The sequence below is a fragment of the Solanum dulcamara genome, chromosome 9 (assembly GCF_947179165.1).
Source record: "Solanum dulcamara chromosome 9, daSolDulc1.2, whole genome shotgun sequence".
Lineage (NCBI taxonomy): Eukaryota > Viridiplantae > Streptophyta > Magnoliopsida > Solanales > Solanaceae > Solanum > Solanum dulcamara.
In genome coordinates, this window is record NC_077245.1 from 64,659,768 (window position 1) to 64,731,856 (window position 72,089).

At 34.4% G+C, this 72,089-nt stretch overlaps 2 protein-coding genes and 1 pseudogene across 3 annotated transcripts; 2 read left to right on the forward strand and 1 right to left on the reverse strand.

Moving 5' to 3' along the window:
- Positions 1-17,984: 17,984 nt before the first annotated feature.
- Positions 17,985-36,026, forward strand: LOC129902361 (PH, RCC1 and FYVE domains-containing protein 1). 2 transcript variants are annotated; one of them, XM_055977584.1, is made up of 10 exons: positions 17,985-18,290; positions 20,225-20,311; positions 22,072-22,161; positions 22,989-23,069; positions 23,216-23,410; positions 23,552-25,684; positions 29,756-29,902; positions 34,186-34,571; positions 35,420-35,528; positions 35,637-36,026. In XM_055977584.1, exons 1-10 carry the CDS (start codon positions 18,219-18,221, stop codon positions 35,691-35,693), a joined length of 3,357 nt encoding a protein of 1,118 aa, XP_055833559.1. In that variant the 5' UTR covers positions 17,985-18,218; the 3' UTR covers positions 35,694-36,026. The 2 variants fall into 2 exon arrangements, with proteins under 2 accessions (XP_055833559.1, XP_055833560.1); XM_055977585.1 differs by lacking the exon at positions 22,989-23,069.
- A 1,736-nt stretch (positions 36,027-37,762) lies between these two features.
- Positions 37,763-41,207, reverse strand: LOC129904624 (uncharacterized). Its single transcript, XM_055980201.1, has 3 exons — positions 40,998-41,207; positions 39,447-39,484; positions 37,763-37,986 (listed from the first exon to the last, which is right to left on the reverse strand). Exons 1-3 carry the CDS (start codon positions 41,068-41,070, stop codon positions 37,873-37,875), a joined length of 225 nt encoding a protein of 74 aa, XP_055836176.1. The 5' UTR covers positions 41,071-41,207; the 3' UTR covers positions 37,763-37,872.
- A 27,757-nt stretch (positions 41,208-68,964) lies between these two features.
- Positions 68,965-69,526, forward strand: LOC129903383 (uncharacterized; annotated as a pseudogene).
- The last annotated feature ends 2,563 nt before the right edge of the window (positions 69,527-72,089 follow it).

A 72,089-nucleotide genomic window follows, 5' to 3' on the forward strand; every position in this document is an offset into this window, starting at 1 on the left:
TTTTTTTATATATATATTAAATCTTGAATATTCTTAATAAATTTTTTAATTTCTCCACTGCTTAAACTACCTTTATCTTAATAAGGGTAGCCATCAATATATATTGCAAGAGATCATGTCCTTCAATGTTAAAAAGGTGCAACTTATTCGAAAGTGAAGAATACTTTGCTTGAAAAGCTTTTCATTTGCATGTGGGAAATGGTTGTTGACTTTATAATTGACAAGCACATTACCAAAACATAATTTTGTAAAAAAGGAACTAGGGGACCATTGTAATTTGCATAATTCTTCCTTGTGGATCCTTCTTTCCTTCTTGTTTTTTTTCCCCTAAAAAAAGTGCATCAACTTGTGGTGATAGTTATTATCAATGGGTTGGAAAGACAAGTGTTCTTGTCAAGGATATTTTTTGTTATATTGCAATTTGTTTTAGGAAGTTACCTTGGTCATCTTTTTTTTTTTGGTCCATATGTTTGTATATTGAAAAAAAAAAAATGTTTCAATTATAAGGTGTTGGAAGAATTGTAATGTATTGGGTGTAACTCTATTTTTTTTTTATTTGAAAGAAGATAGAGTTGTGTATAAATGTTTATACTAATACTTTTTTAAAAATAGTTAATTTGAAACTAGATAAAATATTTATGTTTTTAAGGTAGTTTGGTTTACTTTGAGTTTAATCTCCTTGTCCTAAGGTGTTATGACTAATTTTAATAAGCTAGTTGATGTTATTGATTATTTATCTTCGGAAATATTGTATCATTTTTTTTGATAGAACAATAATTTTGTTCTCATTGTTTATTAATTTTCGATTGCACACTTTGAATGACAAGGAGCTTGTAGATCCATTATCCAAGCCTGAACAATTCTTTCATCAAAAAAGGCGAACAGCGGCTTCGCAATACCCAATACAGAAACTCAATCTGGAGAATAATCACGACTTGGAAGGAGAGGTCTTGCCAGAGGAAGTACCTATTGAGATAACAGCAAGGATAGTGCGTGATTAGTAGTCTCACTCACAGTGTATGTCACCTCCAGCATCTTGAAACCACCAGCTGGAGGTAGGTTTGAGATGAAACAGAATATGGTGCAACTCTTGCATACTAACAAACAGTTTATGGGGTTGCCTCCCGAAGATCCCCGAGTACACATCCAGAATTTTCTAGAAATCAGCGACACTTACACGCCAACTGGGGTATCTCCTGATTATGTGAAGCTAACATGTTTCACTTTTTGTTGATGGGGAAAGCAAAGAGGTGGTTAAAGTCAGAACCACCAAACTCTATAACTACGTGGGACGACTTGGATCGTAAATTTCTAATAAGGTTCTTTCCTTCGAGAAAGACTGGTAAGCTAAGAAGCGAAATCCTAAGCTTTAAATAAAAATTGGGAGATAATTTATATCAAGCGTGGGACAGGTTTAAATTCCTACTCATCAGTTGTCCTCACCATTATCAAGCTAATGAGGTGTTGGTCCATACCTTCATTTAGGGGTTGGAACCCAATATCAAAGTTCTTCTTAATTCTAAAGGTGGACAGGCGTTGGAGAAAACCTATGATGAGCTATTTACACTACTAAATTTCATATCTCAAAAAAATCCTAAATGGACAGGAGGAAACTCCAAAACTGTGATACAGAAGCAAGCAGGAATGTTGGAAGTTAATGCTATGACCGCCTTGACGACAAGATTGCATCAATGCAAAATATGATGTCCACACACTTTACCAATTTGACATTGGAACAACAACATGCTTCAGTAAATATGGTTCAGCCACAACCATTATGGTGTGAAGTTTGTGGAAGAGTGAACATGCGGCAGAATATTGTGAGGTTAATCCTGAATCAGTGAATTTTGTGGGTAATACACCTAGGGCTGGGGATAACCAGAACTATGGAAATACTTAAAACCCAAATTGTAGAAACTATCTGAACTTCTCATGGGGTGGAAATCAGCAAAACCAACATCAAGGGCAGACCCAATTCAGACCACAAGGAGGTGGGCAACAGTACAACAATTAAGGCCAAGGGTACAATAATCAATGTCAAGGTAATCAGAGCTCAAAAAAATTAGAAAGCATGAGTGTAGAGGACATGTTGAAACAGATTATGACAGATCAAGCTAAGTTAGCTACAGATGTTCGTCAGAATCAGTTAGCTACTCGGAATTTAGAAAAATAGCTTGGGTTTTTGGCAAGTGCATAGAGTTCTCGCCAACAAGGTAGTTTACCAGGTAACACTGATCCAAATCTCAACCAGGTGAATGTCGCGAGTACTCGTAGTGGTCGCTCCTAGCTGAATTGGATCCCAAAATTAAGCCAGTAGAGGTGAAAGGTAAAGAGCGAGTTGGGGAAGAAGGTGAATCCAGCGGACCAAAGGCAGTCAAAGAACCAAAAAATAAACCTCCTCCTCCATTTCCACAAAAGTTTAAGAAGAAGAAGGAAGAGGAGTGCTTTGCGAAGTTCATAGACTTGCTAAAATAAGTACAAATTAATTTTCCTTTGATTGATGTTTTGCAGAGAATCCCTAAGTATGCCAAGTATGTCAAGGACATTGTGGCCAATAAGAGGAAGTGGGCTGAGTATGAAACAGTGGCACTCACTGAGGAGTGCAGTTCTAGAATCTTGAATAAAGTTAAGCTTCCAACCAAGCAGAAAGATCGGGGGAGTTTCACGGTACAGGTTATTATTGGGAAGTGTGTAAATATTAGGGGACTATATGACTTGGGTGCGAGTATAAATTTGATGCCAACCTCAATGTTTAAGAAATTAGGCTTAGGATCTACCACCATCTTATTACAACTGGCATATCTCTCTGTAGCTAAACCTTATGGAGTCATTGAGGATGTCTTAGTCCAGGTGGGATCTCTCATTTTCCCTGTGGACTTTTTCATCCTAGACTTCAAGCCATACCCGAAGGTTTCCTTCATTTTGGGATATCCATTCTTGGCAATAGGAGGAGCTTTGATAGATGTAGCGGTCAAACGACTCACAATGAGAACTTATGATACAGTGAAAGTATTTGATGTGTACAATGCATTGAAATTGCCTGCCATATATGAAGAATTATCTGCGATATCATTAATTGATGAAGCAGTGGCAGAGAAATGTGTGGAATTAAGGGATCTACTGAAAAAAGTGTAAGTGAGTCAAGATAAAGAAGGCGATGTAACAACACAAGAAATTATTGGTGTGTTAGATGCTCATAATGTGAACATGTGGAAAAATAGTAGAACCATTTAACAGAGTGTTGGGTCCTTCATCCAAACCCTTGACTGAGAAAGCTCCTAAATTGGAGTTGAAACATTGTCGTCCCATCTCAGGTATGCATTCCTCGATCCCAATGACATGTTACCGGTAATCCTCTCGTCTTCTTTGTCTGAAATGCAGGTTCGAGCAACTCTAGAGTTGCTTAGACGAAGAAAGAAAGTTATGGGCTGGCAAATGGTTGATCTACGTAGGATTAGCCCAGCCTTGTGCATATATAGGATCTTTATGAAAAAAGGGCATAAAACAGTTGCACAACCTCAGCGTAAATTGAATTCAGTAATAAAGGATGTGGTGAGGAAAAAGGTTATTAAGTGGCTAAATGCAAGTATCATATATCCCATCTCAAACAGCAAATGGGTAAGTCTAGTACAGTGTGTGCCTAAAAAAGAGGAATGACTGTGATCACAAATGAAAAAAATGAGTTAATTCCCACTAGAACAGTCACTGGATGGAGAATTTGCATGGATTATCGCAAGTTGAATGAAGCTACAAGAAAAGATCACTACCCAGTTCCTTTTATTGATCAAATGCTAGAGAGGTTGGTGGGGCAGGAGTACTATTATTTCTTGGATGGATATTCAGGATATAATCAAGTTTCAATTGCACCTGAAGATCAGGAAAAGACTATGTTCACTTGTCCCTATGGAACATATGCCTTTAAGTGTATGCCATTTGGTATGTGCAATGCTCCGACAATTTTTCTAAGGTGTATAATGGTAATATTTCATGACATGATCGAACATTCTGTGGAAAGTTTTATGGATAATTTCTCACTCTTTGGGAAATCGTTCAATTGGTGTTTGCAGAACTTAGACAAAGTGTTAGCAAGGTGCGAAAAGACAAATATTGTCTTAAACTGGGAAAAATGTCATTTTCTAGTAACAGAGGGGATTGTCTTGGGTCGCAAAGTGTCAAAACAAGGGCTGGCAGTGGACAAATCGAAGTTATAAGTGATAGAGAAGTTACCACCCCCGATTTCAATAAAAGGAGTGCGTAGTTTCTTAGGGCATGCAAGGTTCTATAAAAGGTTCATCCAAGATTTTGCAAAATAGTCAGGCCTATGTGCAGTTTGGTGGAAAAGAAAATAAAGTTCACATTTGATGATAAGTGTATGCAGGCCTTCGAGTTACTGAAGAAGAGACTAACAGGAGCTCCAATCTTGATTGCTCCTAACTAGGGTTACCTTTTGAGCTTATGTGCGATGCTAGTGAAGTAGCAGTATGAGCAAGCAAAACTCTTGATTCAGCTCAAGTTAACTACACAGTCATCGAGAAGGAGATACTGGCGCTGGTTTATGCATTCAACAAGTTCAGATCCTATCTGGTAGGTACTAAAGTAATTTTTTACACTGACCATGCAGGTCTTAGGTACTTATTCAACAAGAAAGATGCAAAGCCACAACCCATAAGATGGATTCGATTGCTACAAAAATTTGACATCGAGATCAAAGATCGCAAGAGCTGTGAGAATCAAGTTGTCAATCACCTTTCCAGGTTAGAAAATTCGACACATGTTGGGGAACAGATGCAGATCAAAGAAGAATTCCTTGATGAGCAATTTTTAACTCTAGAGTTGACTGAATTGCTATGGTACAATGGTATAGTCAATTACCTGGTGACTTGGGTGTTTCCCCCAAATGCAACCTCACAAAAGAAGAAAAAGTTGATGCATGAGGCCTGGCTCTATATATGGTACAAGCCCTACTTATTCAAGTAGGGAATAGACCAAATGGTAAAAAGGTGTGAGCTAGAAACTGAGGTGCGCTAAGTATTATATAGTTGCCACTCATCGCCATATAATGGTCATCATGGAGGAGAGTGCACTGTGCATAAGGTACTTTAATCTGGTTTCTTTTGGCCTACATTGTTTGAAGATGCTGAAGGATATGTGAAGAACTTTGACCAATGCCAACGAACGGGCACCATCTCAAGAAGACACGAAATGCCATTGAGATACATCCTGGAAGTCAAAATTTTCGATGTTTGGGGCATGGACTTCATAGGTCCGTTTCCATTATCTTATGAAAACCAGTATATCTTAGTAGCCGTATATATAGCATCCCCTTTAGAAGAATGCCACTTACGAAGCAAAAGACAGTTTTTTTTACAATCTCAAATAGTCAACACATTTAGAAAACTTGTTTTGAAATTCTATTTCCGATTCAACACCATTGCGGGTTCATAAAGTACACAAAACTCAAACTAGTAATTATCACAAAACTATTATCTTCCTTTGTGAATAATGACAAATCAAAGTATAAACCTAGCACATGGCATGACTAAAGTTAAAAGGACACTCCAATAACAGCAAAACTAGTCACCCTGTTCAAGTTACAAGCATCTGGTTTTGTTTTCACAAGCCTTCAAAATTTCATACATAAGTGTCACATGTATCCTGTTTAAGTCCCCAAAATATTTACAAAATTAGATACATATGCAGACATGATCTTCACAAGAGATCCAAAAATCTACTCTGAATGGCCATCTTCACATCTCGTCCCACACATTACATACGATAGAAAACAACTATCGCTAAGCACAATCAATACCAAGATGGACCGAAGCCCCGAAATCAAGAAGGATCGTCACCCAATATCAAGAGAATCAAAAACCATGTTGAAAATGGCTTTCCACTCGTACTCGAGAATGGATGAAATCCCATCATCAAGACGAAATATAAATCCAAAGTCAAGATGGGCAAGATACAAATAGAGAGGCATGCCAATATCGATAACAAGTCACCGTAACAAGAAGGACAAAGTCCCAACAAGAATGCAAAATGATCAAGCAATTCGTACAAGTGGGCGGTTTAGCGAAAGTTTTGCAATACTTGAGATAATAGTCATACCATAATATAAGATAAGGAGTGAGGAAATAACCCATCAAAATAATTCAAATTTCAGAAAAATCAAAATATACCAAGTTCAAGTTTATACACAAACCTTGACATTTTAGAACATAACAAGTTCGACCACAACTCGAGGAGTTCAATTCAACTATGCCATAGACCAACCAAAGTACATTTCGTTAAATAATTCCCCTTAGCTTGTATAAGCGCATATACACCTTAAATACATAATCAAATAACTACTTAAGTTTAAGAGTCTCATCATATCTAAACTAAATATGAAATCAATAAAAATCAGCCCAAACTATCAAAACATGAATTCTGGACAGCCTACTATCTTGTATTGTTTCTCAGTTTCGAAGGGGTAAATGGGGAAAGTAGGCTTTGTGGCCTCAATTAAAGTTGTAGACATGTGTCTTAGGGTCGCATACAATTTTGAATCATCCCTATAACAATTACTTACAAAAAGATATGCCCAAAATACCAACAGTAGTCCATGTAGGATTTTTAAAATAAAATCTGGGCAGCACCTCCCCTATACTTCATGACCCTTTTTCGAGAACATAAAAGAAAAATTGGGTTTTAGAGCCTAAATAAAAGTTATATCCATGAAATAGATTTCCAAAACATATTGAATCACTCGATACGAAGCTTTACATAAGGAGTTATACTAATATTACTAACAGTAGTCCCATCCAAAAATGGGTTTGCAAAACAAGGTTTATTCCCCCACTTTCGACAACAACAACGTATCAACAACATCAACAACAATATCATTAACTTCGACTCGAAAGGAAAAACCTTACCTTGCCAAAACTCGACCTCAAAAGCTCTTTAATCGGGGCTAAAAATTGGTGGCTACTCATTATCCTTTCTTGCTACCCCAATCAGTTTATTTACGTTATTATACATCACTATTAGATCGAAGAACACCTTAGTTAATTAATTCACGGAACAAAATCGGAGGGCTTACCTTTTTTCCTTGTTGCTGTTGTAGGTACTCTCTCTTATTCTCTAAGTTTTCTCTCAAACTCTAAGTGTAATTTTGTTGATGAAATGACTTCTTAGTCATCTTAACATACATATATATGCTCCATTAAAGTGTGACATGTGGAAGCCCCTAGGGGTGACACGTGTCCATCCCCTAGGGTGCCACCTCATCCATGCGCCCAATCTAAAGCTGCCACATGGCAGCGTAGGGTCCACCCCAAGTAGGTGCATCACCTACTTAGTCCAAGTAGGTGCATCATCTACTTATTTCAAGTAGGTGCTACGCCTCCTTTTCCCTCTTTCGTGGGTTCATAATTTTATCTCACTTTAAGAACATATGTAATCCTTGCTACTTAAGCTCGATGTGTACTCAATTAAGCAGCTTAATTATGTAAGACATCTCAATCAATAGCTTACATAAGTAGGTTGATTACCATGACCCATTATTTGGCCTCCAACTCCTTCCAAATCCCTCGACCTATTTTTAACCATTGCTACTCACATAGAACTTCATAGATAACATGGATCACATGGCAATATTTTAGAAGAAAACATCAAAAGAAAATTGGGGTGTTACAGTATATTACGTCTCCAAGTGGGTTGAGGCCATAGCTCTTCCCACCAATGGCTCAAAATTGGTGACTAAGTTTTTAAAGAAGCACATCTTCACTCAATTTGGCACTCCTAGAGTAATTATCAGTGATAGAGGATCACACTTCATAAATCAAATAGTAAAGAATATTTTGGCTAAGTATGGGGTGAGGTATAAAGTGGCTACAACATATCATCCGCAAATCAGTGGGCAGGTCGAGGTATCCAACAGAGAGGTGAAGCAGATATTATAAAAGACTATGAATGCACAAAGGAAAGATTGGTTAGAAAAGTTAGATGAAGCACTTTGGGCATACCGAACATCATATAAAACACCCATCGAGGCCTCTCCATATCAAATAGTACTTGGTAAAGCATGTCACTTACCAGTTGGGTTAGAGCACCAAGCCTATTGGACAATCAGAAAGCTAAATCTTGACCCGAAGTTAGCAAGGAGAAAGCAGTAGACCAATTGCATGACTCAGAAGAGTATGGGATCCATGCCTATGAAAATGTCAAACTTTACAAGGAGAAAATAAAGCGATGGCGTGATAAGCACATCATTAATCGCACTTTTGAACTAGAACAAAAGGTACTTCTTTTTAACTTTAGACTCAAATTTTTCGAGGGAAGTTAAGATCCAAGTGGAGTTTCCCTTTTTAAGTGGTATATATGACACCTCATGGAGCTGTGGAACTGTGGAATTCATCAAAAACATCCACGTTTTTAGTTAATGGGCAAAGAGTCAAGCACTACTTTGGTAATGATGTGGATCGTCAAGAGGAAGCTATAGAGCTTAAGAATAAATGATGGAGACGTTGAGTCGTGCCGCAATGATAAATCAGGCGCTACACGGGAGGCAGCCTGTGATTGGTATAACCACATAGGACTTAAAGTTTGTAATTTTGCTTTTAAAATATATTTGATTGTCTGAATATATTTTTTAGACATAAGTAAAGTGTCGTTCCACGACCAAAAATAAGGCGCTAGGTTGGAGGCAACCCACCATATTATTTATATAACATTGTGAAGTTGATGTGCAGAATGACAGGAGGCAAGGCAGAGCAAGCAAAAGTGACCTGAAACACGAAGAGTGAAAAATTTAGAGAAAAATCAGGCTGGAGCTATAGTGGTGCGCCACGCCAATGTCCAAATTTTAGAAGATCTCTGCAGGGGCTATAGTAGCGCACTGCGCAAGGTACTAAACTACTGAGGCGTAATCCAGGTGCTCTAGTGGCACGGCTATAGCTCCAAGAAGAAATGCAGAATTGGCACTTAAGCGCCAGTATCGGGTTTGGGTATAAAATCAGAAAAGAGACGTTTTAAAACCCCCCAAAACCTTCCAACTACCCCATTATCCCAACCTAAACTCCTTCACTACCCAACCCCCACTCTTCCACAACCTTTCCCCTTCATCTTCTCCTTTTAATTTCTTCTATAAAAAACCTTCTCCAACACCTACATTATACCACACAACACTTAAAACTTCAAAACACTACTTAATCTTCTTTGTCTAGCCACCTAACATTCCTAAAACTCCACCATTGTCCAAATCTATTTTTTTCCCTCTCCCTAAACTTTTATTTTATCTTCTCCAATGGGACCTAAATGAAAGCAAGTGAAGGAAGAGTAGGTAGAAAAAGGTCATAGTCCCAAAAAGTGGGGCTTCTACATCGAGAGAATAAGACAGTTCAAGACTACCACCGCGTCAGTTCAGTAAGCAAGTGGTAGAGCAATATGGATTAGATTGGTTTGAGTCCCAGAAAAATGCAAAGTACATGGAAGATGAGTATGTCAATGAGGGTAGGGTGCAGGCAAAATTCCCCCAAATTCATGAGATGGTATACAATTTGGGTCTTCAGTTCATCTTTGAAGACCAAGGTGAGTGCAATCTAACTCTTGTCTATGAATTTTATACAAATTAGAACACTGACAAGTCTAGTAGCAATAAGGTAGAGGTTAGGGGTAAGACTATACATTTTACCACTAGAGCATTGAATGAATTTTTAAGGACTCCCCATTGCGATTATTCTGAATACTTGGATATGAAAGAACAGTCACCTTATAGAGATATTCATCATACATTGTGCAGTGTTAATTTTGTTGCATGATAGAATAGGGAAAAGGATACCGGAACGCACACTACACTACAATATGCACATTTTAATAGTAAGACTAAGGTGTGGTTGAAAATTATTTGTAATGTATTCTTTCCAAGTAAGCATATGTTTGATGTTACGCGAGACAGAGTTGTTTATGTTTATCGCTTGATGAGAGGTTTGCAGGTAAATGTTGGATCTTTGATACATCACAATATGATCAAATTTTGAAATAATAAAAGCTGGCTTTTCTTTTATGGTAGTATGATAACCCAATTTTTGCAGGCTGAAGGAGTTGAAGAAGAGGTTCATGATCTAAGTACACTGAGGGTGACACATTTGGTTTGTAATAGGGTTGATGTGGCTAAAACTAGGGGCCATGATACTACCCAAGGGTAGGTGTTGTCTTCCGCGGTACGACAAGCTTGCGGCAAAATTTGGATGGGCCACATGTTTGGTATGGCAGAGTTAAAACTGTGAATTGGTGGTCGTTCGACAACGGATAATGAGATGGCTGAATTAGATGATCGCTATCCTCTTACGGATAATGCTATGCACATGTATAGGACAATGCCAGCTTTTCAGGAGCCTTTGAATGATGATGAACCCACTATGGAGGAGATTGGAGATGATGAGGAAGACGAAGAGTCAAATAATTTTGCTACCACTGCTCTTATGATGGTAGATGACACTACTGCAACTATTGGCAGAGAGGATGACTGAACGGTTCAGGAAGTTCCTTCTTTCACTCTTAGACTGTGCATTAAAATAGTGCATTGTGGACAGTGCTTTATTTAAGTTGTGGGATGGGAGTTGGAATTCTCATTGTATATTTGAATAAATTCTGTTTAGTGCATTTTTATTTTGGGTTTCTTGGTAGTTGTTTTTGATTCTTTAGCCAAGGATAGTCTCTTTTGAACCGTACAAAAAAATGTTTCATAGGATTAAGTTTGTGTCTGTTTGTATATAAAGTGTCTTATTAGGCTGCACACGTGAAGGAAAGCATGATGTAAAGCATGGTACATAATGAAATGACTAGTTTAAGACACCTAAGCTCTTGTATTCGACTCAAGTGATGCATGCTTAATATTGAACTTATATGATTGTGTAGTTGGTAATCAGTAGTTAGAATTCTTCAGTTGTACATGTGCCATGTGTGTGTGTAAGGATTTGATGTATTATGTGCGTACATATTGATAGCTAGAACTTGCCCGGTGTGTATGCGAAACGAAATGAGGATTGTAGTGTTTAGGAAATGACGTAGGCATTTCTTTAATAGCCTTATTTTTATTTCCCCTTGTTTGGTGCCTAACCTGAATGCTGAATCCCTAATTACCCCCTTTGAGCCTTGAAATTTTCTTTGGCACACGCATTATAAAGCTTACCCCCAAATTTTCTAGAGTCATTAATCTGATCCAAAATCCTAAGCGCTTTGAAAAGAGACAAATGTGGAACAAAGGGATAAGAGAATATGAAGCTTATGAAATGGGGTATTGGTATTGAAATAGAATTACATCTTGTAATAAATATAAAAGAGAAAAGTTTTGAAAACAAAGTAAGTAAGAAGGGATAAGCAAGAAGGAGGGGTAAGCTTAAATGGGTGGTTGAAGTTGAACAATTGAGAAGTGTAATGTATTAAAGTGCTTGGGAACGTTACTAGATAATAGTTCCTACCCATCCATCATCCTACATTACAACCTATAAAGACCTAGTGATCCCAAACTATTGCATTCTTGTATTAGTAGAGAAAAAAACTAAGGGCAAGCCTATGACAATTCTTGTGTTGCACATGAAATCGTTTGAGAGAGTGAGTGACTTTGTTGCTATATACCCACTGAGGTTAAAAATGCTAATTGAGTGCTTATAGGTAATTCAATTGTGGTGAGAGGCACATGTTCAATTATCGGGATTGATAACTTATAGGATAACCAACTGAATGATGTATATGAGTTTACTGTGTTGTAGAGTCAGTCCTTGAGGTTAAGAGGTGTTAAACTAGTTAGGTGGATATGAACATGCTTATTGAGATTTTTATTTATAGTCGAGTCAGACTGCCTTATAGTCATGTTATGTCAGTATCTATGCCTAAGTCAGGTGTTCATTGGAGGATGAACAAACGCCTAAGTGTGGGATGGTGATCTTGGGCACATTTATAAGCCTATGGGCCATGTTTGCCCATACTTGGTAGGCATTTTAAGAAGATGTTGGAGCTAAATTGTGTGTTTTGAATGAAAGACCAATCAAGTGCGCACTAAGGTATGTGTATGCATTAAAGTAAATGCAAAAAGTTTGGAGAAGCATAAGAAATAAGGGAGAAATATGGCCTGCAGAAGCTATAGTGGCATGCCGCGCCAGAGCCAAAACTTCAGAGACACATTTCAGGCGTTATAGTGGCGCACCATGCCAGGAGGAAAATAACAAGTTCTCTGTATGAGCTATAGTGGCGCGCCGCGCTAGCATACAAACTACAGAGATACATTCTTGGCGCATAGTGGAGCGCGGTGCCACTGCAGCTCCAAAGACTTTTTATTTTTTTATTGTTCTGGGTTCGATAATAATTAAAAAGGGGCATTTAAATAGATTTTTTAGGGCTTATGAGAGGGCAACAACCGCATTTTGGAGAGAAAGAAGGAAGAGCAAGAAGAACACAAGCATCTTAGGTTCCTTTTCTTCTTCTTTTCTTGTACCCATTAATTTGTATGAAATTAAGTACTTGTTTTATCATTTGAATATGAGTAGCTAAGCACCCAAAATTTGAGGCTATAGCTATGAAGTCATGGTTTAATATTATTTGAGCTTGGTTGATGATGGGTTATTGATTTTAATTACTCTTGCATTCTTGTTGTTATGATTTTAATGTTTGGCCAACATTAGAATATGTGTGTTGTCTACCTTGGATTTGGAAGAGGACAAGTAGATAGATCAAAGAATGGAAGGAACGTGTTTATACTAGAATAACCTAGGATGATTCGTATATAGGATGCTCGTAAAACATACATATATACCACATTTGGTCATGATAAAGGATAATAGTTTAAATGCGTCTTTATTGTTTTATACCTATCCCCGCTCAATGATGTAATTAGGTTGACGATAAAGATAGGCAATTATAGGTCGGGAGACCATGATTGGATTAATAACTCTTTTTGTTCAGTAATTAAATTACCCATCGGAGACTGAGATCGAAGAATAGTAAGCTTGACTTCACGTTATGCTATAGCCCTGGAATTTCTCGTAATTTGATTAATATACGTACCTAATGCATTGCTTTTATTCGTAGAAAATTTTCTTACATCCAAAATTATTAACAAATTATCTCAAATTCATCACACAATCGCAATTAGTGTAGTTAATTGAAAAGAAATAATTCGCCTCATTAAGGTCCCTGTGGGTTCGACATCTGGCTTGAAAGAGCCGCTTTACTACTTGAGAGACTACGTACACTTGCGTGTGAAATTGTAGCCACAACAAATCCCACAAGTGGGATCTGGAGATTGGGGAGGGTAGAAAGTATGCAGACCTTATCACTACCTTGTGAAGGTAGAAATATTGTTTCTGAAAAACCTTCGGCTCAACTGCAACAAATTCAGGTACCAAAAAAGGAGATAATAAAGAAAATATAGCAGATAATCACGAAACATTGCAAGGTCTACTAGAAGAAAGTAAAAACAACAATAAAATAGTGCGATAATCGAAACACCATCAACAACGTACTAGGACATATTATTGAAAACAATAATAAATAATATAACTAGTACCCAGCAAAACCATAATAAATAATAATAAATATAAAAGAACAAGAGCTACAGTAAAACAACTAGTACAACAGGTCACACTACACTACCTACCTTCTACACTAATATGTGTCCTCCACACTTTCGTATCTAAGGTCATGTCTTCGGTAATCTGAAGTTGCATCATATCCTGTCTTATCACCTCTCCTCAATACTTCTTATCCCTACCTCTGGCTCTTCTCGGACCCTGTATAACCAACCTCTTGCACCTCTTCACTAGTGCGTCTACCATCTTCTCTTCACATATCCAAACCATCTCAGTCTCGCTTCCCTCAACTTGTCTACCATGGAGGCCACTTCCACCTTCATCTGAATATCCTCATTTCTAATCTTATCGCTCATAGTATGACCATACATCTGCCTCATCATCCTCATCTTCATAATATGCATCTTTTAGACATAGGAGTTTTTGACTGGCCAATACTCTGATACATACAACAATGGCGGTCTAATCACTACTCTATAGAACTTACCTTTGAGTTTAGGTGGTACATATTTATCACACAAGACTTCAGAGACAAGCCCCGACTTCATCCATGCCGCACCAATACAATGTGTGATATCATCATTGATGTTTCTACTTCTCAGAATAGTAGACCCAAGATACTTGAATTTGTCTCTTTTGGGCATATTTCATGTACTACCATACAAATATATATATATATATATATATATATATATATATATTTTAAATAAAAAAATTTCAATCATTTAATCAATACTATTATAAAGAAATAACTTATGAATAAATATTAGATCCGTGCACAAACTTTTCCTCACTAGTATAAAATAAAAAAGAGACTAATATAATTTTATAGCTCGATTTATGAAATATTATTTTTGATGATTTATAGAAGAATCAGAGTTTATTTTCAACTTTGAAACTGGGATGGGAATATTTTTCTATTGGAGAGAATTTGGACAGAATTTGATTCCCAAGTGGCCTTATGCTGGGAAGATAGGAAATGAAGGGGGGGGGGGGGGGGGAGAAGATAAAAGTAGAAAAAGTGATATAAGCTTGAAAATGGGGGAAAGAACTAGTGGACTGGGGATATTTTAAAGCAATTCTTTTATTTACTATAATTTTTAAAATCTATTTTCTTATTAACAATATGATTGGTGTTTTTTAATGTATTTTCTAAATACAAATTTAAAAAGTGTTAAGAAATTGATGTCCAAATTCTCACGAAAAAAATTATTGATTCTTCTTTCTTTTTAAAACTCTAAAAGTAAGGGTGTCAACTAGGAGTGGACATGATACGATAGATATCGACTATTATATTGAAATTAAAATTTTTGATATCATGATTTCAATATTGTGGTATTTAGTATGCGTTTTGAAAAAAACTTGGCATTCAGTATTTATTTTTTAAAAATATTAAAATATTGATTAGCCTATCGAAGTATATCATTAAATATACAATTTATATATATATATTATTATAATACTGTAAAAAATATTTAATAATATTAGTACAAAACTAATTATTTAGACATTTGAACTTTGACTACTCTATCTTGATTGAAATTTCGTCTTTTGGGTGGGTGATTGATTAACAAAGGAAATTGTTTGTACTTTCTTTTGAATATTTCTACATGTGTAAGGTGTAAATATGATATAATTGAGATATTTCTTGAAAAGTCATAATTCTCTGTTATATGAGTAAATATAAGGTGAGGTCGATCACACAATGATTATCGATTTATCGTACCACAAAATATTAAAATAGAACTTTAAAATATTGAACCATACCAAATTAATTTAGCATGATAATAATATAATATATTTTTTTTGCCTTTCTATTTTTTTTTAATATAGAATTTCGCTATTTAATGCATGGGAACTAAAGAAAGATAAAATAAAGGAAGATAAAATTTTAAAGTTTCCCCTTTTTTTTTTGGTTGAGACAACACAAAAGAAATTATTAACATAAATTTGAGTAAATAATTGTACATAAAAATAATTGTAATTGCTCTCAAAAAAGTTTTGGCAAGTTATTAGTGTGCCCCTCAATATTGATTGTTAATCTGTTTGTTAAAAATCTCCTCATGGTACATACTCATAAAATAACAAAGGATTTTAGCATCAAAATAACATCCAAAGAGTTTGTTTTTCAAAGTTAATTACGATTACGTTGAAGTGAGTTCTTATATAGTAGTTGTAGTCAAGGTAAATTAGGCAAGTTTTACTAACCTATATTTGAGTAGATACAATGATTTTATGATTAAAATTGATAGCTATAGTAAAAATAGTGTCTTTTCCATAAACTCGAATAATACAAAATTTATCTTATTGGAAGATTTTTCATGCTTAGAAACTTCTAACCATTATTCTTTTTATTAAGGAGTGTTGACTATATGTCCATATCTTATTATTTACACTTACTTTTAAGATTTTAGTTAGGCTTATAGGGATTGTTAGTCAATCACACCTAAATAGGAGCTGAGGCTATCATAGATTAGATCATGCAACAAAAGTAAAATTGTACTAGCAAGAATATAATTAAAATATGTCTCTTTTTCTTCTTCTTCTTTTTTTTTTTAAAAAAGAAAACTTAAATTTCACATAATTTTCAATATTTGAGTATTTATGAGACTTTTTGAGGTGAAAGGCAAAGTTTAAGTAAATAGATAAATAGAATTGGTGGATATAGACAAGGTATTTTATGTTAATAAAATGTAATTGCTATTAATTTAACATAATTATGTTAAATTATTCCCATACATAATAGACTAACTACATGTACCTTTGAACTTAGACTATGTAATTATCATCATGTCATCCATATATGTATTTACAACTTACTTATTTTTTTTGTACAAAATTAATAATAAGAATTTTGATAATTCAACTTTTCAAGATAATTTTTTTTAGAACAACACAATGATATGGTTAGTAGGAATAGTGCTTAAGTGAAGGGTAAAATAACAGTTCAATATTTAATTAATATTTTGGTAATTCATCTTTTCAATTTATGGTCTTCCCACTTTTGGAATAGTATGGTATGATTAATAGAAATAGTGTTTAATTAATGAACATTTTGGTAATTCAACTTTTCAATTTAGAATCTTCCTATTTTTAGAATTGTACAATAATATGGTTGAAATATATAAAACTTATACACTGATTATATATATATTATATACAATAATATTTGTAGAACTACATCACTCAAATATATTGAAGTGTAATTATCTCTAAAGTACCTCTCATAGTCTACTAACCTATATAATGAACTTTTTTTAAGAGTATGTTTGGATGAATTTATAGCATATGATTAATAAATTAATAATTATAAGTTAAGAATTTTTAATTTTTGATTTATTTTTATTTTAAAATAAGTTCTTAAAGTTTTTTTTATTTAAAATTTCACCCAAACATTACAAAAATACATAAATATTATTTTGAGTTTAAAACATATAAAATAAATCAATTCAAATAGACTATAATATAGTAAAATGAGTTTTTTTTGCTATATTTTTGTTTATTTATACTTTTCATTCTAGAGATAGGATCACTGATCACACATACTTAAATTTGCTTACCATCAAAGAGTATAATAAAATAATAAATATTCCTCTTACCTTGAGAATTAATTTTTTTTAGAAAATACTTTTTTTTAAATAATGAATTTACCCACTCAAATTTAAATGAGTCAAGCCAAAGCCTTGACAAGAATTAGTTGACATACATGTTAAAATACAAGAAAAAAATCACTTACTCCCACAAAGTAGCTCATTAAAGCAGAGTGTATTTCGAATGAATATTAAAAAAGAAATTCGATAATAATTAATGAATTTTTGCCTAGAATTCTTCTTACTCTTTTATCATCAAGATTTTCTCTTCGGAAACACTTTACTTCATGAATTAAGCAAGTTCTTTTTTTTTAAAATCTTATATAAACGACTTCTAAAATAATTAAAATATAATGGGTGAAAGTCCTACAAGTAAAATCTGGTCCTTTTTATATAAAAATTAATTAAAAAAAAACTGAAAATTATTATTTTTCCAACCCAAAACAAAAAAGGAAAAAAAGTTAATAATAATATTAATTTTTAATTCTCCATAGTCCACCTTAGTTCTCTTCTCTCTCCTTTCATCTGTTGCACTTTTGTGTGTGTTGCTTCTGCACAATTTTTGGGAAAAAAATTCAGATCAAACATTAGATTCTACTTCTTCACTTTATCACCTGATCTCTTCCTATACCATTTTTTCTCCAAAATCATTGAAATCAGTCAAAGTTTGTGTGTTTTTTTTCAACTGTAAACTTTCATTTTCAGTCGTTTTCTAAGTTTCAGCTATCTGGGGGTGTTTTTTTTCTTTCTATTTTTTGAAGACCCAGTTCAGTTCTTGATTATTCACTCCAAACCCAAAAAGGGTTTCAACATTGTTTGAGCAAGTTGCAAATTAATAGCAAACTGTTGCAGGTTGTGGGGAGCTATCAAGAATTGATTTTTCAGTCCTTTCTTGGGACATTTTGGTGATTTTTTTATGAATAATTTGTATTGAGGTGATTGGAATTCAATCTTTTTGTGTAGATGAGTGAATGGGAGGGGTTGGAGTTGAGAATGGTATTGTTTTTCAATATTGGGGTTTAGAGATTCTAGGGCTGGTTTTGGAAGAACTGGTTTTTTTATGTCAATTGCTGATATAATGAATTCAGATGCTAACCGTGCTGGTGGACAAGTGGAAAGGGATATTGAGCAGGTAAATTGATGCATTTTAAACCATTACTTTGTAGATTGATGTTTGTTGAGCATTATTGTTTTCTGTTTCGATTATCGGTACTAGTATTTTTGTTGTTACTGATAAGCTGAGACCAACCAGTTTGGGATAGAAGGGTAGTTGATTCAATTGTGTTTTTGTTTACTATAGTTTCAGATTGAGGAGTAGTTGATTGAATTGTATTTCATTATTGATCAGCTGGGACCAGCTTGTTTCGGATTGAGGAGTAGTTGATTCAATTGAATTTAGTTAATGATAAGTTGGCTCCAACTAATTTGGAAGGGGAAGTGCAGTTGATTGATTTGTATTTCGTTATTGATAAGCTGACCTTAACTAGTATGGGATAGAAAGGTAGTTACATGGTATGTCGTTATCGATAAGCTCTGGAAACTTGGAGATGCCCTATTTTTTAATATATATGATTATTTCTTTTTAGACTTATGAGAAGATGGTAATAATTTTCCACGTCTCCTTTTTGTTTTTGTTTCTTAGTGTTAGAAGTATCTTTTTGCATTCTGTGGTGAGAATTCGCTATCAGTTTCCTCTTTATGGGGTGTAATGCAGATAACTGATAAAAGAAAGCCTGTTTAACTGAGATAAAAAAATCTGTAATGCTCATTTGACACATAGAATAGGAATGACAATTAAGGTAATAATAATCGGATGGCATGAGTGATAAAAGAAAGCTTGTTTAATTGCGACAATAATTCTGTAATGCTCATTTGATATATAGAACAGGAACTGCAATTAAGATAATAATACTATGATAACATTTTTGTCAAACAGTAAGCCATGAGATTGCTAGGAATGTTGTATTTTCAAAAAAAGAAAGATTGCTAGGACTGTTGTTTCTGCTATTGATGTGCCAAGTAATTTAAAGTGGTTGATGTTGGATAGCAAGAGCAATCAAGTCGAATTAAGTATTTTTAGTCTAAGTTGTGGGGACTCTTTTACTTTCGGTGCCGCACCCATGTCAACGCCACATGGGTTTGAGTGTTATGTGGGATCCATACCCGCTATGGTCAATCGATTTTGGGTACTTTGATCAAAATCGATCGAGAAATTCGACACAAGTACAATGATTTATGAAATCAAAACAAAAGTTAGCGTAAAATCACAATTTCGTCATGTCTTCTATCGGTAAAAAATATTTGTATTAAAAAGTCTACAACCAGAAGGTGCTTTAAAAATATTTACATGTCAACATCACTATGAATGTGCAATGAACTCAAGATGTCTACATGACCTCTACATCATTTGCAATAACAATGTTACACACAAAAAAAAAAAGCAGGAAGGAGATGCATTTGTTCGTAATAATAATTGCATATTCAAACTTGCTCTAAAAAATTCATTCATTCCTTTCTTTCCAAATACTCCACCATAATTTAGGCATGTTTTTATAACTCTTTTTTTAAAAAAAATAATTTAATTATTTTTAGCTATTGTTAGTGTTCTTGTCCTGTACAATTTGCATCGCTTTTCGTTTTTGCCATTATATATATTGGTTTCGCTCTCGTATTTAGGGCTGATACTTTTGAGCCGAGGGTCTTCCGGAAACAACCTCTCTATCTTCGTGAGATAGTGGTAAGGTCTGCGTACATCCTACCCTCTCCAGACCCCACCTGTGGGATTTCACTGGGTATGTTGTTGTTGTTGTTGTTAGCTGAATTCCCACAACCGTATCCATACCTGGGTCCGTAACCCTGAATCTTACGAAGGATCGGACCTCTATATCCGCACCCCTATCGGATACCTGCACCCAAGTCCGAGCAACTTATTTTTCAGTTACCCCTTAAGTTCTGAAAATCGGGCTATTAGTGTTGCTTGTTCCATTATTTATTTATTTGGTTTGAAATTCCTGGACTTCTGTAGTTTCATTTCAGCTTGTAATTACTTCTCATGATTTACATCAGGCCATAACTGCTCTAAAGAAGGGTGCGTACTTGCTTAAATATGGAAGAAGGGGGAAACCAAAGTTTTGTCCCTTTCGGTTGTCAAATGTAAGTATCAGTTCATGTTTCTTTAGCCTACGTAATTTACTTTGTAATTTTGTGTTCTTAACCCGACTTCCTCTGTATCATCTATGCATATTCTTGTAAGATTTCTCTATCATTTGTACTTATTGGAACAAAAAAGAAAAAAGATTTCTCTCTTATTTATTGAGCTTAGCATGAGGTTTAAGATACTATTTACTTTTTCCTTTTTTTTCCATTTGTATAGTTTAATATCTATGCTGGTCTTTGCTTTTGTCAATTAGGCTGCAAAGCCCTGATGTTTGAGACTTGAGTTTTTCTTATAATTGTTTAATTTCTAATTTGACGTGCAACTACTTTGTTCTATAATTTCTAAGGAAAGAATAAAAACTTCTAGATTCTATCAAGAAGAAGCTAGTAGTCTATCAGGTTTTGTGGGAGATGTATTATATTTGCCTAATTGTTGGAGTTAAGGTGTTTGACGTGACCCTTGTTTGTGAAATGCCCTAGTGGAGAATTGGTTTCAGGAGCTCATATTATGTCTGGTACAGCTGCTTTTTTTTTTTTTGGATCAAGGGCAAGAGAAGGGGTTTCAATCTTGTGTAAAAATATAAGCAGTAATGAGAGAGAAATTTAATTCTGTACAACGTTTAACAGGCTATACATTTCTTGTTGTCATTTCCGTCTACAATCTCCAGTTGATTTACAGCTGCTCTGAAGTTGTGGAATCTTCAGCTTTGTGTCTTACTGTACATAGATTGCCCAAAATGTGTGTTGCAGCCTATCTATTTGAGAAACCCTTTCTGATCCGAGTAACCTAGTAATCAGCTCAGAAATCTTACCATATTATACCTTCTCCTCTATTTTTAAAAAATGCTTACGACATCAGTTCCTTTGCCTTTCTATATTTTCAGAATTGGTGTTCTTTGTGTGTCTGTATGATTTATTGTGTTACAGATAGGAGTATCATTTAAACAATAGAAATACTATATAACATAAGGAGAATATGTGATCAAGCATGAAAAGTATGCATCAGTGAGTTCACACTCATTTATCTTTCTGCTATTATGAAAGCAATACGTGAATTGTGATATCTGAATTGCCGTACACTCAAAGAAGATAAAAATAGCACCGTGTCCTATGCAGGAAAATATTTAAAGTCGAGTTACAAGCAAAATGCAGAAAAAGTTGGTGATCAAATTGTCTTCAAAGACCTATCCTTTTCATGTTATCCAACAACCTAAACTTAGAAATCATTCATTTATGCTAAAACGAAAAATATAATTTTCCATACACAAATGCTTCAGGTATGCTGGTTTTCTCACAACAGAAAGAGAATCGACCATTTTGAGAACTGTGCTTCTTACTGTTTAACCTCAGCGTGTAGTTCAACGTCATCAAATGCATTTATTCTTTGTGTCCTTCTTCCATGTTGTCATTTCTTTGTCTGTCATTGCTGATGACTTTGTATGTAACAGTAACCGTGTTTTCATATCACAGAGAGGGACTCTTTTTCAAAATAAAATAGAGAGAGAGGGAGAGTTCATTCTGCATAAATTATTTATCTTTACCTTCCTTTATTAGATGTTGGATTTACGGTTGTATTATAGTTAGCGGAATTTGATTCCCTGTGTTTAGTTAGCCTGAAGTCTGGACTATACCTATCAAAAAATGTTAGCTATCAGAAAAAAAGTTAGTGTGAAGTCTGGACTACTTTGTGTCCTTTGAAACATAGCTCTAATTGAGAATCAGTGCAATCTAAAAGTTTATTCTGATTCTGGTTGCAGGATGAGTCTGCTTTAATATGGTTTTCAGGTAAAGAGGAGAAACACCTGAAGCTAAGTCATGTGTCAAGAATAATATCTGGGCAGCGCACTGTAAGTTCTCCCCATGGTGAAAAGCCTATTTCTGACTTGCAACTTTTTTTTATTGGTATCTCTATCATTTGAATGAATCCATCTGCATATCTTTTTGTGTGCTATAGGTTCAGAGGTGTGAGAATGTTTCAACATTCCGATCTCACCCCTGTCAATAAAGAACAGATATGTAGTTCATTTCTCAGATGGTATTGGCACCTTTTTTCGGGCCTTAATAAGATTCTATTTAGGCAAATAAACCTTAGGATTTTCTGTTATCCTGGTGCAAGCATCCCTGTTCTCTTTCCATTAGTGACCCCAAAGAAAAGAAGGTAGGAGTTACTGCCATTATGGTTTAAGCTTGTATAGTGACATGCATAGCATTAATAGAGAGGGTCAGGGGTGGGGGGCTCGACTAGAAGGGGAACTTGAGGGGATATCTGATAAAGTCACGGAGAACCTGAGTATTGTTCGTGAATAGTTATGTATTGCTTTACTTTTGTGCTAGACACGCTAGTCTCATCATCAAATGTTTTTATCTCTTCTTCTCAATGTGATAATGTAATTTTTTTATAAACAATAAACTTAGCGAGTTGATGAAAGATGAAGAAGAGGTAGATGGGTGGAGAATGAATAGGACCAAGGTCCAAACACTGCAAAAGGAAGGTTGCCCACAAGCCTTAATTGATTTGATTAATTGTGCTGTATTCATCTGTCAGTCTTTGTCTTTCTTGGCTTCTTCCCACGCATACACACACACATCTTGCTACAACTGTCAAGCATAACAAGGCAAAAATCTTGTTAGTAGTTTTTCAATGATCTGAAAATTGCTGCTGTTCTGTTTCCAGCCAATTTTTCAAAGGTACCCACGACCTGAGAAAGAGTATCAGTCATTTTCACTTATATACAATGATAGATCGCTGGATTTGGTAAGAGTTTCATTAGTAACAGCTGTGTCTTTCCTTTAAAGAAAATATTAATGTGATTTTTTTTGCTCTGTATTATTCCATTTTTGTCAGAAATTGGTTCGTGCACCAAACTCATCTCACCTTTGCTTATCATTCTCTCTTCTTAGATATGTAAAGATAAAGATGAAGCAGAGGTCTGGTTTAGTGGTTTGAAGGCATTAATATCTCGTGGGCACCAGAGAAAATGGAGAACAGAATCAAGGAGCGATGGAATTTCTTCTGGTGCTACTAGTCCTAGAACATATACACGAAGAAGCTCTCCTTTGCATTCTCCATTTAGTAGTGGTGACAGCTTGCAGAAGGTACTATAGCATCTACATGTCTACTCATGCATATGCAGATTAAATATCTCCTTTAATTTATTCATGTTGGTACAGTGAAAGTATTTTGGTTCTATTCTTCTCGTTGGGATGTTGAATGATAAGATCGTATATGTCCTTCAGGATGGTGGTGATCAGCTTCGCATTCATAGTCCATATGAAAGTCCTCCCAAAAATGGTCTAGATAAGGCTTTTGCTGATGTAATTCTGTATGCTGTACCTCCTAAGGGGTTTTTCCCTTCAGATTCTGCTAGCGCTTCTGTTAATTCCTTATCTTCTGGAGGTTCAGATAGCATGCATGGTCAGATGAAGGGAACGGGGGTGGATAATTTTAGAGTAAGCCTTTCAAGTGCAGTTAGCTCGTCAAGTCAAGGTTCTGGTCATGATGATGGTGATGCCTTGGGGGATGTTTTTATCTGGGGGGAAGGCACTGGGGATGGTGTCCTAGGTGGTGGATCTCATAGAGTTAGCAGTTCTTTTGGTGGAAAATTAGATTCTTTGTTTCCCAAAGCTTTAGAGTCTGCGGTGGTATTGGATGTTCAAAATATAGCTTGTGGTGGCCGACATGCAGCACTGGTGACAAAGCAGGGTGAGATTTTCTCCTGGGGTGAGGAATCGGGAGGTAGGCTTGGGCATGGCATTGATTCTGATGTTTTGCATCCAAAGCTTATAGATTCACTCAGCCATTCAAACATTGAGCTTGTTGCATGTGGTGAAAATCATACTTGTGCTGTAACACTCTCTGGAGACTTGTACACATGGGGTGACAGTGATTTTGGTCTTCTTGGGCATGGAAATGAAGTTAGTCATTGGGTACCCAAAAGAGTAAATGGACCCTTAGAGGGCATACACGTTTCATATATCTCGTGTGGGCCCTGGCATACTGCTGTGGTGACCTCCGCTGGTCAATTATTTACTTTTGGCGATGGTACTTTTGGTGTTCTTGGACATGGAGACAGAAAAAGTGTCTCTAAACCTAGGGAAGTGGAGTCTTTAAAGGGGCTTCGAACTGTACGAGCAGCTTGTGGGGTTTGGCATACTGCAGCAGTTGTCGAAGTCATGGTAGGAAGCTCAAGTTCAAGTAATTGTTCATCAGGAAAACTTTTTACTTGGGGAGATGGTGATAAAGGTAGACTAGGGCATGGTGACAAGGAGTCGAAACTTGTACCTACCTGTGTTGCAGCTCTTGTCGAACCAAATTTTTGCCAGGTTGCTTGTGGACACAGCTTGACAGTTGCATTGACGACTTCTGGTCATGTGTATACAATGGGAAGTCCTGTGTATGGCCAATTAGGTCATCACCAAACTGATGGGAAGTTGCCCCGTCGTGTTGAAGGCAAGCTGGCAAAAAGTTTTGTGGAGGAGATCGCTTGTGGAGCATATCATGTTGCTGTCTTGACTTCCCGAACTGAAGTTTACACATGGGGAAAGGGGGCAAATGGAAGATTGGGTCATGGGGATACTGATGACAGAAATTCTCCAACATTAGTGGAAGCTTTAAAAGACAAGCAAGTCAAAAGTATTGCTTGTGGTACTAATTTTACTGCTGCTATTTGCCTTCATAAATGGGTATCGGGGGTCGACCAATCCATGTGTTCTGGCTGTCGTCTTCCTTTTAACTTTAAAAGAAAACGCCACAACTGTTATAACTGTGGGCTTGTCTTTTGTCATTCATGTAGCAGCAGAAAATCACTGAGGGCATCAATGGCACCTAATCCCAATAAACCCTATCGTGTCTGTGACAGCTGCTTCAGTAAATTGAAAAAAGCTATGGAAACCGATGCTTCTTCTCAGTCTTCTATGAGTCGACGAGGAAGCATGAATCAGTCATTAACTGATACAACAGACAAGGATACTAAGTTGGATACAAGGTCTCGACCTCAACTTGCTAGATTTTCTTCAATGGAATCCTTCAAACAAGTAGACACCCGTTCTTCCAAACAGAAGAAAAAACTTGAATTCAACAGTAGTCGTGTGTCACCTATTCCAAATGGTTCTTCTCAGTGGGGAGCTCTCAACATTTCCAAGTCTTTTAATCCAGTATTTGGATCGTCCAAGAAATTCTTTTCAGCTTCAGTTCCTGGATCAAGAATTGTTTCTCGAGCAACATCGCCAATATCTAGACGGGCCAGTCCACCTCGTTCTACTACACCAACTCCAACATTGGGTGGACTTACATCTCCAAAGATTGTTTTGGACGATGCTAAAAGGACAAACGATGGCCTTAGCCAAGAGGTTATCAAATTAAGAGCACAGGTATGTCATTTGTCTAAGGAGCAGTTATGTACTTCTGATGCACTTTCCTCTTTTTGCTCCAACATCATATCCTTTTTGCTGATGTGAATTAAAAAACAAAGATTTGATCTTGTCTATGAATCTAAGTGTTTTTGGACATTCTCCGTAATGTATGTGTCAAACATTGGACTTGGGGCAAGAAATCCTCTAGGATTTCTAGGGAACACCATATTCATAGAGTTAGAGTCCACTAGGGCTTGAGAAAACTTGTCAAATACTGTTTGGCACTTGTGGTCAAGGGTGAATGGTTGTGATGTCTAAATAATGAATGTGGCATTAGAACTAAATTAGACCTTCAAAAAAATCGTGCTTTGGATGATAATGGGCTCATGATGTCTAAAGGATGAAGCTTTTATTTTACTTATTAAAAAAGTCAAATAATGAATATAAGGAAATAATGAAGTTTTTTTAAATGAATTCTATGTACAAGTTTATCCAACATGAATGCACTTACAAAGGGTAAAAAAGTCTTTCAACATTTCGTGCAGAGCTTCATGTTTTTACAATAATACTAGCCTTAGTGTACGCGCCTTGCACGTGTCCCTCATTTTGATAAGAATGGATTTTTTAAAAATAGAATAATATTTTAAAATGTGTTTGTGTAAACAATATATGAATTTAGAAAGAAAATTATTGATTTTAAATTGATAAATGATCATGTTTAAGAGCTTGATCCAATCCAATAGTTCTTCATTCGGTTTGTTCTAATACTTGCTTCATTGGATGAACGCGCCGTAGAAATAACATTGGATTGAAAGCTAAAAAAGTCGTTCGCTTTTATGTGAGCATTTAAATGCATGCATATATATATATACACACACACACATATATACGCATATATATATATATATGTATGTATATTTATATATACACGCACTTCATGTTAATTATTACAAATTTTGTATCACTACAACATTAATGGATTAACATTTACTATAAATATTAGTATTACGAAGACGCATGTAATACAAAGTTGTATAGTTGATTAGAACATATAGTATATGCTATTCGTTTGAACAATTAGCACTTATGAAATCGTATTGTGATTTAGTATTGGCTTGATTTGGCACTAATAAATTGATATTATGCAAATGCATTATTTATTTGTAACTGGTTGTTAAGAAATTGTTATGCCACCAAACTAAGAAAGATTCATCAAAATTAGTGGTGGCCTCATAATTATGGAGCATGTTTTTTTGTCTCTCTAGTCTCAATTGGACCACACCTCTCTCAGTTAAGGATGCTTATGAGAGTTGGACCTATGGAGAGTTGACAAAGCCATCAAGAAGATCTGAATCATGATACCTGCTTGTATTTTTTGTGTATTTGGTTAGAGAGGAATAGGAGATGTTTTGATGGGAAGTCAACTACTTTAGGCATTTTGAAGGCTAGGTGTATTGCCATTTTGTTTAGTTGGTCCAATTTGTATCTTGTTGTTAATGCAAAACAACTTCAGGACTTCATTAACCCACTAGTTTTGGCTTAGATAGTCTGTATAGTCAGCCAAAGTTTTTTTGTAAGCTCAAATATCTTGTAATTCTAGAATCTTCTTGATGTTGTTGTTAATACCACTTACTTTATCAAAAAAACAACCACTAATGCTTGCATTAGAGTAGGTTGTCTATATCACACTCTTTGGGGTGCAACTTTTCCCCAGACCTTGTTAACGCAGGATGCTTTGTACACCAATTGTATTTTTAAAAGTCCTAAACATAAGGTTGCTTTGCATTATAAGTGCTGTAAAATTGGGCTTTCGGCCTCACACCCAAAAACTACCTCAAAGGGAGGAGGATTGTCCAAACCTAAGGAGACCATCCATCTCATTAACCATCAATGTGAGACTTTTTTCATTCTTCAACACCCCACCTCACGGCCAGGGCTGGGCATCTGGTGCGTGGGAAAATCTAATTTGGGGGCCCAACATTGGGTGAGATGGGTCCCGCTCTAACACCATGAAAGAAATGTACCTTAGGTCTAACTCAACCCCAAAAGACTAAATTTTACATGGTAACAAAGTCAGGCCTATCCCATTTTATGATTACCCATATTGGGCCCCCATATTAAATTGTCCACGCACCAAATGACCTAGTCTGGGCTTGAAGCGTGGGCTGTTAAGTCTCACATTGGTGGGATGAGGAAAAGTTGAACTCTTTATATGGACTTGGGCAATGAACTAGCTTTTGGGGTTGAGTTAGGCCCAAGATTTATTTTTTACAAATACAAATTTATTCAACGTGTAATTATTTCTTAAAAGGTAAAATCTTAATCGCTTTTAAAGGAATTTAATACATAAAATTTAGTTAATTTTAAAATCTAAATATTAAAAAAATAACTACAGCAACAACACGACAACAACAGCAACATACCCAGTAAATATTACAAAAATAATTAAATGACTATTTTGTCAAGTGTGAACTCTATTTAAAAGGATAATAAGGTGAACGACATTTTGCTATGGGGCTTCGCACTTGAAATATTTAATAATAGCTTAATTTTAAACTTTTCATTTTACCTCTTATGAGATGATTTCAACTCAATTTTTTCTCTCTTAATCTATGTGTTTCGTCAAACACCTTCACATAAAGTGAATCGGAAGAAATAATGTAGATTTAACTAAAGAGAGTGAATAACAAGAACACTCGATTAATTGAAACAACTTAAAGTATGTAGTGTTTCTATATTTTCTTTTCTTTTTTCGATTATACAATTTTAAAAGAAGGAATTCAACTTATTAATGCAACATGAAGTTACACTCTATAAAATAAATCTCATACCGTGAATTGGAAAATTGTTATAGATAATTAGTTAGTTTAATAAAGAAAGGAATGCTATAAGTTAACTAAATTGTAATTGATTTTAAGATTTAAATGTTAGGATTTTTAATATAGTTCAAATAAGGAAAGATTTAATAAGCAAAATTTTAGTCAATTTTAAGTACTAAATATTAGGAGTTCTTACATTTTACAAATAACTAAAAAATTAATAGCTATAACTTTAATCAATTTCAAAATCCTAAATATTAGGATAATAATTAAATAACAATTATTTGAAGAAAATAGTTAATGACAATTTTGTCTATTGTGGGACTAGAGAATCTTCTATACATCTTAATCCAAATCAAGTGGAGTCGGCTAGAGAATCTTCTATATCCATTTTCTTCTATTCAGATCTATTACATTCCAACACTGTAATCTGTCTGTTTAGGAAAATCAGCAGTGTTCTGTTCTAGCACACTTTTATCCCGACATACATGTTAGTTTTATTCCTACTAGTTGGTATCACTTGTATGGACCCTCTTTCTCCATTTTATGATGTTAGAACTAAGAATGCATTTATTCTGAAAGTATTTAGGTCTTCTGGGAGAACCTTCCTTGGAATGATTTTAGGTCTACTTTTCTCCCTTATGTGACTTTCAATCATCAAATTATCACACAGAATGTATTTATTCTGAAAAGAATTTAGGTCTTCTGGGAGAACCTTCATGGTAATGATTTTAGGTCTACTTTTCTCCCTTATGTGTCTTTCAATCATCAAATTCTCACACCTAAAGACTGGTACATCAGGAAGCTTACATAGAACATGACCAAACCCTCTCTGGGACCTTCATACATTGTGTCATTCAATTGTGCTACTTACCCCCTCGATTGGATATGGTCATTCTAATCTTGTCCATATTCATCGTAATATCTTGTACTTTTACGACATTCATCCATGGATATGTTGGGCTTTAAGCCTCAATTTTTACTCCTTTGTAATACCCTGGTCTGTCAACCATCCTATAAAATTTACTGTTCACCTTGTTAGTATTGTTTTATCCATAACGTTTTAGTAATTACTTTCCGTTTCAGGCGCCTTTTTTAGTTCTGTGCTACATCTTAATCTATAATGTCATTCTCATGAAAGACTGAGTCTAGCATCTGAACTGTCTGTATTTATGCATCACGATTTTGTTGAAATTGAATCATCAGACTCAAATGAATGTACTATTAATTTCATTGAAAAAAGCATTGTGTTGAACGATCTTCATCATAGGTGGAAAATCTCATGCGCAAGGCTCAACTTCAAGAGATGGAACTGGAAAGAACTACTAAGCAGCTAAAGGAGGCAATAGCCATTGCTGGAGAAGAGACTGCCAAATGCAAAGCAGCAAAAGAAGTGATCAAGTCACTTACTTCTCAGGTAAGCTGCTATAAATTTTTGGTCAAGAAATTGCTCACAATTGTAATGAAATACACGTCTGTCTTCGAAATGAGTTTCTCAGAGAAAATTGTTTCATTGTGACTTGATGATATGCTCCTTATCAAAAAACTTGATGAAATGCTGCAACTATTACAAATAAGAATGTAATCTACTTTACCTTTTAAAAGTTCATTAGGAAAATAAAGCTTTCATTTACTCTAATAAATTCTAACTGCATATTTTGTCAAGTATTCTTTCAAGTAGTACGGTCCAACATAGCTACATGTATGCTTAGGCCTATGACTTTTATACAGTTGTTTGATGTATAACAAATTAATTTCAGTCCAACTAAGAATGTGGTTTTCATTATTCAGAATATTTCTCTGTTTTGGTCAATATTAGAGTTCGTTTTTTCTTTCTATACAGTCATTTGATAAATAAACAAATTAATTTCTGTCCAACTAAGTCTGTGTTTCTCGTTGTTCAAAATATTTCTCTGTTTTGGTCGATATGAGAGTTTGTATTTTCTTTTGTCATTGTGAATTAGCAGTTGTGCTAAAAAAACTTAGAGCCCGTTTGGATTGGCTTTAAGTTGGTCAAAACCAACTTAAAGTCCCTTTTCAGCTTTTGGACGTGTTTGTCTAATGCTAACTTTAAGCCAGAAAGTTCTTAAAGTCAGTCAAAAATGAAAAGTTAGGATTCCTAACTTTTTTTTTTCTAAGTGCTTAAAGTCATTTTCTTTGACCATAGAAATTACTTTTATATCCCTTATATTTTAACTAAATTCCCAAACTACCCTTTTTATTCTTTTAACCCTAAAATTCACATAATTTTCCTCATTTAAGCACTTTTATCCAAACACTCAACTGCTTATTTATAAAAATAACTTTCAGCACTTTAAAGTTCTAAAAGCACTTCATACATAAAAGTTACTTTTTTAAGCCCATCCAAACGGGCTCTTAATAATGCAATTTTTTCTTTTGTGTCTTTGGGGTTTAAGCTTTTGTTCATCTTGGATCATTCCAGCTTACACACATTGTCTGAATAAAGAATTTGCTTGTCACAAACAGAAAGGAAAAACAGATGTTTGACAATTATATGAACATGTTGTGTAGTATATCTTAAATGTGACTTTTTTTGTACAAATTTCTTTATCCAATCACCTGCATAGTAACCTGTTTGATCGGTTTACCAGCTAAACCTATTAGCTTGATGGTTTAATATATATATATATATATATATATATATATATATATATATATATATATATATATATATATATGTGTGTGTGTGTGTGTGTGTGTGTGTGTGTGTCTTCAAGGAATTCAATTTCTTGAATGAAGGATGGCCTGTTTGTGGTGTAAAAACCCAACTATGTTGCATGGTCTAGCAGAAATCAGGTTGTCTTCAAGGTCAATTTCATTAGAAGAATGGCTTACTTAACTTGAAGTGGGTTAATTGCTTCTTATCTAAGGTAGATTTTTAGCTCGGAAACACAAAACATGTCCTAAGTCAGCTTAAGGTGTGTAATGTCCTGTTTAAACACCTCTCCCAGTTCTTTTTAGCCTACCTCTACCTCTCCCAACTCTTGCTACAGCAAACCTCTCACACCTCCTCACTGACGCATCCTCACACCTCTTCACATGTACGAACCATCTTACTCTTGCTTCCATCATCTTGTCCGCCACTAATACCACTCTCACTTCATATCTCTCCATTATGCCCACACATTACACTTCTATCTTAGCATCCTCATATCCTCTACCTTGATCTTCTAAATGTGCGCGTCCTTAACTGACCAACATTCTATCCCATACAACAACGTTGGCCTTACCACCACTCTGTAAAACTTACCTTTAAGCCTTGGCGATGCATTTTTACCACACAGTATCCGTAGGCGAGCCTACATTTTACCTACTCCACTCCAATATGATGTGCAACATCATTGTCAATCTCCCCGTATTCTTGGATTATGGACCCATGATACTTGAAACTTCCTATCTTGGGTATGACTAGTGCCTTGACCTTCATTCCACCTCCGCCCATGCTTTGCGCCATTGAACTTGCACTCCAGGTACCTTGCTTTAGTCTTGCTTAACCTGAAACTTTTAGACTCTAGGGTCTTTCTCCAAACTTTCAGTCAATCGTTAATGTCACCGTGCATCTCGTCATTCAATACTATGTCATATGGGAATAACATGCACCTCGATACCTCCCCTTGAATATGCCGTCTCAGTTCGTCCATCACTAAGGCATATAGAAAGGGGCTAAGGGTTGATCCCTGGTGGAACCTCATCACGATCAGAAAGTGCTCTGCAGTCACCTCCACTGTCCTAACTCGGGTCTTGGCTCCATTGTACATGTCCTTAATACCCCTAACGTTTGTCACGGGTACAACTGTAGACTCCAAACATCTCCAAAGGACCTCCCTAGGGACTTTATCTTGTGTCTTTTCTAGGTCAATGAACACCATGTGTAAGTTTCTCTTCTTGTCCTTATATTGCTCCAACAATCTCCTAACAAAAAGAATGGCTTTTGTAGTCAATTGCCCCAACATGAATCCAAATTGGTTCTCATCTCGACCGCCCTCTTCCAAACTTTCATAGTGTGGCTCGGTTGTTTGATACCCCTATAGTGATTGCAATTTTGAATATCACTCTTGTTCTTGTACAACGGAACCACACCTCCATTCCTCTGGCATTCTTGCCGTCCTAAATATGACATCAAACAAGCCTGTCAGCCATTTAATACCTGTCTCGAATGCGCTCTTCCAAAAATCCAGGTATGGAGTGGCTGACTGGCTTATTTGATGTCATATTTAGGACGGCTAGAATGCCAAAGGAATGGAGGTGTTGTACAATGGTTCCACTGTACAAAAACAAGGGTAATATTCAGAATTTCCCATTCATTGAAATTACTCCTAAATTTAAGCTTCTGTCCTGATTCATTTGTAACAATCAGCCACCAAACAGCTCTTGTCTGGTGTGATGCCATACAGAACAGGGAATTTATCCTTGAGTTTTCCAGTTTCTAGCCAAATCTCCTCCCAGAATTTTATCTTACTACCTTCTCCCACCTCCAATCTGATACCCCCCCCCACACACACACCCAAAGCTTGCTAATGTTCTTCCAGATTGCTCCCTGATTTGACTGAAGAACGGTTTTTGGTTTACAGAAATCGTCTCTACCATGATTTATGGCAATGACATCTTTCCATACCTCTGTTTTATGTTCATTAAATCTCCATAACCATTTATATAATGAACTCTTATTATGTTGCCTGAGAATTGAGTCCCATTCTATCTCTCTTTTTGGCCAAACATTACGTCATTCCATTTTACCTAATGCATTCTTCTCTTTTTAGAATTTCCTTCCCACAGAAACCTATTTCTCACCCTATTGATCCTCCTTTCAACACTAGCTGGGATAGGCAATAAGAACATTAAGTATGTTGGAATCCCATCAAGAACTAACCTTCCACCAAGAGATAGGTTTATTTCTTCCGATGTGCTAAAAAAAATTTCACTTGTCCACAACCCCTTGCACCAAGTGGAAGACCCAAATATGTGGTAGGAAATCATTCAACTATGCATCCCAGAACCTCTACCATCCTGTATTACATCTTCTGAGTTCACAACAAACGCGCTGCTCTTCTGCATCTTAAATGACTACTTTAATCCTAAGGCATTTCTCAAAATTTGCATCTTTGGATAGTCTTTTTGTTATAACAAAGTAACTGCATGTGTTTTTGGTTCGATAACTGTATTTGATCAGCAATCTACTTCATCTGTTTCAAATAGAATGTCGTTTGTTTCCTTCCCAAAATAAATTGACATTTGTTTCATACCAATGTCTAGCTTCATTAAATCCGAGTTCCAAAATGTTTTGTATACCTGCAAAAGTTAAGTGGACCAAAATTTTATGATTGCAAATTTACTTTACTATTAGCAGTTAACCTTTTAAGTTCACATAGAATGTAGCTTGAGCTTAAAAGTATGAAGGTACTCAGTCAGGAAACCAATAGAGGGAAAAAGAAAGTTTCTCTATAATTTGCTTGTTAACTTTTTGGATTCGTGAGTTTTTCATAGTTAAGCTTGTTTTCCATAGTGGTCAGGTTATGTGCCATTGTTTGTCAGTATCCTTTAGTGTAGTATTTTGGTTTCCCCTTCTTTGATGAATATAGAGATGCTTTGTAAAGGTATTGAACACATAATTTTCTGTTGACCTGCCTTTCATTAGCTTCTCTTGCTGATAGTCTGTTTTGTGGTCTTTATCTTTCATAGCTGAAGGAAATGGCTGAGAGGCTGCCGGTAGGTGCTTCCCGGAATATCAAGTCTCCTTCATCTTTTTCCTCGGGTTCCAATCTTACCGCCAGTGACATATCAAATGGCTGTATTGACCGAGTCCATAGTCAATTAACTTTTCAAGATGTGGAGTCAAATGTATCTAACAGTCAACTACTTTCTAATGGATCAAGCAATGTCAGTAATCGCAGTGCTGTCCAAAACAGACAAGGGTTTCCAGAACCGACGACAAGAAACGGGGCTAGAACAAAAGAAGGTGATTCTCGTAATGAGAATGAATGGGTTGAACAAGATGAACCAGGTGTATACATTACACTTACCTCCTTACCTGGAGGTGTCAAAGATCTTAAACGTGTTCGCTTCAGGTGCGTTAACTGTGGCTTTAGGTCATTAAATTTGATGGAATTTTATCCTCTCTGCATTATTCTTGTTGAAGCAAATGATCTCCTTGTAAATATTTATTTCTGCCGTCAATTACTTGTCAATTTGTGTGAGCACATTTTAAGGAATATGGTTAGGCTATGGCTTTGGTAAAGTGATCCATCTCTCTTTAAGAATATTCTGGCTACGAATGGCTCCTATCCTTGGACTGGTTCCTGATTTTTCAAATATTATTTTTAGTTTGACGCAAAAGATCTTCTTTTAGTTTGTTTACAAGATCCTTCATGTATTCAGTTCTTTTCCATGAGGCTGCTAACTATATGCTTCTATGTTGGTTGTCTATGGATCTCCCGTTTCTGCTACTCGACATTATCGAAACTTCATTCTGAAATTTAGATTTTACAAATGTGGCTGCGTGGTCAATGAGGATTCTTAAAGCCAACCCCAACTTACTTGGGGACTGAGGCGGTTGTTGTTGTACAATGGATTCATCTCTGGTAGAGATTTGTATACCCATGTGACATGTAGGAATAAGCTTGAGATCTTAAAGACATTTTAGTTCTAGATGATCCCTAATTTTCTTTAAAAGACAAACCATTTAGCATTGGAGCAATATTAGTTAAGTAGAATGCATACAGATTCATATAGCCGACCCACAGTTTAGGATTGAGGCATAGTTGATTGATTGAGAATTCATTTCTAGAATCCTGCAAAAAGAAACTTGTGCTTGTGTGCTTTGTGATTGCAGTGACATTGTGTGTTTGAATGCTTTAAGTTGCATACAGTTGCTTTTCCCTTAAAAATCAAAATACTGATGTGTGTTAAAATGCAGTCGAAAACGATTTAGCGAGAAACAAGCTGAACAGTGGTGGGCAGAGAACCGCCCAAGAGTTTATGAGCAGTATAACGTGCGGATGGGGGACAAGTCAAGTATTGGCACTGTAAGCGAGGACTTACCTCATTGAAACATGCTAATGAATTTGTGAGTGAATTTTTCTTTTCTTGACCTCTTCTTTTTCTTCTTCCCTGCCGGAAAATCTCTGCTTTAGGGGGAAGAAGATCATATTCTTCGCTTAGTTTGGCTTCTCAAATCTGTGAGGTGGTAGCAAGGGTTGCCATTAAAAGAACTAGGAGTAGAGATTTGCTTTGTAAGTTTTCATTAGATTTTTCTTTTTTCTTCTAATGGCTTGACCTGTTCTTCTATAATTTTCATTTTCCCCTTCCATAGTGGTGTTTGTGGGGAATTGAAGGTGAGAGATGTAAAGTTTTAGTAGGCTTGCTTGCTCTTATTGGGAGTTAGCTTCCTTGTAAATTTCCAAAGTAAATGCATCTTCAGATTTCAAATCCCTACCCTTTCTGCTACAAGTGTACACTTTTACTCATGGTCCGTTTGACCATGTGAGATGAAATCATATGAGATGAAGTTGAAGTTTAGTAAATACTTGTTTCTCTTTTTTTCTCTCTCAACTAGTTGAGGCATGCCGTGTTTATTTTTCTTCCTAGATAACCCCCAAAATCCCCTTTCGAGGACCGATTTGGTGCATGGTTTGAAACTCAGTGAACCAAGTTTTGTTTCATAGTAGGTTTGAACACGTGACATGCACCTAGCTATACATCATGCAGAGTTCTATGGGGATGTTTATTGTTTTGTCCAAAAGTAACTAACTACTACTAAGTAGCAACTCATGTAAGTTGGTCAAGTGGCAGGTGAAATTCTAATAAATAGTTTTATCTAAGTTGATTAAACAATTTGATGAAGGATGCAAATTCTTAGCAAAAGTTATAAAGTGTGGGAAGTTGAAGTTCTCTCTAAACATACATAAATGATCATTTAACAGTGAAAAAGTTTTGCCACTACAAAAACAAGAAACAAGAACGAAAGAAAAGGAAAGAAAATTCTTTTTAACCCTCATTGTGCAGAGGTGGATTCAAGATTTAAAGTTTATGAGTTTCTACAATGATCTTAAATTAATATACCATAATAATTGAATTCATAATCATATATTTATACATGTTTGATGGATTTTTTAATAGAAACACAGAATCGCTATAAAACTATTGAGTTCATGTGAAATGATAAATTACGGTATTGATCAGCATACGGCATTTGTATAAAAGAATAAAACGGAGAACAAAAAAAAATTGTTGAACTTTGACAGATGAAGTGGACATTAATTTGGAGTCTTGTATGAATTATTAAAATTACACCAATCATGTTTATGATTATTATTTTTTTTCAATTGCAAAGGCTAAAAAATAACTATAAAACTGATTAACTAACTACCCACCAAGCAAGGCACATTGCGCGATAGTAGTTAGTTCAGGAAAGCGAAACTAAGACAGGAAGAAAGAAACGGAGGACTTCATTCGGTGACCCTGCAACCACCTGAGAATAAGGTAAAGCTATCCTAGCTATATAGAATAATTATCAACCAACCCCCCCCCCCCCAGGCCAATGAGCACAGCTTGGAAGCAACATACCTGGATGAACTCCTTTTAAATATTGACTCAAGGTTTCTTTCCTTACTCGTTTGTTTAAGTCCTTTATTTAACCTATGCCCAATTTAGCCAAACATCATATATAACATGCCCTCTCCCCCTAATTGTGTATAATGACATTTTTCATATTTATAGCAATTAAAGTATTTTTTTTATAAAAAAAAACAATTATAGCAATTATGGATTGAAAGAATGAATTAAATTAAAGTACCATGAGTGAACTAAACTGAGATGCTATGAGTGTGATACGAAAATTTGATGCATGAAGTTACTTTAAAATTGGTTATCAATGGACCTTGACCCAAGTTTCGATTCGGAGGCGTTTGACTATGATTTTTTTTTTTAGAGTTGAACTTCCAAAAAATACATTTGACCATAAAAATCCAGAATTAAACTAGAAGTTGAATTCTAGAATTTCCAAAATTTTGAAAAACAACAAAAAAATATTCACTCCAAATTACTCACAAAAAGTCAAAAAAAACTCCAATTTTCAAATATCATTTTTCACTTTGGAAACAAAAACAACTTTTTTCACATTTACACAATGAAATATGGTCAAACACCTGCTTAGAAGCAGTTTTTAAGAGCTTGACCAAAAACTAATGGCAACTCAAAAGTGTAGATTGACTAAAACACACACAAACGTAAACATAAACTGCAGCTGAAAGGTAATAGAAAAGCTTAAGTTTGAATCACCAATTATCATTACTCAACTCAAATATATTGGAATTGCACAAGCACATTATTCTGATAACAACAACTCAATTCAATTCCAAAAAGATATGCTTAGTAAGACTTTCCACAGTGTATCAAGCTTCCAGCACCCAAGAAGAGACCAAAAATGGCTGCACTTCCCAAAGTAGTTTGTCCAATATATCTGATTTTCAGAAGTCCAGGCACCTGCAATTTAAACAAAATGCATTCAGCAACACTTCAATCAAATTCCCCAAGTCCATATTTGTTTATTTATAGCAATATTGTTCAGGTCAGCACCTCGACATTCCATTGGATACCTGTTATACACCTCCCACCAGCATAGGTAACAGGTATCTATATCCACCAATGCAGCAGCAGCTTAGGCTGATGGAAGAAATCACCTAACTTTTTTGTCTCTACGAAGATTTGAACCCTAGTCTCCAATGTTTGGAACAACATTAAGAAGTCTATATTATGCAAACATAGTTTGAGACTGCTTTCCCTTTCGTCTACTCCCCCCTTCCCTTCCCCCAAAAGAAAGGGGAAGTGAACTAAAAGCAAAAGAGAGAACTTTTCAAGTATCACTACGATGAGAGGTACCTCTTAAGACCAAAATGGATCATAAAAAGAAAAGGAAAAGGTCACCGTATAAATAGGATTCTAACTTACCAGAAAGGAACTAACATCACAGGAAATTATGAATGGACCCCAATGAAACAAAAAATACAAGTCTGTATGCTTGTCAACATTTCAGCCTCTAAATAGTAAACTCTAGAATAGCTAGCTCTGCCATCATCCAGTTATACACTACCACCTATTATTGGTTTTACAGGTTGACATCAGATGAGAATGAGGCTTACGTACAAAGAAAAAGTTAGATTTATTATTCAAACTGACCAACACATTGGTAGATGGAGATGAGCTTTGGAAAGAAAAGAGTAAGGCAACTAGAACTTTGCATAAAACTTGACAATTTTGTTGGAAAATTAAACGGAAGAGACCAGCTTGTCTTCAACATAATGTTAAAGACTAGCATCAATGAAACAACACGTGCAATGCCATCACAGTCCATCAACATCTTGCACTGCGTTGAAAGTACAAACGCAAGCGACAACTCTTCGATAAATTCTTAATATGCGTCTCTTGAGTTAATAGGCGTCCTAGCAAAAAATTCTAAGGTAGGTCACGTAATAAACATGGACCTACTGTTAAATAGAGCCTATTGGAAGCTGACTTTTTGACAGAGACGGGAATTACTATTAACCTTTAGGTCACTGATTTTATAGGCGCACTGCCCATAAATGGAAAAAAAAAACTGGTGGACTGCAAGTCATTATGAAGACCATTTTGGGTGCGGACTCTAATATCTAGGGTAATCAGTAAACCAAAATCAAATTTAAGATCCAAGATCTTCTGGGAACTGTTCAGAGAGCCGAGACATTCACACTAGATCATTTACAGTTCGCAATGTGCAGCTAAACAATATCATGCATTGAGATCAGATAACAAAGGGCAAGCTAGCTAATCACTGCCTGCAAGATGCATATAGCTGTCTCTATACTGCTATAAATTCAATAATGAAAGAATAAAGGCAACAATATTAACTTATTTTCAACAGATCAGAAAACTAGGGTCAGAGAGACAGCAAGAGAAAAGAACTTTACCTTGAACCTAACAGCCTCATAAGTCCCATATACAGCACCTATAAATAAATACATCCATCAGATGCACTACCAATTTACTAAATACACTGAGAACATTCAATCTAAACATTAACGTCAGATCACATTAGTTTTCAGATTGAAACCATCGGTGTCAAATAGTAGTAATATCATTTCTAAGTGAGACAAATGTGCAGAGGGTGAAGATATGACAAAGTAGTTACCAAAGAATCTGTCACTGATGGCATCACAAAGTCAAGATGGTCCTTCTGACATTACCCAAAAAGGTAAGAACAAATTCCAAGTTTTAAAGCCTCAAACTTCCCTATCACTGGGTTACCAATCAGCCAAATTAAAGAGATTCAGATAATTGTAGAAATACCAAATCAGCACTGTCACTTCTTAGCAACTGTATACTGTTAACTCAGTCAAGAAAGATTGGGGCATTGGGCTATCTAGGAGCTTGAAATTTTTATACTACTCAAAGAAAACAACAACAACATACCCAATGTAATCCTACAAGTGGGGTCTGGGGATGGTAGAGTGTATGCAAATCTTACCCCTACCTTGGGAGGTAGAAAGACTGTTTTCGATAGACCAAAAAGGATTGAAGAAGTCATACAAAATACTATAAAGAGCATGTCAAAGCATTCTGATTAAACACACAGTGTGCATGCAGACCTTATCCCTACCTTGGAAGGTAGAAAGGTTGTTACCGATAAACCCTCAACTTGCTTACTACTCAAAGCAAAGGATAAAAATAATTAAATTACTTAAACATCTGTCAAAGATGATGACCTTTGCCATCAGTAAATTAAGGCTTCAAAATACTCTTATAGACTTGGTACATAACCATCGCAGAGTTCATATACTAATACACTTTTTGTGTGTCTACCATAACATCGACCCAAATCATCAAGAACTAGAGCTTGTTTTCCAACTATTTCATGCTCAGAGTCAAAAAAATCAAACTTAATTCTTAAAATGCCTCAATCATAGCATCGACCCGGTTAACCCAAAAAACCCAGCAAATCAAGAACTAGAGCTTTTTTTCCAACTATTTCATGCTTAGAGTCAAAAAAATCACTCTTAAATCTTAAAATGCCTCAACCATAGCATTGGCCCCAGTTAACTGAAAAAAACCCAGTTAATCAAGAATCAGAGCTTGTTTTCCAACTATATCATACTTGAGTCAAAAAAATTGAACTTCATTCTTAAAATGCCTCAATCATAACATGGCAAAAAACCCCAGTTAATCAAGAATCAGAACTTATCTTTCCACCCTTTTTCAGCTGAAGCCAAAGAAATGTAATTTATTTGTCAAAAGGGTGTCTACTACAAACAACAGTTACTAAACTCACCAATAACTGAAAAAAGAACTGATCTTTCCACTTAAAAGAACCTAACAACTTATACAGTTTTCATTCACTCTTTGCACATAACCCATCAAACAGAACTCCTAACAAGAACAATTTTTTAGGAATATATATAGAAAATCAACAAGTAAAATTTTTTTTAAAAAAAAAAAAGGAAGAGAAGGGATTTTAGGGTTACCAACAGCGCCACCAACTGCACCGCCAACAGCAACACCAGCAGTTACTCTCGCTAGACAGCTATCTCTTCCCATATCTCTCTCTTCTCAAATCAACCTTTTTTGCAGAGCCGCAACAAATTATTGCTAAATGTAGTGCCACTGCCTTGGAACACAATTCTCAATTACTAGCTAAGTGGGCTTTTTACCTATATTTTGTTGTGAAATTTTAAAAAAATATTATTATTTTTATAAAGCAAAAAATAATATTTGAAAATTAGTGTTGTTTTTAAATTTTTACGAGTTATTTGGAGTGAAAATAAGTAAAAATAATCTTTTGTTGTTTTCTAAAAATTTGAAATTCTGAAATTCAGGCTAAAATTTGAAGGTTTATGACCAAATATATTTATCAAAATTCAATTTCGAAAAAAAGTAAAATATTTTCATTATCAATCTTTTTTTAATAATAAGAGGCTACATGTTAATAATAACTCAATCAATTCTTTGAAAACATATTCTATTACCTTTATTGATAATAGTCAAAAATATCGGGCGTATGTTATTCTTGCAACTTCCTGAATGGTTTGAAGATTTGCAGGAGTGGAATCAATAAATGCAAATTAAATATACTTACAATGATGTTCAATTATCAGAAATAGATTATTTCAAAAATTGGTTGAGAGATGAAATTTTTTCTTGAGAATTTATATGAGTTTTAGCCAAGATTATTATCAGGTTCACGATAGGTATAGTTTTGGAAAACTTATCTAATTATATCATATTTAGAAAACATTTATCGTTTATAGCTATATATATATATATATATATATATATTGCATGTACTAGTATACGTGCCTGCGCAATTTGCGGTTTCAACTGTAATCATAAATGTATAGGTTTGTTAAACAATTTCAAATTTTAATTTTTTGTAAAATGATATTATAAGATTTACACATGATATGATGTTAGTATATTTAACATCGTAACCATTTATAATAGTTAATACTTAATGAAAAATAAATCAATATATAAGCTCGGTTCTTTATGTTAGCAATAATTTTTAACCTTATTTGATTATTTACTTTATTTATTTTATAAATAATTCAAAATTATAAATACCCTCACACCTTCCCTATCGTCCTTTTGTGTAAATTTGTTTGCTATATTATTTTTTATTAAACTTTTAATTTAGTATTATGCATATAATCAAAATAATAATAATATTTTTGAACTACTTATATTTTATTTTATTTTCAATATGATATATTAAATTTTAGTTTTAATTATTAATATTATCTACATATGGATTTGAATTATATATTTTTAATATACGGAAAAGGGCCAAAATTACCCCTGAACTTCAAAAAATAGTTCATTCATGCCCTTCGTTATACTTTAGGGTCAATTATACCCTTACCGTTATAATTTGGGCCAAATATGCCCTTGAGTATAATAGAGTGCCACGTGTCGGTTTCTTAGTGGCCAACTTATTTCCCCTCTTATTTTTTCATCCGGATCAAATAATATTAGATTCGACCCAATCAATTTAGTATCCGACCCATCAATAATATATCATACCCAAATAAACCTAAACCTAACCCATCAACAACGCTACTCTCTCTCTGTTCTCTCTCTAAAAAAATGCATACCACCTCTCTCTATCGTCTTCAACCTCCATTGATTAAGACTCTTCAACCTCAGTTGAGGAAGATAATGAAGACCCTTTTCTAAGGCCCATAGTGATTTCTGAATTTTCCACAAGACTTCAAATGAGGCAGAAAGCGCAAGAACCAACAGGTAGAAGGGCAATAAGCTTTAGAGGTGACGACAATGGTGTTAGTGAGGCAACCAATCTTCCAGTCTCATTAACAAGATTAACTTGGCAAGGGAATGATGCAATTACTACCAGCAAGTTGGAGGCTAAAGCTCAAGAGAGGATTGGAAAATTGAATCCAAGAAGGGGACCTAACAATTGATTTAGCTTTATGAAATGTTATTGTTTTTTGTGAATTATGGTGATGTATTTACTGCTTAAGACTTGTGGTGTATTAGTTTTTGAAATGTCCAGTTATTTTGTCGAATTCAATTATGTTTAGTTTTACTGAAATATTGATGAATGTATAGTTGTGTTGTTCAGTTAAAATATGCAGTTGTAATGTGCAAAAACTGCAGTTGTGCAGTTGAAATGTGTATGGAGTGTAGTAAATTAAGATCTATCAGAAGCAGTAAAGTTTGATACATGAGAATATGATACATAAACTTTCATCTTATATTCGAGTTTGATACATGAGAATAACTGATACATAAGTTGTAGCTGATACATAAGTTGACTTAATACATAAGTTGTAGCTGATACATAGCTAATACATAAGTTATAGATGTATCAGAAGCAATAAGTTTATATATAAGTTGTAGCTGACATATAAGTTGACTTGATACATAAGTTATAGTTGATACATAAGTTGACTTGATACATAAGTTGTAGTCGTTATATAAGTTGGCTTGATACATAAGTTGTAGCTGATACATAAGTTGACTTGATACATAAGTTGTAGCTTATACATAAGTTGCAGCTGATACATAAGTTGACTTGATACATAAGTTGCAGATGATATATAAGTTGTAGCTTATACATAAGTTGCAGTTGATACATAAGTTGTAGATGTATCAGAAGTAGTAAGTTGATACATAAGTTGTAGCTGATACATAAGTTGACTTGATACATAAGTTGCAGCTGATACATAAGGTGTAGTTGATACATAAGTTGCAGCTGATACATAAGTTGACTTGATTCATAAGTTGTAGCTGATACATAAGTTGACATAATACATAAGTTGTAGCTGATAAATAAGGTGTAGCTGATATATAAGTTGCAGTTGATACATAAGTTGTAGATATATTAGAAGTAGTAAGTTGATACATAAGTTGTAGCTGATACATAAGTTGGCTTGATACATAAGTTGTAGCTGATACATAAGTTGACTTGATACATAAGTTGCAGATGATACATAAGTTGTAGCTTATACATAAGTTGCAGCTGATACATAAGTTGACTTGATACATAAGTTGACTTGATACATAAGTTTCAGATGATACATAAGTTTCAGATGATACATAAGTTGTAGCTTATATATAAGTTGCAGCTGATACATAAGTTGTAGATGTATCAAAAGCAGTAAGTTGATACATAAGTTGTAGATGTATCAGAAGCAGTAAGTTGATACATAAGTTGTAGCTGATACATAAGTTGTAGCTGATACATAAGTTAAGTTGATACATAAGTTGCAGCTGATACATAAGTTGTAGCTGATACATAAGTTGCAGCTGATACATAAGTTGACTTGATACATAAGTTGCAGATGATACATAAGTTGACTTGATACATAAGTTACAGCTGATACATAAGTTGTAGATGTATCAGAAGCAGTAAGTTGATACATAAGTTGTAGCTGATACATAAGTTGACTTGATACATAAGTTGCAGTTGATACATAAGTTGTAGCTGATACATAAGTTGCAGCTGATACATAAGTTGTAGCTGATACATAAGTTGACTTGATACATATGTATCAGCTACAACTTATGTATCAAGTCAACTTATGTATCAACTTACTGCTTCTAATACATCTACAACTTAGTATCAGCTATTCTCATGTATCAAACTCAAATATAAGATGAAAGTTTATGTATCATATTCTCATGTATCAAACTTTACTGCTTAAAATTTATGTAACATATTATCATGTATCAAACTTGTAGCTCAAAAATTCCAAGAATTCATCCATAAATGGTTTCTTCAACACATAAAACTCAACTCTGTGTCCATCAAACACCGGCTAACACAGTATCTGCAGTTTCTGCACATCTCAATTTACTATACTTCATAACCTGTTGTTCTGCTCTTTTCCTCAAATTAGGTGTTCAAAAATGTCCGACTTCAAGAAAACTACAAACCCACTTCGTTCTTCAAATTCATATAATTTCCTTTATTGCCCTTCTACCTGTTGGTTCTTGCGCTTTCTGCCTCATTTGAAGTCTTGTGAAAAATTTAGAAATCACTATGGGCCTTAGAAAAGGGTCTTCATCATCTTCCTCAACTGAGGTTGAAGAGTCTTCATCAATGGAGGTTGAAGACGATAGAGAGAGGTGGTATGCATTTTTTTAGAGAGAGAACAGAGAGAGAGTAGCGTTGTTGATGGGTTAGGTTTAGGTTTATTTGGGTATGATATATTATTGATGGGTCGGATACTAAATTGATTGGGTCGAATCTAATATTATTTGATCCGGATGAAAAAATAAGAGGGGAAATAAGTTGGCCACTAAGAAACCGACACGTGGCACTCTATTATACTCAAGGGCATATTTGGCCCAAATTATAACGGTAAGGGTATAATTGACCCTAAAGTATAACGAAGGGCATGGATGAACTATTTTTCGAAGTTCAAGGGTAATTTTGGCCCTTTTCCGTTTAATATATGTTATTCAATTAAGTAAGTTTATCTGTAGAGTATGATTTTTCATATCAAAATTAAAAGCACTCCTCTTTTAATATAATAAAAATAATATTTGTACTTGTTAAAATCTAATATATTTTAATATTTTTATTATATTACTGAAAATTACTTCGATATTTAAATTTATCAAAAAAATATTCAAAGTGGTGATATTGTCTGACATGAATAGCTTATTTATGAAACAAAATTCACTTTAGATAGATTGTGAGAATTTATATGCTATTTATGAATTATATTTTAGTAGCGGTGGCATATTGAGCATTCATCTTCTTTTGTGCCTACTGGATGAAAGACAATTTAATTTCTTTATCTTTGGATAGTAAAATTCATGGCTTAGTACCCTTGCCAAGAGTGAACACATTTTCCAAACGTATAGCAAATTAGTGATGCAATGTGGAATATGCATGGTATAAAAGTTATTCTTATGCTTCTTCAAATTCTTACCGACACATCCCATGTTTACCTTCATTCACCATTAAAACATTTTCAACGTTAAACTCGATGAAATAAATAATCTTATTGGATTATTTATCTTTTCATGCCTTCAACATTCCTAAAATACAAAGTAAAAGTATTATAATTTTTTAATAATCTAAAAATATTATTTACATATAGAAAGATAAGGAGTTTCAAGAAGTAAAAGAGATAAAATGGTAATAAATAATTAGACGTAGTAATGAAGCATGAAAACTCCAAATCTTACCAACATATTGGGCATCTTATCAGGAGTGTTTTGCAAAGGTATTGATTTCTGTAAAGATAAGTAGAAGTTAAATTTGAATATAAACTGTGAAAAATAATACAGACAACGTAAAATTTGAACAAAAATCTTGTTGTAATATTAATTTTGTTGAGTTTGAGGGTGTAAAAATGAGACTAAAGATAAATGATATATCCGAGATGAAATGTTTTTTTTTCTAGTAGTTATTTGTTTGTATTGATATCTAATGTAGTGTATAATTATTTAAACAAATTCAATTTCTAAATGAATAAACAAAGTCAAATTAATTACAGAGAAATTTGTCAAATTGCCTCATGAAATTGATCCTACAACACTCCTTACAATTCTTATTGATTGTCATTGTTTTCTCTCCTACTTTCTTCTTCTGCAGTTATCCATTCTTCTTAATCTAGTATGTAAGTCAATAAATCATCACTAAAAGTTAAAATTAACTCTCAAGAGAACTTCTTAATAAATATATTATATTTGAACTGATTTATGAATAAATCTCTTAATTATTGAAGTCGTCATTTCAATACATATCACTTTTTTCCCTTGTCTTCTTCCCCAATAAATATTGAAAGAGTCTGAAATAGCCCTGAAAATTTTAAATTCTTCCTTATATCTTTTTTATTTGAATATTTCTAGATAATTATGATACGGTTACTCTGTATTATGGGTGATGGTTATGTTTCAAAAAATTTGTCTTCTAGATAATTATGATATTATTACTTTGTGTTCTTATCTTTCAGTTTTTGAGCATTCAATTTTTAATTGTCCGGTATTTTTATTTTTCAATTTGAATTTTAAAATTTATTTATTTAATTGATTAATATTAATTATATTTTAATTTTTATTTTAATTTAATGATAAAATACTTTTTTTTTGCAACACATGACACTTTTTTCAATTCAAATAGATGATTATTTTTAAATTCAAATTGAAAAATATTAACTAACAAACTAATTTATTTGCACTTTAAATTTAAATACAAATTTGAATGTGATAAGTTTTGTATTTTTATGGTAATGATATTTAGCACTTTTTGCAAAATACAGATTTAAAAGATTTTTAAATTTTAATTTTTAAAACTGAAAATAATAATAATAATAATAATAATAATAATAATAATAATAATATGATTGTTATTGTTATTGTTATTGTTGTTGTTGTTATTATTATTATTATTATTCTAAGTAATTAGTGTATCAAGAATATTTTTTAAATTATCTTTATTAGCTTCTTGAAAATGTAAAAATCAAAAATATAACAAGAAGGCAAAAGTTCCAACCATAAAGAAAAATGGTCACAAAAAAAAATATCCCCTTCAGAAAAAAATGACTAAAAATGTGAAAATATGATTATCTTCTTTTTAAAATTTTAAAACTAACAACTACCCAGTAAAATCACTCCTTAAAATTCTCTATTGTTATAAAATGGACTAATTTAGCAATTTAATAAGAAGGAGAAATAGTAAAAAACACTAAGAGAAAAAGAGAGAATTTTTTCAGTGAATTCATGTGTCCTATCTTCATTGCAAAACTATGACAATTTATAGCCAAAAGGGAGAGAAAACATAGGGAGACAAAGATAAGTGGAGGAAAAAGGAGAAGGAAAAATGAGGAGAAGAGCAGAAAGGGAAAGGGACGTCCACAAAGTGGACATTCACTTTCACAATACTCTCCCTTGGATGTCCATTGTAGTGTGCCTTATTAAAAACTTTACAATAAACAATATACATAGTTATCCTGAACATCCATAGATATTGTGCCTCATTAAAATCTTACTAAGAAAAAACCTAGTGAAAGAAAAAGAGTACACACATCTGGTAACACGCCTTGGGTGCTACCTCATTAAAAACCTTACCAGAAAAATCCAGTGGAACAAAATCTTGGTTAAAAAAAAAGAGTGCAGCGCGTATTTTACCCCCCCCTGATGAAAACTTCATTTGATATTTTGGAGACGACGCATTTCAATCTTATATCTTAGCTTCTCAAAAGTTGATATTGGTAATGTCTTTGTGAATAAATATGCAAGATTATCACTAGAACGAACTTGTTGTAGATTAATATCACCATTCTTCTGAAGATCATGTGTGAAGAATAATTTTGGTGAAATATATTTTGTTCTATCTCCTTTTATGAAGCCACCTTTCAATTGAGTTATGCACGCGGCATTGTCTTCGAATATAACTCTGGGTACTTTGACATCATTTTCCAGGCCACATCTTTCTTTAATGAACTGTATTATCGATCTCAACCACACACATTCTCTACTTGCTTCATGAATTGTTATCATTTCAGCATGATTTGAAGAAGTAGCAACAATAGACTGCTTTGTAGATCGCCATGATATAGTAGTTCCTCCGTGTGTAAATAGATAGCTTGTCTGTGTCACGACCCAAAATGGGCCGTGAGTGGCACCCACACTTAACCTCCTGGGTGGGAGAACCAACGATACAAACCCCAACTAATAACAATAACGCGGAAGCTCAAATAAATACGTTTTTCCCAAAATCTGAAAGTCATCACATGAAAGACATCTAAATTCTAAAACTAAGTCTTGAATTATCAAACACCAAATAAATAACATAATGTATCCGAAAACTAAGGACATCATGCCATGACAAGAGATTCCATCGCCAGCTAGAAGGATAGCTCACCCTGAAATCTTATGAACTGGAGACTGACTAGAGCTGAGGTCGAGTCGAAGTCGGTGGAACACTCGCTGCACCCTACAAAATAAAACAAGAAAAGATACAAGTAGGGGTCAGTACAGGGCAACATGTACTGAGTAGGTATCATCGGCCGACTCAAAATAGAAATCAATATGCAATAAATAATAGCGGGAAATCAACCATAGCACTTAACAGGTGGCAACCAACAAGATCAAGTGACAACACAATGAACAATTTCATAACCAATCAACAATATCAAGATCACACCTGAGGACTCAAGCCTCCATATCACACCCTTTTGGAAAACGAGTTATTGGAGATTGGGTAGTATTAAGTCATTTTAATTTGTTTTTCTTTAATATTACCGTGCCGGAACGTGACACCCGATTCAAATATACCGTGTTGAAACGTGACACCCGATCCAAATATATCATGTCGGAACGTGACACCCGATCCAAATATACCGTGTCGGAATGTGACACCCGATCCAAATATATCATGTCGGAATGTGACATCCGATCCAAATATACCGTGTCGAAATGTGACACCCGATCCAAATATATTGTGTCGGAACGTGATACCCGATCCAAATATAATTAATTTATCATTCTTCATGATTACATTCCACTTCATTAACAATATTTCATCAAGCCTTCTTTATTCAAGGCACCATTTTTGATAGGGTAAGTTCAAGATTATGGATTTCACGGTCTCGGGATTTCAGACCAATCACAACAACATATCAACCATCCAAACCACAACAATTAAATGCGTAGTAAACTTCACACATTACTCAATGAATATCAATCACTATTAAGAGTTTATCTATGATATAGAATAAAAACCATAACCTACCTCAACCGAAGAACCGAAGTAAAGCAAGCTAATCCACCAATGTCTTTCCCCTTCTTCAATGCCTCATACCAATCTCAATCTATCAAATATATAATATTTATAAGTAAACTAATCCGTAAACACCAATATTATATATATGTTTAACCTAGCCCCAATAACTCACTCAATTCTATAAACACCTTTCTAATCTTGATGTCACTTAACATGTCAACTCCCATATTTTATGAATTTCAAAACTAGGGTTAAACCTTAATTAAATTAAATAATCATTTTAAAATTTGAGTCTCTCGTAACGCTTCCAAATTATCAAAATATGTTCAAATACATAATCTTCATAAGAATACGAATTCAATGACACCCATATAGCTATATTTATTTTCGAATAAAAAATTGGGTCAACAAGTCGTCCCGAGTCATTAAAGTCAAATCTGAAATTTTCTTTCCGATTATGTTCATTCATGATAAAATAAATTCACATGTCAAATTTCAGCTAAAACGGATCGTTATTCGACCCCCAAATCAAGATTTTATGTGAAGAACCCTAAGGTCAAATTTCCTTATTTTAACATTATTTCTCCACCAATATACCCTAAAAATATTTCCATTAATCACATAAAAATTTAATGGAAATGATGAGAATAATTACCTTGACGCTTTGGAATGAAAATTTCTATTTTTCTCTTCTCCTTTATTTTTCTTTTCCCCTTTCTTTTCTTTCTTCCTCCGTATTTTTTCTTCTTCTTCTAGTTTCTGCGTTTTTCTTGTTGTTGTTCTCTTCAAAAAAAAATTCTTTTTGCTCCAACTAATTATTTATAAAAATTTATAAACCCTATTCTTTTCCTTTAATAATTGGTATAGAGTATCAATTAAATTAACACTTTAACCCACCAACTAAATTAATTATCTAAAATCACCCTTCAATTACTTAATCATAGTTATCGAATAGTCCAAAATTTCATCTAAAAAATTATGAATTGAGTCTTTTATGAACTAACAATTCCTAATACTCAAAACGACCTAATGGGTCGTTACAGTCTGAGATCGAGCTTTATGCGGGTCTGATAAATAACCTGCATATGCATAACCAATAAGTCTGCACAATCTTTATTAGTATAAAACAAACATATATCAATGGTACCATTTAGGTATCGCAAAATATATTTGATACCGTTCCAATGTTTTCGCGTTGGGGATGAACTATACCTTGCCAGCAAATTAACAGAAAATGTTTTATGGGGGCCTAGTTGCGTTAGCAAGTACATAAGTGCACCAATAACACTGAGATATGGTATTTCAAGACTAAAAAGTTCTTCATCCTCTTCTGGAGGCTAAAATTGATCTTTTTTCCACTTCAAGTGATCGAACAACCATTGGAGTACTTAATGGATGTGTTTTGTCCATGTAAAATCATTTTAAGATTTTCTCAGTGTAGGCAGATTGGTGTACAAAGACCCCATCCGCTAAATATTCAATTTGTAGACCTAGACAAAGTTTTTTCTATCTAAGGTCTTTCATCTCAAATTATTTCTTTAGATATTCAATCGCCTTTTGAACCTCTTCAGGGGTTCCAATGAGATTTATGCCATCAACATAAATGACGAGTATAACAAACTCTGATTCCGTTTTCTTAATAAAAACACATGGACAAATGACATAATTTATATAACATTCATTTATCAAGTACTCACTAAGGCGATTATACCACATATGCCCTAATTTTTTCAAACCATATAATGATTTTTGCAGTTTCATTGAGTACATCTCCCGAGACTTAGTACATTCTTCAGGCAATTTTAATCCTTCTGGGATTTTCATGTAAATTTCATTGTCAAGTGAATCATAAAGGTAAGCTGTAACTACATTCATTAGATGTATTTCAAGATTTTTATGTATAACTAAACTGATGAGATATCGAAAAGTTATTCCATTCATAACAGGTGAATATGTTTCTTCATAGTTGACCCTGAGTCTTTGAGAGAATCCTTGTGCAACAAGGCGTGTCTTGTATCTTACAATTTCATTTCTCTCATTTCGTTTTCGCACTAAAACCCATTTATAACCAACTGGTTTTACACCTTCAGGGGTTTGGACTACAGGTCCAAAAACCTCATGTTTAGCAAGTGAGTCTGATTCTGATTGAATTGCATTTTGCCATTCTGGCCAATCACATCTACGTACAATGCTACTACTCCTCCAGGGGAAGATGCGGTCAAGACCAATTAGTGGAAGACATACTGACCTGACGAGGTAAAAGAGGACTAGTTGTCCCTTATGTTCCTCTTGTTAAGAGCGAGGATCTTTCCCTTGAATTGGGAAATGTTAATATGCCTCAGCCTAGTAGCATGACGCTTTTATTGCTCTCCCATAACCCCATTTTCACGGTTTAGGTTGCTCCTATTTCGCTCGCCGCTATTACGGGAATCGTTTTTGCTTTCTTTTCCTCTGGCTACTAAGATGTTTCAGTTCGCCAGGTTGTCTTTTGCCTGCGCCCAACTGCTTTTATATCGATCGGAAATAAGCAATTGCAAATGCTATCAGTGGTTCTTTCTTCTTATCCCATCTATCTATAAGATTTGCTTGATTCGCCCCCATCTTTTTCGACATTCTTCGACGGATTTAGGCTCAAGACTTTTACTATCTTGCATGAGGTTAAGTGCAACATTATATGCAAAAATATTATCCACCGTAATTTTCAATCGATCTAAATTTATCTCATCACCGATAGAACTTATTGAAAATTCTTCATTCACTTGAATCTCGGGTTCACTAATTTCTTCAGGAATATCATGATTACTCAAATCTTGACCTTCTTCAGGAGGTTCTTATGTAGTATCATATTTATTATTCCTCGTGCTTCTCTTTCTAGGATTTTTATCCTTTGAACTCAATGGTCTACCACGCTTCAGACGTGTTTGGGATTCAGAAGTTATGATACTAGTAGATGGTCCTTTTGGGACATCAATTTGGATAGACACATTCACTGCAGGGATATGTGACTTAGTTATCCATTTTAAATTAGTTAATGCATCTGGAATATGATTTGCTATTTTCTGTAAGTGGATGATCTTCTGGACCTCTTGTTCACATGTGTGGGTACGTGGATCAAAATGAGATAGTGATGAAACTTTCCACGTAATTTTTCTTGCGGGTTCCTTTATCTCTCTCCCTAATGGCGGGAAAGTTATTTCATCAAATCAACAATTTATAAATTGAGCAATGAATAAGTCTCCAGTCAATGATTCAAGGTATCGAATTATAGAGGGTGAGTCAAACCCATGACCCATCTTTGTACGTTGTGGTGGTGCTACAGTCACGTATACCGCACAATCAAAAATTTGTAGATGAGCTATATTTGGCCCATGACCAAATACTAATTATGACGGAGAGTATTTATTATAATGTGTAGGTCTGAGACGTATAAGTGTTGCTACATGTAAGATAGCATAACCCCAAGTAGTAATTGATAATTTTGTTTTCATTAGTAGAGGTCTGACTATCAATTGTAGGCGCTTAATAAATGACTCTGCAAGGCCATTTTGAGTATGAACATAAGAAACAATATGTTCAATTTTTATCTCAATTGATAAGCAATAATCATCAAAAGTTTGGAATGTAAATTCTCCAGCATTATCAAGGCGAATGACCTTAATTGGATAATCTAGGAATTGCGCCCTTAATCTTATTATTTGTGCTAACAACTCCGCAAATGCCAGGTTGCGATATGATAAGAGGCACATATGAGACCATCTAGATGATGCATCTATTAGGACCATAAAATATGTAAACAATCCACTAGGTGGATGAATGGGTCCACATATCTCCATGTATATGCTCTAAAAAGCTAGGAGATTCGATGCTAACCTTCAGGGTCGATGGTCTGGCAATTAATTTGCCTTGATAACAAGCAGCACATGAAAATTTATCATTCGTAAGAATCTTCTATTTTTTTAATGGATGTCCAGTTGAATTTTCAAAGATTTGTCTCATCATTATTGATCCAGGATGACATATTCGATCATGCCATAGCACAAATGTATTTAGATCAGTAAACTTCTGGTTTACTATCATATGTGCTTCAATTGCACTAATTTTTGCATAATATAGGTCAGACGACAAAGTTGGTAATTTTTTCAAAATACATTTCTGGCCTGAGACACTCTTGGTTAGACCAAGATATTCAGTATTCATTTCATTTAGTGTCTCAACATAATATCCATTTATGCGGATATCTTTAAAACTTAACAAGTTTCTTCAGGATTTAGAAGAGAATAATGCATCTTCTATAACAATCTTTGTCCTCTTAGGCAGAAATATAGTAGCTCTTCCAGAGCCTTCAATCATTTTCGAATTATCAGAAATTGTAGTAACATTTACTTTTCTTTTAAGTAAGTTGGAAAAATACTTCTCGTCTTTAAAAATGACATGAATTGCTCCACTATCAATTCCACAAATATCCTCGTGGTTGATCATTGATCCAAACAAAATTTGAGGTATATTCATATTTTTTTTCAAAAAGAAATAAAGTAAATATTATAATTAAAACCTGGTCCATTATACAAATTTTATTTATTTATATGGACTGGAAAAATACAAACATATCATTTAGTACACACAAATAAAAAAAATTATTTAAATATTATTAGCCTTATTAATATTCATATTTTACTTCTGGAAAATTAAAGAAATCAGCTACATCCAGATACATAGACACAATATTATCTTCAGAGATAAAGTTTATCTCTGAATTATTTTCTACCCTCTTCAAGGATATCTGATATAGCTGAACCAGATGTTTTGATGGTCGGCAGGTCCGTGACCAGTGCCCCATACCTCCACATCTATGACATATACTTTCTGAATTTTTCTTTGGTAAAGCTTTTGGGTTTTAACTCTTCTTTTTGTACTACTGATCATTTCTCTATGCCAGTCGAGTATCATAATTATAATTTCTTCTTCAATCATGACCACTATCATGACCACGACTGGGGCCATGACTTCTTCTCATTGGTTATAATTTGTCTGATTCACTTCAGGGAGTGACAAAGAACCAACGAGCTGACTATCATGATTTTTCATTAGCAGTTCGTTGTGGCGTTCAGCAATCAGAAGATGAGAAAGTAATTCAGAATATTTTTTAAATCCCTTTTCGCCATATTGCTGCTACGGGAGTATATTCGTGGGTGGAAATGTGGAGTATGTTTTTTTAAGTTTATCTTGCTCAATGATTTTTTCTCCGCATAAATTTAACTGAGCTATAATTTTAAACAAGACAGAATTATATTCAGTTATATTTTTAAAATCTATTAATCTTAGATTTAGCCAATCATGATGTGCCTGTGGAAGGATGACTAACTTCAGGTGGTCATATCTTTCTTTTAGATTTTTTCACAATTTAAGGGGATCTTTTAATATAAGGTACTGAAATTTTAATCCTTCATCAAGATGGTGGCGGAGAAATATCATGGCTTTGGCATGGTCTTGACTAGATATCATATTTACATATTTGATGGTGTCTGCCAGATTCATCAATTCTAGATGTATTTCGGCATCTAGTGCAAATGATGAGTAGCATTTTCCAAATATGTCAAGAGCAACAAATTCAAGTTTAGAAATATTAGACATTTTAAAAAAATAAAATTCTTAACCCTTTTGTTACCTTGTTAAAAATATAGCTCAAAGCGATGGAGGCTCGTGCTAATAACGTGTTATAAAATAAACTAACTTAGCAATTTAATAAGAAGGAGAAATAGTAAGAAACAGTAAGAGAAAGATAAAAAAAATTTCAGTGAATTCGTGTGTCCCATATTCATTGCAAAACTATGACAATTTATAGCCAAAGGGGAGAGAAAACATATGGAGACAAAGATAAGTGGAGGAAAAATGAGAAGGAAAAATGAGGATAAAAGAAAGAAAAGCAGAAAGGGAAAGGGACATCCACAAAGTGGACATCCACTTTCACAACATCTATTGACTAAACGTAACAGTATTTATCTTTTTGAATTACTCTAACTTCACAATTCAAAATTTGAAATTATGAGGGTAGTTATGTTTCAGTTTTTTTTTCTTCAGATTTTATATTAGTTAGTTATTTTTTAATTCATTATTAAATAATTAATTCTGTTTTTGTGGTACTGACATGTAGGCATTTTTACCTCTTCTATTATATATAGATAGATAATCCACTTTAATATGCAGTTTTTTTTTACCGGAACAGGCCCAATACATTCAAAGCCACTTATAATACATCTATATTGCATGCAAAATTTACTTTTATAAATAGTATAACACATCTATATTACATGCATAATTCGTTTTTATTACATAGTGCAGTTTTTTTATCAAAATAAATATAATACATTTATTATACATATATATTGCATATATGATTCACTTTTAATACATGGTACAATGGCTATAGATAGTAAATATTTTCTAAATATGGTATATCTAGTTTATAAATTAAAAAATATGTTAAAAACCAATATATATTTTATAGAAAGTACTCACAAAGATAATTATTCCTTTAATTTTGTCCTTATTTAAATTTACTAAGTGGACTTATTTTCACTTTGTGCGGCCTTAAAGACTTTTTAAAATTTTTAATTTAATTTTTTTATCCTCCTCGAAATATATTGAGGCGCAACAATTGACTGGACATCTAAAGGTAAAGCGCTGTTTTGGTGCGGGCCATGAGAGGAGAGTGGAATTCATCACTAATATTTGATTGGATCTCTAATTTTCTTCATTCCTTTTGATGACATTAACTAAAATGAAAAAATAAGGAGAATGTCAACACATTCAGAGAAAAACAATTAAGGATGAAGTCAAATATAGAATATTTACAGAAAAAATTCAATTATTGAGAGAAATCAATATACTTTTAATATCAAATTTAGTTATTCAAATACTAAAACAACTACAAAATATATTTTATAATATCTAACATTATTGATAAAAAAAATTCAAAAGATAATTTAAACATATTATTTAAAAATTTTAATCGATATGTTTTTTGCTAAAATTAAATTTTGAAAGTTATATTAAAAGTCAAATAAAATAAAAGCATCAGTTTTATTTATTTTAAAACAAGAATAAGTACATAGACACAACAATAGAAAATGTAAATAAAAGTCTTAAAATTTTAGTGTGAGAATCTAATTTGAATTCCTAACTCAATTAGAGAAATCAACTATATTTCTAGGAATAGTATTGAACACCGATTTAAGTAAGAATTTATATAATTCAAATCCCCATAAATTATGTAGCCAACTGTCATGACCCTCCACTTGATCATGAAGATGGGGGAAAGATCTAGAGTCTTGGAGAGGTTAATAGAAGACTCTAGAATGTCCAAGATAATTCTAGAAGAAGGTAGAGGAATCTAGAGTCTTGGAGAGGTTAATAGAAGGCTCTAGAATGTTCAAGAGAAATCTTGAAGAAGGTAGAAGAACCTAGAGTCTTGGAGAGGTTAGTGGAAGACTCTAGATTCTTATAGAAGCTTGTAGAGAAGTTTAGAAAGACTTGGAATTCTCTAGAGTGTGTGGAGAGTTCTAGAGTAGGGACTTCTTTGTAAATATGGGAGGACTTGTATAGTAATTTTTATTTACACTTAAGCCCCTTAGGAGTAGTATAAATAGAAGGGGCCATTCATTTGTAAACCATCAAGCAAACAAGTATTCTTCCAAGCAATACAAAAGCCTTTTTCATAAAAGCTCTCTTGTCTTTCTTACAATCTAGCATTCCCTTAGCGATCTAGTCTTAAAGGCTTACTTGAGCTTACAAGATCGTGAAAGATTCGTGAGTAAGTTGTCAAGTGCCGCACGGAAGTCTTAGTGAAAGTCTAAGTCCGTGACAACGTGGTATCAGAGCGAGGTTCTACTAAGGGATATGGCAAGTGAGGGAGACATCAACGCCACTACCGCCACCAACGTCAAGCAAGATGTTGGAAGGAAGCACCGCAAGGGAAAGAAAAACTCTAAGAGAAATGAGGAGGTGCCGCTTGAGCCTACACCAAGCGAGGCCCTAACATCCTACTCACCCTCGGCCACTGAGGTGAGTGACGATGAGCGAGGCGAGGAGCCCGTGGACGTCACACCCGGCATGGAGTGGATTGCAAGGGTGGATGCTACCCGGCAAGCAGTGGAGATATTAGGCAAGCGCTTGAACAAGGTCGACGGCAAGTTCAAGTCCCTAGAGGAGTTCACCCTTGAGGAGAACGACAACATCCGGAAGGAGTTGGAGGTGCGTAAGGCTGCCGAGTATGAGGTGAAGGAGGTGATTACTTCCTTGGAGTGTCGGCTCATGGACGCGCTAAGCATGATGGAGACCATGAAGGCCGAGATAGCAGCACTCAAGGGAGATGTGGAAGCGGGAAGATGCGTGATGTCCAGCGCGGACAGGGAGGCCAAGATTGAGGCTCCCAAGCCACCTATGTTCAAAGGTGCCCGTGAGGCACAAGAGGTGGAGAACTTCCTTTGGCACTTGGAAAATTACTTCAAGTGTAACAAAGTGAAGAATGACGAGACGAGGATCAACACGGCCGTGCTATACCTCTCGGAGATGGCCATGTTGTGGTGGAAGCGCAAGGAGTCTGAGATTGGGAAGGGTCTTTGCACAATCAACACCTGGGAGCAGTTCCGGAATGAGTTCAAGAAGGCCTTCTTCCCCAACAATGTCATCTATGAGGCCAAACGCAAGTTTCGGGAATTGAAGCAAACGGGTAGCATACGGGCCTATGTGAAGGAGTTCACTACTCTCACACTTCAGATTCCCAACCTCACGGATGAAGACATGCTCTTCCACTTCATGGATGGACTACAGAGTTGGGCCAAGACAGAGTTGGAGCGTCGCCAAGTCAGCACCATCGATGAAGCCATCACACAAGCTGAAGCTTTGACAGACTTCAGGCATGACAAGCATGACCGAGGAAGAGGAGACGAGACGAGAGGTAGTCATGACCAAGGTGGGGGAGATTGTGAAGAGCAACAGCCTCATCCCAAAAACTACGACTACTATAAGTCCGATGGTAAGAAGGCTAGACGACAAGGCGATACCGACAGAAAGGCACAGAATGCGAAGGGGAATGGATGCTACATATGCGGAGGGCCGCATGGCTATGCAAGGTGTCCTGAACTGAAGAACCTTGGTGCCATCCTACGGGAATGGAAGGAGAAAGATGCACAAGGGCAAGAGCAAGGTTCAGACACAAAGCAATTGGGCCTGATTGGACTATGCGGAGCTATCGCAAAGCAATCAGGAAAGCCGAAGGAGTACGGCGCACAATATGTAGACATCATGATCAATGGACGACCCGCTCGTGCAATGGTTGACACAGGTGCAGAGGCCAACATAATGACCAAGTCAGCAGCTATGAAGTTGGGGCTAAGTTATAGTCCAAGTGACGCCTGCCTCAGGACGGTTAATGCACCCCTTACACCTGTGTGCGGAGTCGCTCAAAGAGTAGACATTACATTGGGCAAGTGGCAAGGTAAGACCAACTTTACCGTCGCTCCCTTAGATATCTTTGATATCGTTCTTGGGCAGGAGTTCTTCCAGCGATGTCATACGGTGATCGATCCCTACCTCCAACAACTCGTGGTTATGGAGCAAGAGGGATCATGTATGGTGCCCCTAGTCAAGGTGCCGAAGACGGAAGGACCAACCCAACTTTCGGCCATGCAGCTTGAGAAGGGCCTAGAGGAGGGAGTACCTACGTTCATAGACACCATTGCGAGTTTGAGTGAAGACAATGGTGCTAGAGAGGCATTGCCACCTTGCATAAAGAAGAGCGTGATGCCGAACAAGTTGCCAAGACACTTGCCTCTAAAGTGCCAGAAAGAACGGAGGCTAGTGTTGACTGAACCAAGCAGGAATAGGGATAACAGGCCACTGTCATTTTCCTCGTCCACTAGAAGGGACAATCTCTGGAAGAGGCCACATAAGAATGGCATGAAGACTTGTGGCAGTTTCAAGACTAAGTCTGGAGGCTTTTGTAGCAGTAGTGCGCCGAGGTCGTCGCCATATCAGGTGGGGGAGAGTGTCATGACCCTCCACTTGATCATGAAGATGGGGGAAAGATCTAGAGTCTTGGAGAGGTTAATAGAAGACTCTAGAATGTCCAAGATAATTCTAGAAGAAGGTAGAGGAATCTAGAGTCTTGGAGAGGTTAATAGAAGGCTCTAGAATGTTCAAGAGAAATCTTGAAGAAGGTAGAAGAACCTAGAGTCTTGGAGAGGTTAGTGGAAGACTCTAGATTCTTATAGAAGCTTGTAGAGAAGTTTAGAAAGACTTGGAATTCTCTAGAGTGTGTGGAGAGTTCTAGAGTAGGGACTTCTTTGTAAATATGGGAGGACTTGTATAGTAATTTTTATTTACACTTAAGCCCCTTAGGAGTAGTATAAATAGAAGGGGCCATTCATTTGTAAACCATCAAGCAAACAAGTATTCTTCCAAGCAATACAAAAGCCTTTTTCATAAAAGCTCTCTTGTCTTTCTTACAATCTAGCATTCCCTTAGCGATCTAGTCTTAAAGGCTTACTTGAGCTTACAAGATCGTGAAAGATTCGTGAGTAAGTTGTCAAGTGCCGCACGGAAGTCTTAGTGAAAGTCTAAGTCCGTGACACAACGTAGGATAAAATTGTACCACAATTTGGGCAACTACTCACTTGTGTCAAAGAAAGTCAATTAGATGGATCCATAAGTTAAAGTTGTTGTTCTATGCCCCGGCAAGGTATAGGATGGCTCTGGCAACATGGGGCATGATGTTATATAATCACAAGGGTCATAGTGATGATTGTCGATAGAAAAACTCTCAAATAAAATAAAGTACATTATTTTAGTGTTTTGCTTCCATTATATATTTTATTGACAAGCGTAAATAATTTTTACCTCATGTTCAAGATTTTCTTCACTTGAGTTATATGTAGCCTTCTAGTTCAATTATTTGTTTCATTCAAATTTATTAAAATCGTGATGATGCAGAATCAGGTACTCACGATCGCAGACACTTCAGTAAGATCTCTTTCCATCAACAGTTGGTGAGACCTCATTAATTTCGAGGGGTTCCAATTTAGTTAGTTTCAATTTATTTGATTTTTAATCACGTAGTCGTGGTCTTATTTCAACACCTATCTCAGTTAAGTAGAGGCTTCATCGATAGTCAAAGTTATTGAGCCAGTCAAGTCTTTTGTATTAAGAAGTTTTAAATTTATTATTATTATTATTTTATTCAGATTCATTCAGAATTTTGCATTAAGTTTACTTAAATATTTTAAAGGTTCATTTATGAAGATTCCGCCTATATGTTTAGTCTTCCATTCAATAGTCAACCAGGTTAAGTGTTCGCTTCCGATCAACAATGGTATTCGAGTGCCGACCACGTTCAAGGTGAAGGCTCGATGCATGGAACAAACTCCATTGTTCCCCCACTTGAAGTACCCAAACCCACTTCCTCTAAAGAAGAAGATATTGATCGTGACATAGATGTTTTCTTGTCCCAAAGTACACTAGGGATGAATCCTCTATCATTCTAGGGTAAAAAGAGGGTTGTTATCAAACCCCCAAAGAAACCACTGTCAAAACCCTCTATTGATCCTATACTCTCATCCTTTTTCACACCAAGAAAACCCTTCCCCAATAAAGGGGTTGTTGATGCTCAAAATGAGGTTGAGAAGAAGAGAGTAGATCTAAATTGTTAGAAATACAAATCCACACAAGCGCCAAATAAAAAATAAAGGTGGAGACAAGAGAAATTAACAGTTTAACGATAAATAGTACTTAAAGTTGGTTGGCAAGAAAAAAATTGTTGAAAAAGTATCATCAGGAGTAATTATTATTTTCTATGATATATAGGGGTAAATCTGACCCCTTTTTCAAAAAAATAATAAATACTTTTAGACTTGGAGAAACCAAACATGTTATAAGTGTTAATAAATGTACCGCCAAACACATATCTTATATTTATGGTCTTGATGTAAAAATATAGTGGCGCCCACGTGAATTTTATTCTCCCAATTTAAATCTATCCCTAATTTAAACTATCTTAACCCGGCCCACTATTAAACTTGCCCTAGTTTGTAAAATATATTCATCCCAAAAAAGTTCAAACTATTGATTCTTTTTGCAGTCACAAAAAAAATCGGCTAAATTAGGTTTCTTTGTGACTCTTCATGTGCTGATCGCGGCTTCAAAATCTGCCTAAAAGATAAGTTCTTTGTTACTTAAACTCTTTATAAAAGCTATTTTTATGAAGTTTTACTTTGTAACTTACGTGTAACATTCACATGTCACAAATGGAACATGAAAATCAAATTCGAAAGAAATTGAATACTACTAGAATCTCATATAGCCTTGCTAGAAAATTAAAACTTTTCGTTAACTCAGTTAATTTTTTTGAGTGCCGACCACGTTCAAGGTGAAGGCTCAAGGCATGAAACAAACCCAATTGTTCCTCCACTTGCAGTTCCCAAACCCTCTTCCTCTAAAGAAGAAAATATTGATAGTGACTGAGATGTTTTCTTGTCCCAAAGTACACTAGGGTTGAATCCTCTATCATTCTAGGGTAAAAAGAGGGTTGCTATAAAACTTTCAAGGAAACCACTGTCAAAACCCTCTATTGATCCTATACCCTCATCCTCTTTCCCACCAAGAAAACCCTTCCCCAACAAAGGGGTTGTTGATGCTCAAAATAAGGTTGAGAAGAAGAGAGTAGATCTAAAGTGTTAGAAATACAAATCCACACAAGCGCCAAATAAAAAATAAAGATGGAGGCAAGAGAAATTAATAGTTTTAACGATAAGCAGTACTTAAAGCTGGTTGGCAAGAAAATATTTGTTGAAAAAATATAACGAGGAGTAAATATTATTTTCTATGATATATAAGGATAAATCTGACCTCTTTTTCAAAAAAATAATAAATACTTTTAGACTTGGAGAAACCAAACATGTTATAAGTGTTAACAAATGTACCACCAAACACATATCTTATATTTATGGTCTTGATGTAAAAAATATAGTGGCGCCCACGTGAATTTTATTCTCCCAATTTAAATCTATCCTAATTTAAACTACCTTAACTGTCACGACCCAAGCCTAGGGCCTAAACGTGACATGGCGAATGAGGAACCCGAAAGTACCTCAAACAAGCCTCTTAGCATTCTTTTAGCCTTTCATAGGTAATGATGATAAATAGACAAGCGGAAATCATAATAATAAATCTTCAACTTACATATGTCCAACAATACCTCTAACTATTAGATTTAATGGGGCTAAGACAAGTTCCTAGCTCACCCTCAATCATAATAGAAGAAATGCCATAATAAAATATCTTAACATATCATAAGCTAGAAAGATAAAGGAGTATTGTTCCCGAAACATGGGAACTCACCAAAAGTAGTCTTCAATGGAATATCAACTAGCCACGTGGAGGAGAACGAGGAGGAGCACAGATCCCTACATGGTGATATCATGTAGGCAAAAGAGTATGCGTTAGTACTTTGAATGTACTAAGTATGTAAGGATGCATGAACATTGTGAAAATATTATAACATTTATGTAATATGGAACATAATGTAATACATGCATAATAAATCTTATGGGTATCCTTTAAAACATTCATTTTATGGGAAAATAACCATAACCGACATTTAAGACCATGCGAGCTATTACATGGAATCCAACATAACCCCCTACGTTGGCCGGGGAGACTACTTGCCAGGTAGAACTCCGTCAACTTCATTCATTTCTTTAACTTTAACTTTAAGGGCTATTTATGGATCCATTAGTCTAAGCCTACAAGGGCTCCTATGTTGGCACATAGTTAATGAGACAAGGGGTTGCAACTAGGATTCCCTTACCGAATCCCACCTCAATGCCTCATTCGGTGCTAAGTCAATCCCACGGAATAGTTTAATACTTCAAAATATTCATAGCATATAACTTGAGAATTCAAACATCATATTCGGTAGAATAGCTCATTAAAACATTTAATAATTCAAATATGCAAGAATTGTCCTTATTGCATAAAGAATCCATCATTCATATCATTTCATCATTCTTTCATTTCATAAGACTCCCTTTTTTATCATAGATATTATTTTCATAAACATTTATTTAGAGTCAAAACTTTCAAGTCAAACTTTATTAAAAATATAGTAAAACTAGGTGGGATCAAATCACTTCAACTTGCAAATATGTATGTAAATAAATATACATAAATACTTTAAAATTCATTAATTAAAAATCATGCTTTAAACAACCCACCATGAATTTCAAGAACCTTTAAATAGATAAATAGAGGAATTACTTGCAAACTATCAATTCATATATATGAAATTATGTTGCATCAAAATAGATCAATAATCATTAATTTAACCATAATTCATACTATTAAGTAAAAAAAAATAAGAATTACTATAAGAAAATATTACTTGAAATCAAGAGACTTAATTGAAAGAGTTTTTGGACTATATGGATGGAAGAACTCATGGATAAACACCAACATAACTTAGAGTAAAGCTTAAAGAAAATAACTTTAAATTTATCATATAATCAAAATAATTTAGACATGAGAGTGGAAGGAATACTCTCATTGAAGCCTTACATACCTGGAGACCGAAGCTTTAGTTGGTACCAAAAGACTTAATGAACACTCTTGAGTCCTAGCTTCTCTTCTCGCCAGAATGTTTTGTGTACTACCCGGAGTATATGAATCACCGGAATAGTATTTCTTCACTACTAAGAACTAAAACTATATTTGAGAATGTGTAAAAAAGTGTATAGAGAGAAGATTTGCTTGAGAAAGCTTGATGAATAAACTGAGGAAATAAGGTGGGTATTTATAGGTGGGAAAGATGACCTAACAATAAATAAAATAATTATAAAGAAAAATCTGAAAATTTAGTGGAATATATTGATGTCATGGATGATGTTAAATGAAGGACAATTTATGTCATGAATGATGTCAAATGTATCTAGATCTTTCTATGGTAGATGAAATGAGTTATCTTTGACAGAATACTCTTTTTGGGAGCTGTGTTTGAATAAGATAAATTCCTTATTAGGATTTGGTGTCTTCATAAGAATTGTAGATATGGAAGTCTAGTTTCATATCGTTCAAGAATCAACCAATTTGGATAAACCTACAGTGAGATATGATTTTTTTTCTATAAACACTCATTTCCGTCACAGCATCCTACCTTACAAAAATTAATTTATTTGACCTACTTAACCTCCGAATCTTAAAATATGGTCTTCATAAAAGTTGTAGGTAATGATCTTGTGGTTACTCAGAAATTTGAATCACTCAATTTGGATATTCCTATGAAAAGTTATGCCCAAAATACAGAGGATGTATCATGTTTAGGCGAAAATTGAAACAACGTATACAATGTTTTTAGGAGATATTACATTAACCCAACTCACTATTAAACTTGCCCTAGTTTGTAAAATATATTCATCCCCAAAAAGTTCAAACTATTGATTCTTTTTGCAGTCACAAAAAAATTTGCTAAATTAGGTTTCTTTGTGATTCTTCATGTGCTAATAGCGGCTTCAAAATCTGCCTAAAAGATAAGTTCTTTGTTATTTAAATCTTTATAAAAGCTATTTTTATTATGTTTTACTTTGTAACTTACATGTAACATTCACATGTCACAAATGAAACATAAAAATCAAATTAAAAAAAATTGAATACTACTAGAATATCATAGAGCCTTGCTAGAAAAATTAAAACCTTTCGTGAACTCAATTAATTTTTTTGAGTGCCGACCACGTGCAAGGTGAAGGCTCGAGGCATGGAACAAACCCCATTGTTCCTCCACTTGCAGTACCCAAACTCTCTTCTTCTAAAGAAGAAGATATTGATAGTGACTGAGATGTTTTCTTGCCCCAAAGTACACTAGGGATGAATCTTCTATCATTCTCGGGTAAAAAGAGGGTTGTTATCAAACCCCCAAGGAAATCACTGTCAAAACCCTCTATTAATTCTATACCCTCATTCTCTTTCCCACCAAGAAAATTCTTCCCAACAAAGGGGTTGCTAATGCTCAAAATGAGGTTGCGAAGAAGAGAATAGATCTAAATTGTTAGAAATACAAAATTCACACAAGCGCCAAATAAAAAATAAAGGTGGAGACAAGAGAAATTAACAGTTTAATGATAAATAGTACTTAAAGTTAGTTGGCAAGAAAAAATTTATTGAAAAAGTATCACGAGGAGTAAATATTATTTTCTATGATATATAAGGGTAAACTGACCCTTTTTTTCAAAAAAGTAATAAATAATTTTAGATTTGGAGAAATCAAACATGTTATAAGAGTTAACAAATATACCGCCAAACACATATCTTATATTTATGGTCTTGATGTATAAAATATAGTGGCGCCCACGTGAATTTTATTCTCCCCAATTTAAATTTTGGTAAATCACCTAAATGTACAGTATTCAAAAAATATTACCATATAGAGCAACATAATTATTTTAACCATATATAACAAATTGTTTGAATTAAATTAAGTATGGTCTTTATTCTTCTAAACGCTTACCCGTTATTTTTTCTTCCCTTGTTTCTCTCCAAATTTGTTACACCAATATTCTCTACAATCTTTTCACCCATAATTTTCTCCAAAATTAGGGCAATACTTAGTTTCATAGCTTCTCAACCATGACTTTCTATAATATTTGTACTCCAATTTTGGAATTAAGTGATGTGTATTTGGTGGAATCTCATTTCTCAGAAGAAAATTTTTTGTATATCCATAGCCAAAAAGAGGAAGAAGCAAACATGAGCAATGAATAGTACGATATTCAACAATATTTATGCGAAATTTTCTCCATAATTTTTCATTTTTATTACTGATTTTCATTTCTTTGATTGCAGCGATTACTTGTTCAAATTGTTGTTAATCGACGATTCTTCTGTCGGCAAATCCTGTCTTCTTCTCAGATTCGCTGTATGTTCATCTATTTAACTTTGATCTCCTATGTTTATAGTTTATTTGTAATGTGTGAATGAACGTTTTGTGTTGTATAATGATTAATGCGTATGTTATTGCAGAAGAATGACAAAATTTAGGTGAATATAAATTTGAATCAGTTGAAGAATTGTGATTTCTTAGTAGAGATCTGTGACTACTTAAAGGTTTGAATGGTTGAATGTTTAATTGTTTGAAGATTTGAATTAGATTGCATACCTAATTCATTAGCGATACACAATTTGTATGCAGTTGTGATTCAATATAAAAGTTTATTTTTGTTTCTACGTTTATCACAATTACTTGTTTACTTGTTTAATGTGTGTGTAATATAGTTTTTGTTCAAGTTTAATTCATTTTTTTGGCCTACAGATCACTGAAGGTTGGTTTCATTAGATACAAATTTCATTCATGTCTATTTCTCTTCTAATTCAAGTTTAATGTGTATGTAATACGTTTGTTGTTCAAGTTTAATTCATTTTTGTGGCCTAAGATCACTGAAGGTTGGTTTTGTTAGCTACATGTTTCATTCGTGTCTAATTCTCTTCTAATTCAAGTTTCATGTGTGTATAATACCTTTGTTGTTCAAGTTTAATTCATTTATGTAGCCTACAGATCACTGAAGGCTGGTTTCATTAGTAGAAGTTTTATTCGTATCTAATTCTCTTCTAATTCAAGTTTAATGTGTGTGTAATACATTTATTGTTCAAGTTTAATTATTCATATCTAATTCTCTAATTCTTTTCTAATTCAACAAAAAATATGCTGGAGAAAAACATGGTTAATCTGGATGTACTGCTTTACTTCAATGGCCGATGGAATTCTAGCAACAAGTATATTAATTACTTGGCAGATGCTGTATTGATAAATACCGATTCAACATTTGCTAGCCTCGTTTCTGTGATTGCTGCTCAATTGTCAATAGACACATCAATAAGTAAAGTTGAAATCAAATATAAGATTGATGAAAGGTCTCCTCCAATTCAAATTCATAATGATATGGGAGTAAAAGTGTATATTGAAACAAAAAGGAATATAGAGATATGTCAAAATACCCTTTATGTGTCACAACAACTGAATCAGTCAACTTGGAGAGTGATTCCACCTTAATTCCACTATGTTCAGACACTTCAGAAGACATGAGGATTACACATAATTCATACTTTTCTAATGCATTTAGTGGTATCGGTGATGTGCTAGAGTTAATTGGTTTTGGATCATGTGAGGAAGTTGATGAGCAAGAAAAAATACAACCAGACATCATTATTAACCCCAATCAATCTTTTTTTGAGAAAGATCAAGTTTATAAAAATAAATATGTCCTTACCAGTGCACTAAAAGACATTCCATTCTTAAACACTTCGAATTCAAGACATTGAGATCAAACTCAACATGGTAAGACTCAAATTCAAGTTAGTTTATACTATTGATTGTCTATTAATAATTTTTTTTCAACAGCTATTCAATACAATGCCTCGGAGAAAACTGTAATTGGAATTTACACGCTTCAAGAGTGAATAAATCTCAAATGTTCGCTATTAGATATTTTGAAAGCGAATACATGTGTTTGTTGCTACATAATTCATTATCGGAAAGACAAGCAATAAAGACAGTTGTTGGGAGTATTATTGTCACCAAATGTATTGATCTAGATGTCAACTACACAACAAGAGATATACAAAATGACATGTTACAGGAATATGGTGTGCGGCTCACATATATGCAAGCTTGGAGAGCTAAAGAAAAAGATCTTGAATTAGTCCGAGGTGATCCAGCTCAATCATATGCAAAGTTGCCAAGTTACTTTCACATACTAGAGGCAACTTACCCTGGTTTTTATATAAGATTGTATAAATTAGAGGATGACCATTTCCTATATGCATTTGTAGCTCTATTTACATCGATAAAAGGATGAGAGTATTGTAGATCAATTGTAGTTGTTGATGGAACTTTTCTAAAAGTAGCATACAAAGGGACAATGCTAACAGCTAATACCTTAGATGCAACAAGTGAGACTTTTCGAATACAATACTAATGCTTCTTTAAATGAAATTCTAATTTGTATTAAAAGTCTGCACAATGTATTAAAAGTGTATTATACATGAAATAAAAATGTATTAAAAATGTATTAAACATTATACACGATGCAGGGAGTATATTGCCTCTTGCTTATGCCATTGTTGATTCAGAGAATGATGCATCTTGGAGGTGATTTTTTGAATAATTCAGAGAGGCATTTGGTCAAAGATCAGAGATGTATATCGTTTTGGATAGGTATGCAAGCATTATTAAGGCAACTTCAACTGTCTATGATGAAATACCTCATTTCGCGTGTATATGACACTCGTTGCAAAACATAATAAAAAACTTCAGAAAGAGTCAGCAAAAGGTAACAGAATTGTTCTACTCTATGGCAAAAACATACACCATGGTAGAGTTTAATCAACATATGGCAATTGTTGAGAAGATAGACAAGAGGATTAAAGACTACTTGCTGAATATTGGATATAACAAATGGTCACGTGTTCATGCTCAGGTAAATAGAACTTGGATGATGGCATCAAACATTGCAGAATCAGTCAATTCAAGAACAAGACATGCCAAAGTTCTTACAGTCTTGCACCTCCTAGAATTCACGAGACAACTTGTTCAAAAATGGAATAACAATAACAGGTTAAAGGCAATATTTTCAGAATTTTACCTTGGGAAAAAGTATGAAAAAATTCTACAACGTAACAAAACTGCATCGGAGAAATTAAGAGTATGATATCTGTAAATTTTTTTTGCTAATATTTTTTCTTCTGATTCACATGTAACATCACTCTTGCTTATATTTCTTCTTATTTTTCATAGGTTAGGGAGACAAATGAATATGTGTATATAACACTTGATGGCATTACACGATTCACGGTGTGTCTTCAACAACGTACATGCACATGTGGGAGATTTGAATTGGATGAGCTGTCATGTCCATATGCTTTGGCTGTTTTAACAACAAAACACACTGGTTATGAAAAATATTACTCTGATTACTATACAAAAGGAAATTTATTGTGGACATACCAGTTTTACTTGAATCCCCTTCCTGATGAAAGCACCTAGAATATACCAACACATGTTCTTGAAGAGGTTGGACTTCCACCACTTTGAAAGAGACCTCCTGGGAGGCTAAAATATAAAAGACACACGCAATTGAGAGAAGATGGATTCAAAAAATCAAAAATAACATGCAGAATTGTGGACAACAAGGTCACAACAGGAAGACTTGCAAGAATGTTAGGCCTTTGAAATAAGAATAAAGAATGACATTTGAAATAAAGAATAAACTCTGTTTGTTTTAGGTCATTAGCTTGCTACAAGAATTCATTTTTTAGTTCAAGTTTTATTCATTTTTTTGTGGTCTATAGATCACTGAAAGCTTTTTCATTGGTTATAATTTTTATTCGTGTCTAATTCTCTTCTAATTCAACTTTAGTGTGTATGTAATTTATTTTTGTATTTTTATAGATCACTGAAGGCTTTTTCATTAGCTACACTTTTCACTCATGTCTAATTCTATTCTAATTCAACTTTAATATGTATGTAATTTATTTTTCATTCAAGTTTAATTCATTTTTCATTCAAGTTTAATTCATAATGCGGGTTTCAATTTGATAACACTACTGCAACACTTTAACATTAACGTAGCTATGTATTGCATTATAAAAGAAGAAGAAGATATATTTTACATGAACAAAAAACTATATTAAAAGTGTATTTTAAATGAACAAAAATTATCTTAAAAGAGATAGCACAAAACAATCTTCAAAACCTAACTAATACATCAGCTATAAAATGTTTTTAGACAACATAGTTTTCATAGACATTTAACTAATATAACTACATTTATTTATTTATGTGGTCTTTCGTCTTCACTTTGAAGGTTACTCTTTTGCTTCTTCACCGCATATTTCCATAGTAGAGCCCCAAACCTCTTTCGGAGACTGTCTGCACTTAGTTGTTGATTTACAATATCCTGGACATTGCTTACTAACTCCGCAAATGCAGCCACAAAAACTCTACAGTCCCTACAAAATTTAACATATAAAATCATTATAAAAATACTATTGAGTTTAATAAGATCAATACAAAAATACTATTCTAATTCAAATTTAATGTATGTGTAATACATTTTAGTTCAAAATTTAATTTATTTATATTTATTTATTTAAAAAAATAAACAAATTATAACACAAAAGATCTAACAATTCCTGGCAAAACTCCCAACAATCACTGATATAATAAACTTGAGAAAATAAATTTAGACTATAATAAAAGTATCAAATACACAATTTTTTCTTCAACATCTAGCACACAAGTTCGAAACAACAACAAACTAACAAAATACACATAAACAAATTGAAAATGCTACCAGTTAAATAATGTGTTGGTAGAATGACATACCGGATATAAACTTTCCGACAGAACCGTATTTTTGCACAATTGATTTCGAGTTTTTGAATTCTTCTCCTGAGCAACTGTAGGTTTCACATTGTTTGACTGAAATTGAGGAGGTAAATTCTCAAAATCATCATCACTGTCAACAACTTTCTTAGATGTCGATGCAATATCAACTTATTTTCTTTTCGATTTAGATTTAGAACTCAACTCAGTGATTTTTTTCTTACTTCTACCGCCCTTTTTCTTCACATGCATTGCTTGAAAATTTTGATTAACCTCACCACCAACTTCTTCTGGAGATTGATTTGCAGAAATTTCCAAACTAAAAGTGGATTGCTATTCACTTCACCACCACCGGTTGAATCAACAATTCGAATTCGTGGGCTTCTTCTAGGAGATTTCTGACATTCCATTACAATTGTGCACCTAAAACCTACGAATTTCGTCTGAAACAAACAAAAAGATGAAGGAATAAGGAAAGAATGAAGAAGCCCTAAGAGAAGAGAAAGAGAGAGAGCCAGAAAAATGAAGAGAAGCCCTAAGAGAAGAGAAAGAGAGAGAGCCAGAAAAATGAAGAGAAGCCCTAAGAGAAGAGAAAGAGAGAGAGTCGGAAAAATGAAGAAAAAACCCTAAAAGAAAGAGAGAGATAATGACGCCCTTTTTCTTTTCTCCAAATAAAAAAGTGTATCTAATGTCTTATTTAATTGAAGTATTGTTTGTAATTGTTAAAAATAGTAATAAAATAAAAGTATGTTTAAAAATGGTAAATATTTTTTAAAACACATTCAATTAAGTAATTTTTTCTTTAAATCTATCCCTAATTTAAACTATCTTAACCCGGCCCACTATTAAACTTGCCCTAGTTTGTAAAATATATCCATCCCAAAAACGTTCAAACTATTGATTCTTTTTGCAGTCACAAAAAATTTCGGCTTAATT

Coding starts and splice junctions, on each gene's coding strand:
- LOC129902361 (XM_055977584.1), top strand. CDS start 18,219: ATGTCAATTGCTGATATAATGAATTCAGATGCTAACCGTGCTGGTGGA. Junction 18,291..20,224: donor TGGAAAGGGATATTGAGCAG/GTAAATTGATGC, acceptor GATTTACATCAG/GCCATAACTGCTCTAAAGAA. Junction 35,529..35,636: donor ACAAGTCAAGTATTGGCACT/GTAAGCGAGGAC, acceptor TCTCTGCTTTAG/GGGGAAGAAGATCATATTCT.
- LOC129904624 (XM_055980201.1), bottom strand. CDS start 41,070: ATGGGAAGAGATAGCTGTCTAGCGAGAGTAACTGCTGGTGTTGCTGTT. Junction 39,485..40,997: donor TGCAGTTGGTGGCGCTGTTG/GTAACCCTAAAA, acceptor ATTTATTTATAG/GTGCTGTATATGGGACTTAT. Junction 37,987..39,446: donor ATGAGGCTGTTAGGTTCAAG/GTAAAGTTCTTT, acceptor TTTAAATTGCAG/GTGCCTGGACTTCTGAAAAT.